The following is a 72,089-nucleotide window of genomic DNA, read 5'->3' as shown; positions in this document are numbered from 1 at the left end:
TCCCCTGCCTCAGCAAGAGGACACAACAGAGACCTCTGAAATTACTCGCTCACTCACAGGGATTGTAAAAAAGAACAGTTTCTAGAAACACACTGTAAATGTGACAGAAGGCAAGAGAAAGAGACACTAACCGTCCGCATTGTCATAGCTAGGCTCAGCGTAATGAGAGCGACAGAGACACGAGTCACTTCGCATGATAGCGAGGTTTAAATCAGGCCAGGCATCAGGGCCGGGCGGAGAGCTGGAGAGCCGGAGAGCTATAACAGCTGACAAACGAAGCCACTGACAGGGGTAATGGATGGCAGGCTGTGGCCTATCTATCCGTCGAGGCGGTGGTGAGGTGCGGAACTTCACGGGGACTCTCTGATGCACGAGAGAGCTCGTAAAGTAGCGCGGGGCACCTGACCTCTACAGCAGACAGCGGACTGGCAGGGCCTTTACGACCCGTGCTGGATTTAATGGCCAATAATGACTGGAATAACCGCTTAAACCTTAACGGACCCCGCACGGCTTTGAGCGGAGCAGGAGATGATATATTTGGCCTGCGGAATGACAGGGGCAATGTATCAAAGGGAAGGAAGGAACACCCTGGAATATATTTGTGCATGTGTAGGTATGTGTGCAGATGGAGGAGGAGCAGAGAAACATGGGATGAAGCTTGTACGACAGCAGTGTTTTCACACACAACAACAACACAGTGTCACTCTCATTCTAAGACAAAGTGAGAACAAAATGTGCCTGTTCAGAGCTACATAAATATGAAATATAATGCATTGACACTTTGATACACAGATTTATTTATTTTTCCCACCCAGACTTTATTCTAATTTATAGCGCACCAGCATCCTTTGGCCTGAGATCATAACACCAATTCATTAACTATTGGCACCAAAGTGTATTCCGATTTTCAATAAACTCACTCGCTCTCTCTCTCTATTTGAGTGCCTGGCACGTTTTCAAGCAACATATGCTGCCATAATCTCTTAAAAAGCACCATCCAAGTCCAAATTTAATTATGTAATAGCAGGAACGCAGTCAGAGTGCAGACACAGCAGCTTAGCCAGGAAACAGCATTCTGTCGTACCGCCTCACCATTCTTTAGGCATCCACACTAAAATGTCAACCATAATAATGATGTTATAAACACAGCGATACGTAACAAAAATAACATTTTTGGATGCTCCAAAATATAACAGAGATGTCATTTCAGAAAGGAAAAAAGTACTGCTGTAGTAAACTTTTCTTAAAGAGACCGGCCCCGTTTACACTAGTGCGTTTTTGTTTTAAAGGGTTAGTTCACCCAAAAATGAAAATCCTGTCATTAATTACTCACCCTCAAGTTGTTCCACACCCATAAGACCTTCGTTCATCTTCGAAACACAAATTAAGATATTTTTGATAAAATCCGATGGCTCAGTGAGGCCTGCACTGCCAGCAAGATCATTTCCTTTTTCAATGAAAGCTACTAAAGACATATTTAAAACAGTTCATGTGACTACAGTGGTTCAACCTTAACCTTAGCTTTACGAATCTTCTGTTTCGAATCAGTGTTTTGAAATCGGCCATCACTAGATATTGTTGAATAAAGACAACTATTTTTTTTTTTTTTTTTTAGTGCACAAAAAGTATTCTCATCACTTTATAATATTGAGGTTGAACCACTGTAGTCACATGAACTGTTCTAAATATGTCTTTAGTAGCTTTCTGGGCATTGAAAAAAGGAAATGATCTTGCTGGCGATGCAGGCCTCACTGAGCCATCGGATTTGATCAAAAATATCTTAATTTGTGTTCCGAAGATGAACGAAGGTCTTACGGGTGTGGAACGACATGAGGGTGAGTAATTAATGACAGATTTTTCATTTTTGGGTGAACTAACCCTTTAAAACGCATAACTTTTGCTACGGTTATGCCTGTCGTTTACACTACCCCGCCGTTTAAAAACGCTGCAGAGCCTGTTTTAGTTTGAAAACGCCATTTTAAAAAGAAAGCGGACTAGTGTAAACAGGGCCATAGTAAGTTATTTTGACGATTTTTTCACTGGACCCAAACTTTCTTTGTACAGACAAAAACAAAAAAGCATTTTTCAAAATATCTTCTGTGTTTTAACTAATACATGTTTGGAATGAGTCTATGACAGAACAATCCCTTTAAGGTTCCATGGCAAAGTCTCTTCTCTTTTAGAGTCTAATATCATTAGAGTGACATACTTCCAGCGTTTACGCCTCTAAGCCCAAGCTAAATCCCTAGCATGCAGTAGTGGTTTCCCACATTCTCTATTCTCTGGTTTTGAGGAATACTGATGTTTATGTGATGGTTTAAGCCAGGACCGTTGAGTGGTGGTCTAACCCCAGCCACACTGGCTCTGTGTTCAATGAATCATACATTGCCATTATGTTTTGCATGCTTTTTATTACATTCATGTTTGATTTTATTCTGTACAGAGGCTCTGGTGTGATATGTCCATGTTGAACGCTAGAGGAGAGATACATGAGATGTGCTGGGGGCACATCCAAATATAAAGTGATATGGGTCACCTTTTGATTTGAGTCTAAAAGGACATGAAACAGATAAATCCTATGAGCAAACTGTATTCCTTAAACATTTCCGAGGGTCCTGTTCACATGCCGCTGTTACACAGGGGAGTATGCGCTTGGCATGCCTGTGATAACATTCCCTCTGCACAATAGTGTAATCTCTGTGGCTCAGGTAGTGTGTGATCTGCACCCTGCTGTCGGTTTGTCCCGGCATTAAAAACACTCCCCATTCTTTGTGCTTTTACAATGAATTAAGCGGATTCCGACAGGGAATGCTTATCGGGAAAATTTTGCTTCACTTCCGAGATAAACAAATCAGACTAAATAAGTTCTGCGAGAGTTTCACTAACTCGTTCACGTCCTAATCTGTAGGACTGCTTAAGATTACACCTCCAGATCATTTTCCAACAAGAGAAAAGAGGGCAAAAGTTAAGCTTGTCTGAAAAGAGCATATTGTTGGAATAGGCATAGACTTCTCCATGAGAGGGCTTACTTTAGCTATTGTATTTTTAGTAACAAATCAGTTACTTGTGTCACATGACTTTATTTATTTATTTTATTTTTTTAAGGAAAGGGGGGGAAAAAAACTGTCAGGAGCATTGTTTGTAGATTAGAAAATCAGGTCACCGGTAAAAAATCATTTAATTTTTTAATCTGCATACATGTTTGTTTTCGCCTGAAACTCCAAGAAGCTCCCAGGCAAAACATAAAAAGCATTCTTAAGCAGTGGAGTTGCTCTTATAGAAAATACCTCAAAGCGTTTAAGATAATACACAATCGTGGATTGAAGCTCAATCTCACTCCCTCTTCCTCTTCAGATAAGTGCTTCCATTGATGAGACCTGGCATCCTCCTCTTATCTCCAGAACACTTCACGGCAGGAACAGGGTGCTTGAATAAGTCTTGCAAGATTGTGACGGTAATATATCCGCTTAATCATAGCTCGCCAAAACTTCTACAACTTCCCATTTTGCCAATAATAATATAAGACTTATTTCATGCACATAAGCAAAATTATTTCCTAACTACATTAGGAAGAGGTTGTCTGCCCCCCTCTGCTAGCTCCTAACTTGGAAAGCTTGTTATGACTGTATCATCTATTCTCCATGGGCTATAAAAAAGGGTCTCAGTTGTTAAATAATGTACTTATTTATATTTAGATTTACTACAGATGTTATTAAAAAATAATATTTAGCAAGAAAATAATATTTAAGGAATTCTAAAATGTTTGTTAAATTACAACCAGTGCTGCTATTACTGTAAATATCATATCTGTTTGAGTCTGCTTAGTAAATCCCAACAGGCTTTTGTGACTCAAAAAGCAAGAGCTCCACAGCACTTTTCCTCCACACCACAAAGTGGCGCTGTGCTGTACACTCCATTACAATAATATCACCCAGGAAAGAAGCACCTCCTTTTTGCTCAGACTGTCCCTGTTAACACTGCCAGTACAAGCTGTGTGTTTATGTTTCAGTCTGCCATTCCACTCAGACTCAATCAAGCAATAGGATGTGATCTGCAGTCATTAAAATTAGCCGCTTGCAGGAGCCAATTCATTTGCATTCTGCGAGGCGCGTTTAAATAATTACTTAAATGGCAAATATATTTTTCAAATGTCTCCCGTCTGTGCTTTGCTCTGTAATGCTGATAGAGGTTTGGTTGTTCTTTCACAGCGAGGCGCTTTCACCTAATGAAACTCTGGATCAATAGAACTGTTCTTTACTGTCATATATGCTGCACACACACAAGGGAAATAAGGCTCTATTTTTCATTCTCAAATGTATTATGGATGTCATTCTTTATTTAGTACTTTGTTCAATTCCAAACATGGTACTTTGGAGAGACATTTCCTTGGTCTGCATTGCCTACATAAGAAAATAAGATAAAGAAAAACAAAAAGGAAAATGAAGAAAAGAAAGCATCAAGGATAAGGCGGGGGGGAAAGAAGGAGGATACAGAATCAGTGAAATAAGCGTTTCACATGAAACTCTAAGCTGCCCCCTGAAGGATTATTCAGAGTTTCTGTTAATCTTACATAATTAAAAAATGTACAGACATTTACATATTAATCTAGTCTCAGAACTGACATATTTCAAATCAAGTTCTCAGTCACAGAAAGAAAGAAAAGGTTGTGTGAATGAATAAAAAGGGGAGATAAGAGCTGAAAAGGAAGAGCAAGAAAGACAGAAAAGGAGAGATGAAGACAGAGCGAATGATGTCCTTCGTCTTCAGGTGGATGTCTTATCTCCAGTAGAGGACCTTTCTTATGTAATCAGTGTTTTCATTCAGCAGCTGTTTCAGCTGATTGTGCGGGGGAAGAAAAAGCCATTTGGAGCGACGCTGCTCGGAGCGGCCCCTGTGAATGGATTCTCTCCACCGCCAAGAGCCCTAACAGGCCCAGAGCCCGTCGAAGGTCAGTTCTATTATTTGAGGAGGGAGAGGCTGCGTTATAACAGACAATGATAGGGCCTTAACCCTCATTTAGAGGTGCCATTTCTCCACCTGACCCCCTTGCTAAAATGTTATTTTTCTCATGTTCTGAAATGTGATAGCACCACAGAGTAACAGGGCTCTATCGTCAGAGTCTAATACTGCTCTATGCTGTTCTAACAGCTTTTGACGTTGACGAGCTTCACCCTCGACGTCCAGTTTATCTTCTCAGTTGACCGTGCCTGTTTCTACACTCGCTGTTCAATCAAGATATATATACGTTGTTTATTATTCTAGTGATGGTGTCCTGTTGACCAGGGTAGAGAATTTCAATGATATGTGCAGCAAAATTGGTATTGTTAATTTAGTTCTAATAGAGTTGGCTGTGTTCGTAGGTGTATAACAATTCTAAAAAATTACATTCTTATTAAAATTCATAATAATAATATTAATAGACTTTGTCCAAAATGAGAAAAGAAAAAAAGCACCTGGCACAAATAATGGTCATAAGTCATCATATCTTTTACTTCATTAAAATGCACTGACTCTTTTGTTTTGAATTTTAATCAATATTTGAAAAACTTTTGTACACTAAATCACAATCAATATCTGTCAAAAAGATTGTAATTTTAACTGTAAGACCATAAAAATGCAACAGAAAAAACCTGGTAATCGGTTAACAGTAAGTTCCCATACTATACTGGAAAAAAACTATAATACTGTGTCTACCCTTACATTTTCTGTAAATTTACAGTAAAATACTGTTAAATGTACCACTTTATTAGCAGCATGGCCTTGCTAATTCAGCAGAAAAGGGCTTGGATTTACTTGTTTAAAATGTTCACTTTTTTTTGTAAATTCCAGTTTTAAATTTTAAAATTTACAGGTTGTTCTGTAAATATGTTTATTGTATTTTTTAAAGAATTATTCTGGCAACCACAGCTGCCAGTTTTATTCTGTAAAGACAATGTATTATTATTATTATTATTACAGTGTATGCAGGATGTAATTTTGTTGTGGAAAAAAAATATAAACCAGGAAACCCATATGAATGTGGTCAGTAAGTTAAATCAAACGGAAGACAAATGAAGCAAATGAAACTTTACACAACTTGACATTTTTAGCACGATTAAATCAATATACTGTAGTTTAAAAAGGTACAAACGTTGTTCACAAAAGTATGGAACCAACCAACATGAATACAAAAATGATGATATTTCTACAAACTTGGCACATGCATTTTGAGCTATATTTTTAGAAAATCTCAGACATGTGGGCCAATGACTAATGCTGGGCCAATGACTAATGTTTATTAGTCACTGGCCCACATACCTTCATCCTGAGTGACAGAATCATACAGTATGCAAGTGAGGAAGAGAGAACAAAGGTGTAAAACCATCATCATAATTGTTGATACATAAATATTAATATCAAATCAAGTGTTGTTCCCTTTACATTTTGGCCTTGTTGTCATTTACTCCATCCACTCTTTTTTTTTTTTTTTTCCAAAAGATTTTCAAACATGTCCTTTCCCAGAGGCCCGGGCTGGGGCTCAGTACTCACTCATACACATAGATGGCTCCCCTCATACTGAGGTCAGAGGGCCAGAGATGATTAGGAGACAAAGGTGTTGAGGTGTCACCTTTAGGGCCAGACTACTGGGGGGCAATGGAGCACCTTTAAAAAGACTGCCCTCTCTCATCATTCAAAGCAGATGGGATTTCAGTGTTTGTGTGTCAGCTCTCATTTGGGGGACGCAGCCGCTGGCAGACCTCAGCAGTAAAACTTATTAGGTATGCAGTTGCAGCGCGGCCCAAACCACACTGGTTTAGCGAGGGAAACCGCTGATGCTCTAAACCACCATCACTACAACACACACTCCAGCCAACACACACATAAACTAGACAAATAAGTAAACACATAAGAGTGAATACATCAACAGCTCCTGGCTATCATCTGATATAATGGAAGATTCTTGCAGCAGTCATTCAAATTGCATTCAGTCTCCCAATAATGCCCTCGGCACAGGAAGAAGGAAGTGATTGCAATTGGATTGCACTCGTGCAAGAAAACTAAATCGGAATCAAGCCATCTTAGAGGCTTTCGTTTCAAATCAAATTTTCTACCCCATCTTTAAAAACAAGGCATTTTTGACTTTTTTAAACATCAGAGTTCAAAGCAACTAAAAGTCAAAAACATTCAAATGAAGGTAACAAGGTTTAAAAAAAAATGGCATTTAACACTCTACTGTTACACTGTTCACAGATACTACTAGAATGTCACACACACAGTCATGGGTAAATCCTATAATCTTATTAAAGGTCAATTGTGTTGAAATAAAGCATATTGGTATAAGGTTCACAAGGCATTGATTTCTGCCACAGGGTTTGATGGGTAAAACCTCCACTACTACATTTTATTCTTGTTAATGTTAGATATACGTGTTAATACAGTATGTTAATGAACATCAGTGTCAATGAACATATCATATGTAAATAACTTCAACTTTGTTTTACTTTTATTCTACAGTAATAATAATAATAATAATAATAATAAACATTGAGGATTAAAGTGAGAACAATCAGCAAGTCCCACCTGAACATCTGATGAATATGTCAAACTTAACTGGAAACAATTCAGGATTGTCGAAGTCGTCATCTGATTAGTTGAATTCTACAGGATATATTATCTGGGAGATGCGTGTCGCATTTTTTAATGGTCCACCTGGAAACAAAGATGCCGTGACGGCAAACGCCCTCATGGAAGAAGAAAGGCGTTGTGTTTTCAACTGTGACAATTAGCGCTTATCAGGATCAACTAAACGATGGATTTTCAACAGTATGTGAAATATGTAAATTTTGCGGCATGTCCAAGAGTTTTACACACCAGTCTGTTATCATAGGGACATCAACGTTACATTTCCCAACCCCTAAACGTAATGTGGAACAAAACAAACTGTGACTGGTTGCTTTACATGTCAGTCAGACGGCCTCTGGGTGGTCCTTGGCCAGTAAAAGCTGCTATGAGGTCCAGACCTGGAATGCCGAGCACTTTTTCCATCGTTAAACTAGCAAAGGTGGATTTGGACACGCCCTAAGTGCACCTGCGCCATGCGCTTCAGACCATGCGCTTAGATTATTAAAATAGGGCCCTAGATGACTGTCAGAGAAATGGAAGGAGAAAGAAAAAAAAGGAAAATAAAGGAAAAAACAACCTCACAAACCAGCAAATTAGAGAGAAGAATATTGTGGTGAATTTGGATCTGAAAGAGAAAGGCCACAGTAAACATCCATAAACGTCTATGAACATTCAAAACACCAAAATAAAAACAATAGGCAGGATTTCTGGAACACTGCTCCTACAAAAAACATCTCATTATAACAAGGGGATGATTGTGGCATTGTGGCACACTGTCTGTATGTGTGTGTGTGTGTGTGTGTGTGTGTGTGTGTGTGTATGCGCGTGTGTGTGTGTGTGTGTGTGTGCGCGCGCGCGTGTGTGTGTGTGTGTGTTTTTGTAATTTTTGAGGACACAAATTTTTATAATGACATGGGCATTACACTGGTATTACGATGTAAACATGAAATATGAGGACGAGTCCTCATATTTAAAATAGCTTTAAAAACATACTAAACAATGTTTTATTAAAAATGTAAAAAAAGCAGAATGTTTTCTGTGATGGTAGGTTTAAGGGTAGTGTAGGGGGAGAGAATGTACAGTTTGCACAGTATAAAAACCATTACGCCTATGGAATGTCTTCACAAAGAGAGCAAAACAAACCTTTGTGTGTGTGTGTGTGTGTGTGTGTGTGTGTGTGTGTGTGTGTGTGTGTGTGTGTGTGTGTGTGTGTTGATCTGCTTGCACACAATACAGGAAGGAAGAGAGGAAGAAATTAAGAATCTGGACAAACATGGATACCATTTAAAACAAGCATAACATTTATGAATAATACATAGACAACTGATAGACAACTGAACTGTATGAATTTGTATTTTCCTGGCATTTTTATAGTTCATAAATGTTTTCACTCACTCAGTATTTTTGTTCTTGTATGTATTATTATGTGTACAGTAATTCCCAGCCACTCAGACTGAATGTGAGTTTAGACAAGATCATATATCACAGAGACTGAATGAAGGAGCTACACAAAGGTCTAGTCTTCATTGCATTCTTTTTTCTGTCTCTCTTTCTATCCCTGATAAACATCTGAGATTAAGCTGAGAAAGGTATAGCATCACTGAACCTGCACTAAGCAGTGCAGAGCTGTTTGAGAAGGAGGAGTTCTTTACACAAAGTGCAGAAAGCAGAACTAAGGCACAGTCTCCATCTAATTAATCCAAACACAATCTCTCTCAATAACTGGGTAAACACCGCACTTAAGATGGTATTGTTCTATTCTACTGTACTATCTAATTTTGACATGTAATGAAAACGCAAAACCATATTAATACCAAGTACCCCTTTATCGACACCAAACCAGAAATGTGTTCATTTTACCTCATAAAATTATGGATATCATATTGCATCATCATATATTGTTAAAGCCACTTTTAAAGTTAAACTTTTAAACATCAATACCAGGTAAAAAACTCACAAGTACATAATGGTCAACAATTTGGGTAGGAACACAGAAGGGACAAAGCATGATCTTGAGAATAATTGCTTTAGATATGAAGGGTCTGTGAAATGAAAAATATCTGAAAAGCTTATGAGGCCTATGAGAGACTAACATCCTCAACTGCATTTCCAGTATGTACTGAGACCCAAACAAAAGAACTGACACTGTAAGAAGACATGCACAAGCAGACATCTCTATTAAAGAACATTTATGATGTTTATTTACTACCATTCAAAAGTTTAGAGTCAGTAAAAAGAAACTAATACTTAGCATAGACACATTAAATTGATCAAAAGTGACAGTTAAGACTTTTTACATTGTTACAAATGATTCTATTTCAAATAAATGCTGTTCTTTCGAACTTTCTATTTATCAAAAAGCCCTGGGAAAAAAAAAAAATGTATCATGATTTGCACAAAATTATTGAGCAAGACAACTGTTTTCAACTGTTTTTTGAAGGATCAAGGATCATTTGAAGGATCATGTGACACTGAAGACTTGAGTAATGATGCTGAAAATACAGCTTCATCATCACAGGAATAAATTACATTTTAAAGTACACTAAAATAGAAAAACTCTTAAGTTGTAGTGAAAAAAAAGACTTCAAACATTTGAACAGTAGTGTATTAAGAGCACGAAAATGTTAATGTAATGTTAATGCCATTTTATTATTACAAAAATGACTAATTAAACATTTATGTATTTATATAAAAAAAAAAAAAACAGGTGAGCTGTCATATTAGTCATGTTGTTTATCATCAGATGGTTCATGTTGTCAGACGTGTCATTCAAAATTTCCTCTACATAAACATGGATTTGTAATAGATGAAACTGCTTTAAAAAGTTTGAGAGACAAAAAAATGAATGATATTGCATATTAACATTAAAAGGATCTGAAGGCACATACACACAGCTCTCTAAATTTCACTCTCCCTCTGTTATGAATAAATAAGAAGGAAATGATATTTCCCTATTAAGTTCATTTGCCTTTTTTTCTCCTTTGAATAATGAATATCTAATGGAATAGCCAAGAGAATTATAATTCGGCCTATTAATTCAACATATTTTTTTAAGGATTACATTAAATTTCTCAATTGTTCTTGCATATAATATTTAAATCAATCAGGGAGCTGTGGATAGAGAACAAAGCATTGTCAGTTCAAAGAGACAGACTCTCCTCTAAATGCTTTGAGCTCTGCATGGATGTCTAATCACAATAAATTAATAACAATGATACAAACATCAGCTCAGTTTAAGTACTTAGACAAAAGCATTCCACTACATCAATAGCCGATCTGTAAGCCCGAGAGCCGCTCGGAGAAAGCAAGGAACCATCTTTAGTGAGCGTGATCTTTTTTTCCCCTTTGAATTCTTAACATGCCCAAAATATATGCCACGTAACACACACTTACAGACACAAAACACACACACACACATGCATAGATAAGGAGTGGAATATATGAGCACTGGTTTGAATAAGTTCACAGCCTTTTTGCTTTGGTGTCCTACAAAATTACCATATGAGAGACTATTTACTCCCTGACAAAATTTCAATGTGTTTCTATGAAAGTTCAGTCCATCCTTACGATGGTACAAAATGAAAAGCCTGCCTTACTTGTTGCACGCAATTAAGCCCATGTGAGAGACAGCGAGGGCAGTTTAACATTTCATACAGGCTGTAATTATGCTTTAACTATTAGAAAGTGCCGTCCCCTAGGAGCCAATTACTTGAAAAGCTCTCATCACACGCAGGATATATACAAACAAATCCTTCAAGCACAAAGACAGTCTTTAAACATTAAAAGGGATGAATTCAGGAAGCCATACCAATCAGTTTGATGTAGCTAATTACTAAATAAGAGAGCAGCAGAGCAACCATATTAGATAATTATGACACAGACACACACCTCAAACAGAGAGAGAGAGAGAGAGAGAGAGAGGCTGGAGTAGGAAGGATTGTAAGATATGTAAGAAGTGAGATTAATCAGTAGTTTAAAGGCAATGCAAGCTGCAGGGCTCAGAACCTTTTATAAAGTGCTTATCAATGGAATTATGGCTTTTACCCTTCATGATCTGGTGTCTCAGAGACACCATGGTTCTTTAAAAAGCTGAAAGAACTGATTCTACACAAAATTCAAACAACATTTATGTTGGCTTGACAAAGCCAACATACTGAAATGCTATTTAAGCTGCTTCTTCTTCTTCTGAGACAAAATTTAAACAGTATCTCCTCCTAGAGCTTTCAAGCTACACCCACCAAACTCGGGTCAGACCTTCAGACTGTTCTGACACAGGTTGCTATATCTTTTCAAACTGTTCTGACATACGATTTTTGGTAAACGGATGATCAAATCTACAAAATGTTCCTTAGAATTTCATTGAGGGCGTCAAGACTTTTGTAGTGTAAGACTTATAGAGCATTTATGCGGTCTATTACTAGCAAAGCTTAATGACTATCCTAGGACAACATGCTAAAACATGCTAATTCATGCTATCAACGAATTATCCACATGCTAATTCATGCTATCAATGTGCTAAAACATGCTAGCAACATGTTAATTCATGTTATCAATGTGGTAAAACATGCAAGCAACATGCTATTTCATGTTAGCTATGTGCTAAAACAAGTTAATTCATGCTAGCAATGTGTTAAAACATGTTAGCAACAAGCTTAACATACTGGCAACATGCTAATTCATGCTAGCAAGGTGTTAAACATGCTAATTCATGTTAGCAATGTGCTAAAACATGTTCGCAACATGCTAATTCAAGCTAGCAAAGTGAAAACATGCTAGCAACACACTAATTAATGCTAATAAAGTGTTAAAATGCATTATTTTATGCTAGCAATGTGCTACAACATGCTAGCAAAATGTTAATTCATACTAGCAATGTGTTAAATCATGTTAGCAACATGCTAATTCATCCTAGCAGTGTTTAAACATGCTAGCAACATGCTAATTCATGCAACCAATGTTGTAAAACATGTTAGCAATATGTTCAATCATGCTAGAGACATGCTAAAACATGCTAGTAAGATTTTTTTTTTTACTTTCTCTGAGTAACACCTTCAAACTTCAAGCTGTTCAAAGTTATTTTAAACTTTCAGACCTGGCTTTGTCAAGCCAACATCAAAGTTTGTCATCAAACTTTACTCATCTAGTTCATAAATGTCATCCATGAAAAATGTTACATTATTTATTTTTTAAATCTCAGAGACCCCACATTGTGACTGGTCTACAGACTAACCACCCGGTTTCACAAACAAGGCTTAAGTCTAGTCATGTTAAAAAGCATGTTTATAAAAGCTACTTAAATGTCCAAAATAAACTATAAAGACATAATTCTGGCTTAATCTAAGCCCTGTCCAGGCCTATATGTACCAATACTATTTTTATTACACATTTTTACAATGTGTCTTTGCTGGATAACAATCAGCTTATGCCTACTTTGCAATGCAACAGATGGTTAAAGCTTTAATAATATCTGCCTACTGCATTTTGATTAAGTCAGAATTAATAGGCTAATTTAAAATGGCCATTATTTTTTTATACATATGCCACTAGGGTCACAGAGACCTTAAACATAAAGTCAATCATAGAACATTAGAGTTGAATCATCACTCAGCTCTGCCTACATACATTACTGATTACACTTGCTCTGTTGCCTGAGAATATCTCCTTGGTTATTATTGTACTCTAATTAATAGTGTGATTTACTTTAATTCACTCTTGCATATTGTCTAAGCTGCTGATAAGTGTTCAAGTGTGCCTAGACCACTTTTTGCAATAACAAAAAGTGAATGCATGAAGGAATGAATGAATGTATTGATGAATCCTTGTTGTTCATGTTCTATAGTAGTGGTTCTCAATCAGGTTCTCAGCAAAATCTGAAGCAAAATCACAAATAAAATGAAACAAAACATGAAATTTATATAACACAACATGGGCAAACAAATTTAATTCTTGAATTTGTTTTGGCTCTTGAATTTCAGTGATTAGAATTCAGCCAATAATTCACAAAACTATGCACACTTTATTTATGATCATATTTTCTTTTGTTTTTCATAGTTTTGTTGATGTTTTTGATGTCTGAGAACAACCGGCCTACAGCATAGCCTGTGTAGAAGCAGCACACGCCTCTTCACTGTCCGTTGCCTTTCTTTTCAGTGTTTGGAAACTGTAATTACAGATTTGTATTTTATCAAACGTCACCACAGACAGTGTGATATTCCAGAGTGAGGCTGTGCATTCTGTGATGTGTTTGTGTGGTATTCCCGTCTGCAAGAGTCTGAATGAGACAGGCAAAAACAAAGGTGCCCAAATCCCATTTGGTTTGGAGGCAGCGCATATGGAAACGAACCAACTCTACTGCTAATACAGCTAATAGGATGTTCCACTCTAAATAGGAGCTCATGGTAATACCAGCATTTTCATTCAGGCTGGAAATTGTAGTTTTAAATTACAGTTTAATGCTTCAGATTTTTATTAAAAAAAAAGGCATCACGGCAACACAAAAATTACCAGTGCTGCTGAACAGTGTCCCTGCTTCCTATTGTTAGCCAATTACTGTGCAATCTCTTTCTTCTGACTGAATAGCTCACTGTTAGCAAATAATGAAAAGGCAATTATGGCAAAGCTGTGTTCACATTACGCTCTTCATTTTGCGTGCTGGCGTAATTATTGTCAATCCTAGAGGCTTACTGTTGCATGCAAGAGGCAGCAGGGAAGAAAATGAACTGGGCTGGTGCATGGAAAATTAGAAATGTCACAGTTACCTTTTATATCAAGTGCTACTAGACCTCTGCACATAAACATATGGAACCTTAGTGCACGTTCACATCACACACACTCACATAGCAGAGAGAGAGAGAGAGAGAGATGAAAGAAGATGTGTGTGCTATTTTTTATACGCTATGTACATGCAAACACACATGTATTTACATTTATGTACATATTTTAAGTCGTCTTAGAAGTGTCTATGCATGTGGACGTGATATGTTTTATAATACATCTATAAAACCAAAAACTGCAAGTGTGTCTGCATATGTACATACTGTACATGTATATTTCTGTCTGCAGTAAAACATATGGACACGTTTGATCCATATGGAGAGGAAAAAAAGGAGATCTGAATAAGGATAAAGGGAAAAAAAAAAACACATGTACAAGTATAGGCAGAATATCACCAACACTCTTAAAAATAAAAGTTCTTCATTGGTATTTTTTTTTTTTTCCATGGAAAAAACTTCCATTGCAGGGTTCTTTAGACTACTAAAATGTTCTTCACACTAAGAAAACCAGCCTAGGCTGGTTCTACTAACCTTTTAAAATTAAAATTTGCTGTTAAATTACTCACACTCGGGTCATCCAAGATGCAGATGTCTTTTTTTCATCAGTAGAACAGTAAAGAAGATTTTTAGGTGAAACCGTGGTCCTTGGTGATTCATAAAATGCAATTCAAGGGCTACCGTCAATTTGAGAGTCCAAAAAAAAAAAAAAAAAGAAGACCTTTTACAGGCAAAACAAAATTAATACCCATGGCTCCTGACGATATCCTGACCATCTTATAAAGTGAAACGATCGGTCTGTGCAAGAAACTGAACATTATTACTACATGTAATCTAAAGCCTCGGCAAACGGTCCTGAGTGCATTGATGGCAGTCTGGAGCGCGAGCTTCCTGTCGCATGACGTATGCGCGGGAGCTCAAAAGTTGGGAATCGGTGAAAAGACAACTATCCTGATTGAGATTAATCTTAATTTTTTATATAGGTTGCAACATCCAGGATAAGCACAAGTACCACTTTGATCAGTACAACATGTGCATCCTCCCTCTCTGTTGTAAACAAACAGTGACAGCTCACGTGTGAGATTGCTCCCGCGGATACGTCATTATGCGTCAGGAAGCTCGCGCTCCAGACTGCCATGAACGCGTTCAGGACCGTTTTCAGAGGCAGTGGATTACAGGTAATAATGTTGTAAATAATGTTCCATTTCTTGCACAGACTGATCGTTACGCTTCATAAGACCTCAATTAATCGTCAGGACAGGAGCCATGGTTTTAAAGTGATGGTAGCCATTGAATTGTATTACATGAATCACCAAGAACCACAGCTTCAGCTAAAAATCTTTACATTTCTACTGAAGAAAAAAAGACACCTACATCGTGAATGGCCTGAGGGTGAGTAAATTTAACAGCAAAGTTTCTTTTTTTTTTTTTTTTGAGTGAACTATCTCTTTAACTGTTCTACTACTAAAGGATCTCAATGGAACCAAAAACAGTTCTTTGTGAAACACCTTTTTGGTTTTTCCTGGCACTATCATTTAGCATCATTTAGTCACCTTTATTTCGTTCCAAATGGCTTTTTTTCTGTGGAACATAAAAGATATTGTGAAGAATGTTTCAGTGTTTTTGTCCAAGTCAGTGATCCAATGTTGTTTTGTATCCCAACATTCTTCAAAATATCTTCTTTTGTGTTCCACAGAAGAAAGAAAGTCATACAAAATGAGTAAATGATGAGAGAACTTTCATTTTAGGGTGAATTACCCCTTTAAGGCTCTTCGGTAAGAAGCGAAGATACAAGACACACAGGAAGCATCAGCAGTCTCTCGGAGGAGCACATCTGGTTTTGGGGGTTGGATTTCTTTTGTCAATATTCCTGCATGCATCTTTGACAAATCAAAGTGAATAAACAATGTTGTGATTCGGATCCTTGTGAGAAAGAAGGCAGGAGCGCTAACACAATTCAGACAGAAAAAAAATGTCTCAAGGTCAGACTTTAAACACTTAAACGACACCATTGCAAACACCGCTCCAAATTCAATTTGACATCCTCCTACCTGCCAAGCACGATTAGAATTTTTTTTTGAAAGTTTCCTTTTTCTTTCTTTTTTTCCCTCTTTTGCATGAGCCTCGCTGCTGTGCTTTTTGTGTTTAACAAGGTTCTTTAAAGACCGTGCGAGGGAAAAATGTATTTTAAGAGAAGCATGATGCGCTCTCTCTTTCTCGCTTGCGCACACACAAACTGCCAATTCCAGCCCTCAAATGCGTACAGAAGGCTGTCAGAGTCATACTAACATCGCTCACATAATAGCATCGTCTGGGAGTCTCGACACCAAAGCCGCGCAGGAAACATCACACCGGCTCCTGAGAAAAATAGCGCTTTTAACTTTCAAAACTCCTTAAGTTCTGAAAGCGCAGTGCTGGTTTAAGCTGTCTCTCTGTGAGTGAGTGAGAGAGTGAGAGAGAAAGACAGACAGAGAGAAGAGAGAGAGACAGAGAGAGGGAAGAAGAAAAAAAATAATGACAAAACAAGGCAATCATTACAGTCTACTTGTGTGTCACTCTTCCAAACAAGCGAGCAGATGCGTTTGACGTCAGACGACTGCCTGGAATTGTACTTTGTTTTGAAGCCTCATGGCTGTGAGGTGAACTTACCCAGCTAGCAATCAAAAGCAAAGATGCTAATTTACCTCTCTGCTTGATACAGCCTGTTTGTGAGCTCCCAAAGCAAAATGTTTTGATTTTGTCACAAAGACACACAGTGAGCGAGACAGTCAGGGCATCAATCACAGACAATTTGAGCATGTTACTCTTTCTTTATCTTTTGCCCCTCTATGTTAGTCTTTTTAGCATTCATGACATGACACACAGACAGAAACAACAGGGTACACACTGCACCCGAATCACAGCTTCTCTCGTGAAAAGGATAACTGATGGAGGTGAAGGGACAACCTATTGTGGTATTCTTTTGTCATAACTGGAGCAATTTTTTTAAAGATAAACATTTTTTTTTATTAAAAGGCATTTTATCATAACAAAATGTATTACTTCAAAAAGTTTAATAGAAAATTTAGTTCTCATTTCCTCTTGGCAAACGACTGTATTCAAATTGAGCATCAACGCCCATCTGCATTCAAATGGATCAATGTGAATTTACAATCATTACATTACAACAGGTGTTTGTGTATGTCAACTTGTTTAAATAAAATGTACAACTACCAAATAGATAAATAAATACCTGTCTGCAAGAGGACTGACATATTGTGTCTATATGTCCTGTAGGATATTCAGATTCTGCTCCAGGCATTAGGTATCCTGACTTGAAAGGATGTAGACAGCAGCAGTAGCACCGTTATCTAGATGGAAGTAGCTGTATCGTTAACAGTCTATAAAACTATAAAGCAGTTAAGCCATGTATAAGCAGGTGATCTGAATTGCCTTTTATCAGAATGCATGAATCTGCTGAAAGACAGCCGACATGAAAAACAGATAGAATTATCAAGATAACGTATCAGAGTTTATTATCATTGTAGCGCTGAGTGTAATGAGGCAGACGTGGACATGCTCTATGTGATTTCCATAGCTCTTCACTCTGACGAATGCTCAAATTCATGTACACGGACAGATTATGTTTGCATTTCAAAGAAATATATCATAGTTAAGGGTGGGAAAAGTAGAATAAATAAACATCTTGGAAACATTTTTGCATTACTACACACACACACACACACACACACACACACACACAAACTATACTTAACCAGACTATTAAATATTTTAGGTAATATAAGTATAATGAAATAAGATGAAATGATAGAATATGTTTATATTACATTTCTATTTTTATCATTAGTTCAGACAGGAAACACGCAGGTTCACTTTCATCTGGAAAAGACAGAATTTTCCACCCACATTTTCCTATCTGTCCATCCTCAGCTACGACAATCCGGAATTCATTTACAGCAATACAATACTACTGATTTTTTCTTTCTTTCTTTCTTTCTTTCTTTTTTTTTTTTTTTGAGCAATATCATTACATAGTGCCAGCACTGTACTTCAAATGGAGTGGTAGAGAAGCAGAGAGGTGATGGTTTGGGCTACAGGGAGGGTGAAGCCAAGCCAAAGACAACACAGCACAGTCCCTACAGCAGCAGGACATTTCCTCCCACAGACGTCTGATCTGAGATCAGGTCTAATCACACCTTTAAACATGAGACAGAGCCGCTCAACGGCATCCATGCATTAACCACCAGGGGGGACAGAAAGGCAAACATTTATGAAACTAATGGTCAGAGAGAGTGATTTTGAATGCATGTGCGCACACAAATGCGTCGTAAGCAGGATTTCAGGGTGCTCTTTACAATATATATCCTCGACTGGTAATTAAGCTTACAACAATCCAACATATTGTAAACAGACACACATAAAAAAGTAACCTACTACAAGCATCTAAATACACGTCCACTGATCCACATGCAAACAGAAAGAGGACTGGACAGATTGTAAGAGCAGGAGGGGGTAACATTCTGTAGTAAAGAGTGCTGCACTAATTGGTTTGGGTTAATTGGTATTTTTACTGCAATCACAGGGGAGAGGGACACCAGGCTTAAACATTAAACACATCCACATCACACACACGCACACACAAATCTTACCAAAGCTTATAAAACAGCTAAAGGTCATTAAAGCTGACCTATTAGATCTAATGGTTAGAAAAATAAAACTATCACTGCTATTTCACTAACAGGCACTATATAATTTTTTTTGTTTTTAAATTATATCAATAATATGTATATTATTATTATTATTATAAAACATTAATTGCCAGCGTCAATTAACGAAAAATAACTCTTATTATTAATATTATTATATCGATGATAATAATAATAAAATAATTAACACCAACAATTAATGAATTGAAACAACAACAACAACAATAAAGATAATAATAATTATTATTATTAATAATAAAACATGAATTCACTGCAACAATCAATTAAAATAATAAAAAATAATTACCTATTCATATTATTCATTTTCTAATGTTTTAATTATTATTATTATTCATTTTATGATTGGATTATTAATTTTCTAAAAGGAAAAAATCTGAAAAAATAAATAAATAAATAAATAAAATAAGAACAACCACAACAACAAAAGCATAGAGACAGAGATCCAGCTCAGATTTGGCTTTCATATTTAACTCATCTGACCGTAGTCATCCTCATTTTCATCCTAGTAAATCTCTTCAGTCAGTTTTCCAAGAAAAGCACAGCTCTCCTTTCTAAAAATACAGCACAGGGCACGTGGAGCGTTAGCAGCATCTCTGTGATGTTAAGAAATGTTAAGTTGAGTTTCAACACTGTGGGACACAGAGGAAGTGCCACCTGTTCTCCAGATATGACGGATTTGTTGACTGTTTAAAAAAAAGGGGGTGGAAAGAATGAAAGGGTTTACTGTCTTCCTGTGGCACAACTTCAGAAGACTGAATTCTATTTTTAGCTTCTAATGTAGAGCTGCCTGGACTCATCTAAAAATCCCCACCATTGAGTTACCAGATGTCTCCTAACCGATAAAGGAGACGCCCTGGAAGGGTCCGGTGTGATGTCATCGTACCAGGTATCAACAGGTGATTGGTGAAAAAAATAAATAAAAAAAATATAATAATAATCAACTCGCTGAGGGATCGAATAAGGCAAACGCAATTAATTAAAAACATACAAATAAAAATGAAATGAACATTTTCCTCACATCTCTCCATTTACATCTAAGTAACTTACAATAAAGTGCACAAATTAGTTATTCTTTTCTTGTTTATCGCTCTTCGGTGTGGGTCCAGACTAGCCCTTCATGGTTCTAACAAAGCATGTTTAATTCATTATTAATTGATAGGGGCTTGTATATTCATGAGTGTGTAGTCTTGCCATCATTGTAAAACGTGTCAGCTCTCAAGGAGGTCCGCTTTGAGCCCGCTCAGCTTGTGTGTGTGTTTGTGCATGCGAGTGTTTTGATGTGTAGGTCATTACGCTTTCACTAGCCCTTTGTTTGGCTGTGTGAAAAATCGTTTAGAAAGGGCAGTCTGGATTGAGACGCCATGTTTATGTTGCAATCAGATCTGAGTGATGAGACACAGGAGGGAGGCTAGCTGTGTGTGCTATTTATTCACTGTTTCCCTCACTCTCTATTCCCAAGAGCCCTCAAACAAACAGCACACACACACACACACACTCACGTACATACTTTGGTAGTCCAATACAAAACATCCCAATATAGATATGCCCATTAGTGGTCCATGTCTATGTGAGAATTGCTCTGAAACAGAAATAGAAAACATCATTACAGACTGCTGCAGGAGTGCTGAAACACAAGAGTAACATGACAATCCCCATAAAAAGAGCTCAATAATTATGTCAAATAAATAAATAACTAAATCAGTAATGTCAAATAAATTTTACATTTAATTTCAAATTTACTAAAAAATAAAAATTGAATTTATCTAAAAAAAAAAAAAAAAATTGAACCCCAAAAAGCAGTTTTAATAGGTAAATATATATGTCATAGCAGGAAATAGATGACACATAAAACATGCACACACACACAAAACAAGAGTGTAACTGGAGGGGTGTCAGTCTCTCTCTCGCTCTCTCTCTCTCTCTCTCTCTCTCTCTCTCTCTCTCTCTCTCTCTCTCTCTAGTTAGGGGTCTGCTCTCTATCCAAGTCAAAGTAGTGAACTTGGCACAACCATAAATTCGGACGCCCCCTTCATCAGAGCAGCCACTGGACCCTGCCATAACTCATTTGCACTTGCGCACACACACACTTAACACACCAGGAACCACTGGGTCCAACCATAACTCACATACACTCTCAGAGGTCTTTAGATCCCTCTCAGAGGTCATAAACCACATTCTCTCTCACACACACAGAGGTATGTGGGGGTCCTAGTTTGAGGTCAGGTGATGGAGCTCTCAGGGTGATATACTGACACCCAGTCTCTCTAACTGGGGTAATGAGTCACAGAGTACGAAACACAGTCCAACTTGTTATTTTTTCATTTTGACAAGAAAAACTGCTCTCAGACATCAGGTGATATTTATGTGTATCAGCAGTCAAACAGAGGTTATGGATACAAAACACAAACGCTCTTTGACGCTGCGTAAGCAGAGTGCAAAAGCCACAGTATGAAGTGCACATCGTTTCTTTCATCTAACATGTCAAATATTTCTTACTTTTGACTTCAAGTGGATAAGGGAAAATTACCTCTACCTGAATATGTCTCCAAAGAACAAATAAAATAAAATAATTTGTTATATAAACATTTTATTTAAATGATGATAATAATAGTATATAATTATTAATAATTATTAATAATATAATTCTCCGGTGCTCCACACAGAGATCTGATCTCACCATCATTGAATCTGTCTGTGATTACATGAAGAAACAGATGAAACTGTGACAAACTAAATCCAGAAGAACTGTGGCCGTGTGTATATATATATACATAAACAAAATAAATTCAGATGCATTTAAATAAGTCTTATCTAACACTATATTGCAACCACATTATTTTGTACACGTTTGTATATGTGTGTGGTGTTAAATCTGGTCATGCTATCAGCATCACTGTACATTCTATCTGCAGCCAATTTCAGTGTGCTGCAGATTCTGTCCATACGCGTGTGTGCGTTTGTGCGTGTGTATTTGCACAGAAGTATTGAGCAGGTGGAGCAGGTGATGGAAACTGAAGGAATGTATTTAACAGCAGTACAGCTGAGTAAACATGCAGGTTCATGGGTAATGGAGTCTATATCACACACACATAAACACCTTCATGCAAGCGCACACAAACATGCAAACTCTTACTGGGTAATGAAGTTCATCAAACTCGCTCTTCTCTTGGCTCACACATACAGTCTGAAAATTAAATGCTCGTCTAGGGCTCCCAAGTGCACCTCCACAAGCTTAAATCTTGAGTCTTGGTGTTAAATAGCTCTGTGTGTTCTCTACAGGTGAGGAAGAAAGAGAAAGAGAGAGACAATGAGTCCATTTACACAGTAATAAAAATGCATACTAATAGAAAATCATTGTGTTTACACGCAGAGCTCCAGAGAAAAGCGTTCTAGTCTAGGATTCTACACAGATCCTGCAGGCCATCTGACTGTGAGGTGTATATTGATCACAATCACATGCATCTGCCAAACTGATTCAGAGCTCTATTACAATATCAATCATCAGAATGGATGCTATATGGTCTATAAAGACTGCTTTACTTGCAAATGCGCATTTATTAATGTAACATTAATGTATTTAAAGTCCATTTTGTATGTTTTAAAGATAATATTGACATCATTTCATCTGTTAATTCATTATTAACAGACAAAATAAAAATAAAATAAAAAACTCCAAATATAAGCACTCAATGAATTCAGTGGCTTCATGACAAAGCTAAGCAATAAGAATTGCAGGGTCACTCCAGTAATTGTACAAATAGCTATGTAAAAGCCATCATTCATGCATACATATTTCATGAATGCCTCCCCAAAAAAACATGTTAAAATGGTAAGAGTGTGTCAGAGAAAAGAGCCCAAACATCCAAAAACGTACGCAAGAATGTGGACAGTATAGGTCACACACAAGGAGACGTGGGTCACGCTCAAATTGTCCATCAGTCAGACAGGCAGAACTGATTTAGATGCTAAATAATGGTTTAGATATTCAAAAATTCCATATATATGCGAAAGGCTCCAGTGCACACCGAAGCGGACCCATCAAAGAGCCCCTCGCCACCACTTCAAGAACTGGCCTCGAAGAGCGTCTTTGTGTCTGTTACATTTTCCCAAACCCACAGCCAGTGTGATCTGCTATTAAGTGAACAAATAACATTTACATTCATTTATTTATATTTACATTATTAAGTGATGCTGTCTTAACAAAAAGAGGAAAAGTCAAGTAAATAATTCACATAGATGAAAATTACCAGGACAAATATTTGAGAGTATGTTCAGCTGCACACAATAACCAAAAAGAAATCCAGAGAAACAGCACAATAAACTAATCAAGAGGTGCGTTTTTGAAGATGAACAAGTCAAATTGCAAGGTTACAGACATGAGGGCCGCAATTCCCAAAATACCACAAATCTGTGTCTGTAGTGCATTACAAAATGCAACAGCAATGCAAACAGATCCCTTTTCCGAGAACATTGATTTGTATCAACATACAACTGTGGCTCCACTCAAAAATATAAATAGATTATAATGAAAAGATTATTTTATAGAACTAAATCAAAAGGACAGGAAGTCCATGTTTTGAGGCAGAGGGAGAAAGAATCTGCACATGGACTTTTTAAATCAAACCCATGTCCTCTCACAGGCCTCCACTGCAGGTCTGCACAAGCAGGATAAAAGGAAGCAGATGATATGCGTCACACCCTGCGAGCACAAATCAGATTTTTAGATGGGCTGGTCAGTTTTTTTAAAATGGCTGACTTGCTTTTGCAATCACTGTTTATTAATAATCTCAAACACAAAGAATTTGAAGCTTCTGATGCCTTATATGTGTATGTAGTGATATGATATTAATACCTAATTTAAATTCTGTGTAAATTATATTATATCCGTTGAATTTGAAAATGCCAAAAATGGAAGGTTAAAAATCTGTAAAGATTTATATATATATATATATATATATATATATATATATACATACATATATATATATATATTTAAATGTAGTAAAAAAAAGAAAAATTAAAAAAAACTTTAGTCTCTGTACGTCAGTCTTTAGCTGGTAAATAATAATAATAATAATAATAATAATAATAGTAGTAATAATAAAAATAAAATAAAAAATACAAGTCTATAATCTCTGTCAGTCTTTTATTTATATTTAGATCACACATCTGGAATCTTACTGATCTTCAATGAAAATAAATAATAATAAAAAAAATGAAAAATAAAATAATAAAAAAATGGAAAATAAAATAAAAAATAAATTAAAATAAAATAAAATTTCTATATTTCTTTCTAGAACAAGTCTATAGTCTCTGTCAGTCTTTTATTTATATTTAGATCACACGTCTGGAACCTTACTGTTCTTCAAAGAGAATAGAAATCTTCAGACAATCTGGTGAAAGATATTTGCAAGGTGAATCAACTAGATCTACAGCAGTGTGACAGAACAGTCTGTCTGATTGAGTGAGCAGTAATGTTGACGGACAACCAAAATCTTGTGATCTGACCCCAAAGACAAAGGTTTAATAATAAATATAGCAGTGTCTGGATTAAAAAGACACCACTCTGCATTTTTAATGTAAATGTGTGTCTGCATGCTGTTAAATATGAATGATCCCTGTCTCACCTCAGGGTGAATGTGCGAGGAATGAGGAGCGATAGTCTGCGCTTGTGTGTGCACGCTAAGACTGAGCAGTTTCAATCAGCCACTATTTAGTATGAGGGTTTCCAAAGTTCATATGTAAGGAATGTCTTGGCTAAATCACAAGGGTCCTAACTGAAAGCACCCCTAAACTTCTGCAACACTCCTTACACTGTCTCCCACTTTAAAGGAATCCCTCTATCTCTGATCCTACCAGGCTATTAGAAGGGCAACGGGGATTTTAAATCACCCACAGTGAGAGACAGAAAAAGAGAAAGATGGTTGACTGTTCCTCTGCTTTATTTACGCCCTGTTGCAGCCACTGGTTGGCAGGTACTGTTGGTGTGTGTATGTGTGTGTATGTTGCGAGTAGGGCACTGGGGCAGGGCTGAAAGGGGTTGGAAGGGTAATGCTAGGGCTATCACATTAACCTGACTGGAGCTCCTCTAATAGGCACCACAGCTTAAATTGATATATCAATTTACTCCCCTCCTGCAGGACTTCAAAGGCCTGCAGTCTTGTTCCCTTAGCCTTTACCCGCCCCACATCAATCTGCCTGTCTACACTGCATGAGCCTCGCACCAACCCACAGCACACTGCACAGCCAATCACATGACCTGCTCAGACAAGAACAGTTCAAACTGGCCAATCAGAAGACAGAAAATCTGCATTTCAAACGCAGATCAGTTGAATTAATACTAGCAATCTATTGATGGAATGTGATAAATTGCTACTTAAATCTGAACTGAAATTAGGTTATTTAAAACATTAAGTTATTTTATTTAAGTTAAAATAACTTAAAGTGTCCTTATAACGCACACAACAGTCGACAAAACGAACACTGCAACAATATTACAGTAATATCATCTGTGTATAATATCCATGACAGTTATTTTTGAATGCGGTAAAAAAAAACAAAAAAAAAAACAACTACATATTTAAGTTTTTGTGACCTTTTAAGTCACAAATACTAAGAAATGTGAATTATTTGAAACTACATAAAAACAAACAGAATTCCCCCAAATGTTGTCTCAACTATTCAATCACAGTTGTCAGAAGAAGGAATTTCAAATTGAACAATACTGCTAAAATATTAAAGGTTTGTGAGTTAATATGACGGTGAATATTAAGAAGTTTCAGGCTGGGTGGCACAACTGACCAATCAGAATTGAGTACTCCAGAAAATCATGTAATAAGTAAACATACTGAATCTCAATTATCTGCGTAATCATGCAGCCTAATAAAACACATTACCAATTAGATGCCGCAGAGCTCATGTGCCTTTATTCAAGACCCGTAAACAGGAACAAAAAGGCTGTACATTTGTTTTGACATGCACCTGTGAGCTGTATTTGTGTTAGCAAGACATTTACAACAGCTGAGATAGAAGCAGATCTTCACAGTTAGCTCCAGACTCTGTTCTTTTACACAGAATCAAACAACTCGTCTTCCCAGCACAAGCCCTAGAGGGCCATGATGTCATATCCAGTGTAACACCTTGCGGATGACTGACACATGTTTCCCATGGAGAGACAGACACACAAACACGCAAATGCACACACGTACGCACACAAATTGAAAGAGTCTTTGTTTTGTCTGACATCTCCCACCTTATGCTAACCTGTTTTGTCAAAACAATTCCCACAGAAATTAGATGACACAGATTCGGGAAGATAAGAGCCTAAATCTGCCAGAACCAAACCAACAGTGACAAACAACACCTGCTTGCAGCTTTCACACAATGCTTTTAGTGCACATATCGATTTACATACAGAAACACTGTCAACTGAGTGACTGATTTGGACAAAACAATAATAATAATAATAAAAGAGTTATCAATAAACTGTTTTTCATCAATGAGCAGTGATAAGAATAAAGCGCTGATATGAGTTACTGTTAATCACAGTGACATATAAAACAAATGCTTAAATTTTCCAAGAATCTTTGAGTTTAATTCTAAAACAGAGAGATCATACTGTGTTGATATGCTAGACTGACTAAGACTGAGTACTCCAACAGGCTGAAAATGACATCTGAAATGTTAGGCTGGATAAAGGAGAGAAAGGAGTGTGTTGTCAGGTGATGTTCATTCTCAAACCCACCTGATCAGAGAGTTTAGACAGAGGGGGAAAAATACAACAAATATTCCAGGAAGAAAGGGAAGCACTAAAGAGGTTGAAAGAGACTGAGTGAGTTGAGAGGATGTGGAAAAAGAGAGAGAGAGGGTCACAAAGCAGACGGGAGCCATGAATACAGAGCAGCTGAGATGTGAGAGAATTTTACAGCAGCTATTGTCTGTCACTCACCCTGTACATTTGTGATCACATTTTTCCCCATCAAGTGTTTCACTTTCACCTGAAGTAACTACCCAGCACAAATATGCTTTTTAGCCATCTTCTTCTCACTTGGTCTAGCAGTGACACACAAACACACAATCTTTTTAACACAGAGACAGTAGATACACATCCCCATCCCCCTGCAGTCTCTCGCTGCCAGGCCATGCTCTTGCCAAACAATGACAAGTGTTCACTATTACGTCCATCTAGGGTTAAGTCGCAATAAATAAAAAGAAAAAGAAAATGAAACATGCATGACTCCCCGTCCACTCGTCAGACTGAGAAGAAAATATATCCACATAAAAAAAACAGCTCTGATAACATTTTATTAAGATGTTGGAAAATATATAAAGTTGAGCGCTTCAGAGTAACAAAAGAAAAGACCAGTGGGTGTATAGACTTCAGGGTGACCCACAGCGCAAAATTCAAACAAAAATAGTCAATAAAATAAAAGACTTCCCTCACGAGATCGAAGAAAAAAAATCCAATTAATTAACCTAACTACACTATCAAAAACAGAGTGAACACCAACACTGCTTAACACATGTAACAACCATATGACAATAACATTGTTGGTCTGGTGGCTGGTGGGGAGACAGGAGAAGTGCGACCAGCCGGGAGCCACAGCAGCTCGTTTTGGAGGAGCGGAAGAGATGGTTTTAAACCTGCCACAATCAGTGCCATCCAATCCAATGAAGGCAGGCGAAGCCATCAATCAGGTGATTAATGGATCCTACTCAGGACAAACAGTGGAAGCAAAAAAACAGACACACACACTTGATTCAAAACATGAATAAATGCATAATATACACTGATCAGGCATAACAGGGGTAGTGAATAACACTGATTATCTCTTCATCACGGCACCTGTTAGTTGGTGGGATATATTAGGCAGCAAGTGAACATTTTGTCCTCAAAGTTTATGTGTTAGAAGCAGGAAAAATGGGCAAGCATAAGGATTTGAGCGAGTTTGACAAGGACTAGATCTCCAAAGCTGCAGCTCTTGTGGGGTCTTCCTGGTCTGCAGTGGTCAGTATCTATCAAAAGTGGTCCAAGGAAGGAACAGTGGTGAACCGGCTACAGAGTCATGGGCGGCCAAGGCTCATTTATGCATGTGGGGAGCGAAGGCTGGCCCGTGTGGTCCGATCCAACAGACGAGCTCCTGTAGCTCAAATTGCTCAAGAAGTTAATGCAGATTCTGATAGAAAGGTGTCAGAATACACAGTGCATCGCAGTTTGTTGCGTATGGGGCTACATAGCCGCAGACCAGTCAGGGTGCCCATGCTGACCCGTCCACTGCCGAAAGCGCCAACAGTGGGCACGTGAGCATCAGAACTGGACAGCAGGATACACTATGGGAAGAAGGCAAGCTGGCGGAGGCAGTATGATGCTTTGGGCAATGTTCTGTTAGGAAACCTTGGGTCCTGCCATCCATGTGGATGTTACTTTGACACGTACCACCTACCTAAGCATTGTTGCAGACCATGTACACTCTTTCATGGAAACGGTATTCCCTGGTGGCCGTGGCCTCTTTCAGCAGGATAATGTGCCCTGCCACAAAGCAAAAATGGTTCAGGACTGGTTTGAGGAGCATAACGAGTTTGAGGTGTTGACTTGGCCTCCAAATGCCCCAGATCTCAGTCCAATCGAGCATCTGCGGGATGTGCTGAACAAACAAGTCCGATCCATTCAGGCCCCACCTCGCAACTTACAGGACTTAAAGGATCTGCTGCTAACATCCTGGTGCCAGATACCACAGCACACCTTCAGGAGTCTAGTGGAGTCCATGCCTCGACGGGTCAGGGCTGTTTTGGCAGCAAAAGGGGACCAAAACAATATTAGGAAGGTGGTCATAATGTTATGCCTGATCGGTGTAAACAAACACACACACAAAAAAAACACTTATCCGTAACATCGCACTACAGTCAAATTCCTTTTCTTATTTGTTGCTTGAAAGAGCTGCATCTTGTGATGTTTAGGTGTATCTGAGATGTAACTTTAACTGTTTTCACTCATGTTATATCTGTTCAGTGTTGGTGACCTTTGCATTCAAGGCCTTGATCCGCATGTATGTGTGAGACAGAGGCAAAATATCCATCCAACTATTGGATCAGTGTGAGCAGGTCAAGAGTTAACAAACACACAACCACATACACACCCATACAAACACACTCTCAGTCCGGAACAAAATTAGCTAAGTGCTAAAACAGCTGTGCTTGGTCATTTATTCAGCAAACACACACAAAATAACCTCACTTTACTGTAAACGATCAAGACCACCCAAGCCAGCCACAGGTTTACAACAGATTTAGACCAGATGAGAAACGATAAACTCATTTGACTGCTTCTTTCTTTATTCTGTATGGCAAGAGTGATTGAAAATAATATAAAATACTGTCACTAAACATCTATATTTTAATTCCATATCCTGGAACATGAGTTTATCACCGGATTACAGTGAAAATCATCAATTTTTCAGTTTTTCGAGTTTGTCAGTCTGTCCAATGCAGACTAAGCTGTTCAAACAAAACCTATTCTTGGTTATATCAGCTTTTATGTCAAGGCGAAAAATATTTTACTGTATACTGAAAAACAAAATAAAATATCTACAGTTTTATGCTATATTTGCAATATATTTTTTAATAAATTGAAAATATATAATAATTAGAAAATAAATTCAGAATACATTATTATTTTTAAATCTGTATATTTATTGTTGTATAAATTTATTTTAATTTATTGTATACATTTTATGTATTAATTCTAGAGCCGTAAAATATGTTATATAATACTATGTTGCTCTTCTATTAAAACATTACATCCATTTTCATTCAACCAGGGTGTTGCAAGAAATACAATAATGAATTGTTTGTTTGATGGAAGCTGTCAGTACTCTGGTCTATTGCATTTGTTCAGTGCATTTGAAAATGATGGTCCAGCACTTGCATTGTCTTGAACGACTCCAGCCAAAAGGCAACATGCTCTGGATCTTCTTTTCTTCTTCATTCCATTCTGTCTTTTTTCCACTTAGTTTATCATTTGTTGGTGAAGAGCAGAAAGAAGGAATGGCACGGTCACTGATTCACCACAATAGGTGCCCGTGGGGGTTGACAGGAGGCACAGTTTGTGGGTGAGGTGTCGAGGCTGGGACAGCTCCAACTCTGTGTCTTTAAAACCATCACTGTTGTGCTACGCTAGGCTACGGGCCAGTGAGTAATCTTCACACAACAAATGTCACAAAGAATTCTGGGTAGCGCACACAAAAAGAGCAAGTCTGTGAAGAGAGGAGAGAGAGGACGTGAGACAATGATGAATGATTGGCAAGGTCCTGTTTGTCTCTCGCTCTCAATCTCTTAATTTTTGGCACCAGTCTTGTAAAGTTTTTTCGTTTACACTATTGCATGACAAACTGACAGTAACATTATATCATTTAATGATGTGCGCTTTACAGAACAAGAGTCGCAGCTCAGAGGTCTACTTTCCTTCTCTTTCTCTTTCTCTCTCTCTCTCCGTCTCTCTTTCTCACGGTGCTCCTCTGTCGGTTGGAAGCCCAGAGCAGGGCTGCTGCGGTGAAGCTCCCGTTACACTCTGCCTCAGCCTCTCTGTCATCTCTGCTAAGCCCAATGCACCCTGGGAAATTAAATAACCCCTTGTCTCAGTTTCTCCCATTGCCCCAATTAGCATATTTTCTGTACAATGGGCATGGTGTCTAGGATGTAAAAGGACAGTCATTTAACTATTTCTCCATTAAAGGGATAGTTTGTAAAGATTTTCATTATTTACTCACCCTCATGTCATTCTATGACTTTTTCTTCTGTGGAACACAAAAGTTGATATTTTAAATACAATTTCAGTGTTTGTTTTATTTCTTCCATACAATGGATGTCAATCTGTCTGGAACAAAATAGCCACCAAAATGCTTTGGCAATCAACATTCATATAAATAAGATATCTTTTATGTTCCACAGAAGAAAGAAAATCATATAGGTTTGGAACAGCATAAGGGGAGTAAATAATGACTGTTTACTTCTGGGTGAAATATCCCTTATAGGCATATAGACATCTCAATTCTATAATCGTGATCTGTTTTATTATCATATTTAGTCCATATTTTACTTCCTATATTATTATTAAATACAATAACTAAGCACATGTTGACAGAATTTTTCCTTTAACTCCCTGCACAAGGATGGGACAGAGCTATTTCATTGTAGTCTTCACTGTTTAGGCATCTTTAAAGAAAAAAAAAAAAAAAAACACCTTTATAAAAGTTATTGTGGAAACATTTTTTTAATTAATATTTATTATTTTCAGAATGAAACCGTTTCTCTTCACAAATACTGTCAGCAAGAATACTCACAGACTACAAAAATATCATATGCATAACCGGTCAGGGCTCAAACTAGCAAGTCGGCATGGGAGTCGGGCGCTCTAACGAGAAGGTTAAAGACCTCAACCCCAGTGACGCCAGCGTGCCTATTGAGGCTAGGGGAGAGAGGTTTACCTGCACAGCTATATTACAGACCAGCTTTTTACAGTGAAACTACAGACTCCGTAGGAATCATTTTAAGTTATCACAGGTACATTACTGACACAAATGCATTACAACAATATCAGTGAAAAAATAATTCCTAGATAGCGGACAAAGTGAAAAATGTATTCTTTGAATTAAAAATATTTTTTATACAGAAATAATTGTTAAAAAAGTTTAAAAACCAAATAATTGACCCCAAATTGTATTTGCTATGCATATTATTTATGCTTAGTAGTGTATTGTGTAATTCTTCTTGCTTCGCCTGTATTAAAATCAACTTAAAGAGAGTCTTTGTGTGAGGAGTGCTATTTGCAAAACACTGAATTGCTGTTTTTGTAGATTCTAATTATCCAAATGTAGAAAAAAATAAAAAATAAATAAAAAATGTTTTGACAAAAGTGAGTTTAGCCTAACAAAAAGGAATGAAAATAGCAAAGACTGTATGAGCACTTTCTGTACTTTCTGTAAACACATTGGGGATTGTTTAATTGACTAAGGTGGAAATTATTATGGTTTAACAAGGGAACTTAACAGAGCAGACTTATTCTTTCACACGTCCTGTATGCAATCCACATGACATATGTCTCCACACACACACACACACACGCACACAGAGGCAGTAGCAGGCAGGCATTTAGACAGCATGGTATAAGAGCTCAGTTGGACTGCCACACTCAGTCCAAACCAAATGAGACCATGCTGCTTCAAACTAGCCCAGCAGTCTCCAAGGACTCCACACTGATTCTCCACAGCAGATCATTAAAGTCTTGTATTCTCCCTTCTCTCTTTTTCTTCACACTCCCTCTTGCCTCCTCTCCCTCCCAACCATCTCTGTACTGAAAAAAAAAGTAGTCTAAATAAAGTTAAAGTCTGAATAAACAAAGGATTTTCTCCTATGTTATCCCCATCCTTCATCCTTTCCTCCTCTTCTATGGGCCACAGTTTCCATGAGATGAGTGTGGAATATCATTGGCTCATTCCAAGCTTGTTGCAGTGTTAGCTGGTTCTCAGTTTAATTGGAAACTTAAATACTTTGGGTAATGTGTGACCCATGGGAGCCCTTGCTGCCATTTCACAGACACACATACACACACACACAGAGAGAGAGAGAGAGAGAGAGAGAGAGAGAGAGAGAGAGAGAGAGAGAGAGCAGACAGGGTGTCTCTCTCCGAGAACCTCCAAACTCTCAACACCCCCACCCTCTCAAACTACAGCTGTCCTCAACGACAGCCCGGGCCCTTCATTATCAAAATAGAAATTTGTGTCCTAAGTGCAGCAACATTGCTAATGCTAAATATCCAACTCCCCCAGGAGCTAATTATGCCTGAGTACTGGCAACATGGATTCCATTTTTTCACCTCCAATAACAACTGTAAAAGCAATTTGAGCATTTTTCAATTAATTAAACACATAGTCTTCCAGTAACCTCTTGTCATTTTGCCCTCCAGGACCAAAGCTAATTTGTGTAAAATAAAATGAGAGAGCATGTGAGAGAGAGGGAGAAAGCAGCGGATGGGTGTTTTTAGTCATTTTTGCCACTATTTGCCACTTAAGGAATTAAAGGAGTAGACTGTTAATATTTCATAATAAGCATGTCGCTTTGACAGCAATCTGACGCAGAGTTTAAACATGTTAAAAATGTTAATGAATATAATAGGTTGGTCTAGTCTACAACTATATTCCTTTTATAGTTGTATTTAGATTTATTTGTGCATGCTCATATCCAGCTTTTTTAATATTTAGATTACCATTGTCATCATCTAATGCTAAAAAATACTAATAATTTAATAACACGGTTAAATGTAATCTTCAGCAAATTTCAAAATAAATATAATAAATACTTTTTCCATAGTGTACATTGCATTGTTGTGATGCCTAAATTCCCATGTAGCATTTATTTTAATTAAATTATTTACATTTTGGGGGGCAAAATAGTACAGAATTTTAATATTTAACAATTATCAGATATAACACAAAAAAAAAAATTCGGCTTATTGATTTTGGCCATAATTTCAGTATACATCCCTAAAATCAGCCTTAATGTATTTGACTTTTGAAAAATGTATGAAGAAAAATGTCAAAGAATAATAATGTGTGAGGCGAATATGTGTGGGTGCATGAATCATATCAAATTTCTGTCACAGCTGATGAGTGGTGCACATAAAAACTGCATTCACCTAGACACTGATATAACACACACACACATACACACACACACACACACACACACATCCAGAATCCTGCCAAACATTCTCATTATAGTCTCTTAGAGGCTTCTGTCAGCGAGTCAGATCAGAGAGAGTGCGTGAAATCTCGCTAATGGGCATTACAGCATTATGGGCTTTCCCTCGTCCTCTCTCTAGCTCTGTCTCCCTCCCACTCCCTCTCTCTCTCCATCAGGACCTGTGTGAGAGAAAGAAAAACACACACAAAAGGAACACACAGAAGGAAAGGTAAGGAAAACGAGCATTCGGTGAATATTTACAACAGGAAATTCGGCCTATGAAAACACAAGATGTTTCATGTGGAAAGCCATCCCTCCCAACCACTTCAATCTTTCCCTCTCGCTCGCAGCACCAGTCAGCGAGATGACTCCTGGTGCTGTCTAGCTTCACTTTCAAAGCGCTTTTTAAATGGGCTCCCTCAAGGACGGAAGCACAGCCTTCACCTCCGCGCACCTCTACTGTCTCCCGCATGGACGGCCCTCTTAACTTTCCCTCCTTACCCCTCACTCAAAATATTCAGACGAAGACTCTGCTTTTCAACAGATTCTCCTAGCGTTGGCAAATATAGCTGCGTGGTGAGTGCGCCATGTTAAGCTATGAGAACCGAGGCTTCTGCTAGTCATTACACGGTGTGCTGCTCACACACTGATGTTGTCTGAAGAGCATCTCATCTGCATAGAGACACACTTCATGGGTTACACTGTCTGCACACACACTGCTCCTTTGCCTTCATTAACAGGCCACAGGGAAACAAATATGTCTGCGACGACGAGCAATGTTTTGATAGTGGGTTGCTGTGCTTAATTATTATAATACTAAAAAAACAGTATTGCTCATTGAAATGAAAAATTAAGTAAAACACTGATACCCTTCTATCATTAAAAAAAAAAAAAAAAAAAAAAAAGATTCTGAAATTCTTATTTGTCAGCTCAATCATAAAATTCAGATGCCTATACTTTAAAAGATATTTCACCCAAAAATGAAAAATGAGTCATTATTTACTCACCCTCATGTCATTCCAAACCTGTTTGACTTACTTTCTCCAATGGAACACAATAGAAGATATTTTGAAACATATCTCAGAGTATTTTTTTTTCTTTTTGTGTCCATACAGTAAGAACAATGGATCCTACAGACTTTCATTCTATGGATTTAAAAAAAAAATTCTCAAAATATATATATATTTTTTGTGTTCCACAGAAGAAAGAAAGTCATACAGGTTTGGAATGACATGGGGGTGAATAAAGGCCCGTTAACACCAAGAATGATAACTATAACAATAACTATATCTATATTAGGGGAAAATATTGTTCTGGGATTCCAGAATGATATTGTTTCTCTGTGCCGTTATCGTTATAGATATGGTGTGGACTCTGCTATTCTTTTATATTTTGAACTGTTTTTATAACTATATCTTTATCGTTATTGCTATAGTTATCGTCCTTGGTGTAAACGGGCCTTACATAATGACAGAATTGTCCTTTCTGGGTGAACTACAGTATCTCCTTAAGTAGAGTCTAATATGAGTAACAGTGGGGGTCTGGTGACATCTTTCTGGTTTTGTAGTGATGAGACTTGAGAGTGAGCAAAGGTGAGACGAGTGGCTCTTTGATCTCACTGCTATATTTTTATTGCGAGGGTGGAACCACATTTCTCTGGGCTACAGATGCTTATGGGAAATGAAAGGTGAGCACACCCGTAGATACCAGTGTGTCACACTAAAATACATCCTCCCTGAGGGAGAAGAGAGGGAAGGAAGAGGGTTATGCAAACAGATCATCAGCAAATAATGCCTGGGCCCCAAGCAACAAAAGTCAAATTCTTGAATGCTACGATTGGGAAATAGACACACACAAACACAATGGTGAAGTACCTCAGAGGCATATGGACAGATACCTAGAGCAAAATGCACTCAATCACCTGGCCAGGTGTGGGGAAACAGACTTTAGGAAATGTCTATGGAGAATTACAATCTCTTAGGCTGTGCTCCTTCTCTAACACCATTTGGAGTCATTTAACATATATGATTTCTATACAATTACCATTCAAGGAATATAGCCTCAATAAACCATTAAACTTCAAAATAACCAACAACTCCATAAGAATGTATATTTCTAAAGTACTGCGACTGGCATTCTCGTGAGCTTGCCTGATATATTACGAGAGGCCGTATCATGTGCAATCGCAACAAAACAGCTAATTTGGATCTGGCACCTCAGTGATCTCATCCTAATGAGGAGCAAATGGGGAATGAGGTCTCGCTCGCATTGTTGTTGCCACGCATTACACCTGACACCCAAAACGCCGAGGCTTGATCGGGTAGCTGTTGGAACGTATCAAAGGTAGTGGAGAGAAACCCAACACCTCTGCTGCGAGAAAGAGATGGAGAGAAAATGTAAGAGGGCAAGTACGGTATGCAGAGAAAGCCATCTACATTTCAAATGCACAGGATGTTTTCCGTTGGATGTTTATGAAACATGGCTGCTGGGATTGAGCAACTGTAAAAGGATATGGCATCAAAGAGCTGCTCAGAGAAAACAAAACAACAACACGCCGCTGCTCACGGAAGAGGAGAGCAGAGCACAACTCCTCCTAAGAATTATGCAGCAGCTTCAGCTGATTACCTGCAACCGGGGGCCTCTAAACGACTCGCTCGAACCTCAAGCCCGGGAATGAACTGTCTGGATGGACATGGGCGTGACACAACGCTGACCAATGGGACAGCAGGAGAGCTTCCCTTAAAAAGAGAATGATCTGTGGATGAAAGAGTGTACCGAATGATGTGATCATAGGAAAACAAGGATGCTACTGCAGTGGCATAAAGCAGTTTGGGACTATATGTAAAAACACTCCAGGTAAACATTTCTAAAATCTTCTTTACCGTTGATTTTCAACAACTTGGCCATCCATTATTAAAGTTTATGGTATATTTAGTCATAGTAAAACAACATACAAATTAAAGTAGCATTTTAGCTAACATCTTACAGTAGCGGAATTAATAAAAAAGGCTAAGAGGCTTAAAGAAAAAGAAGTTTAATTACATTTACTGTAATCCTCTGGAGGTCATTTTAGAATGGCACTGACAACTGCAACTGCAGTCAGATATAAAACAACTGTGGCTGCTTGTTTTCTCACACCAATTAAAGGGTATTTTAACAGATCAGGGACTGCTAAGAGTTTAAGTCTCGGTGAGGCATTTAAGAAAGCCTTGTAAAAATGTTTATATATGCTGTAAATATGTGTATATATTTTGTAAATATAGAACCAAATACTTTGTTCTACAGCAGTTGATTAACTGTCTGTAAACCTCTAATGTGGAATAATCTAAGAATCTTAGATATAAAAAAACAACCTGTAGAATTTATCCTAAGCGAAATGACATAATTAGGTAGATGTAGTTTTATCATTCAAATAAAACCATATAAAATCAATAAATCATGTAACATTATTAAAGTTTGTCGACGTAAAGACTCTCTAAATTATGCATAAATCCATATCAAGATCTGCCAAGGATGCTTCTACTAATATCAGATTTAGATGTTGACAAGTCTGTCATTGCACACAAAGCTAATAAAATTCTGCTTAAAAACTGTGGTGGATAAACCAATCATTTCAGTTCTGTTTCAATGGCTGCAATATCAGTCCTTGAGTAAAATAGCTGCTGTGTAACTCTTTGTATATGCATAACCTAAAAAATCTATTAAAATATGCACATGATGCCTCAAGGCTCTTTCATTCATTCACAAAATATGTTGTCAGATGAGTTTTTAGTAACAATGTTTTCCTGCAACTATTTGATCATGTGTTTACATGCGTGCACATTCAGGCTGCTGGTGTCTGATTTAATATTATAAGACAGCAAATGAGCCCTACAAGACACAGGCATCTGCAGTAGTACTGCTGTATCAGAGAGTGCATTGTATCGTTGTGTGCTGATAAGAGATGCGTCGGCAAAACCCTGAAAAGCTTGTTTTCCCAACACTCAATCCTCATTAGGCTCAATCAATACTCCTTTAGTCCCTCAGCTTACTGACTCATTTCAAAATAACATTACAGGTCATTTGTCTCATCGTTGACTCGACTGCATTATGGTGCTTTCTCGCTCCAGAGCAGAGAACGACGCAGAGAAGAGAGAGAATGTTGGATACTGAGATTTCGACGTTGTGGATACAATTTTAAATATTTTTTGGTGAGAAGTCATTGAAAAATCAATGTCTGTTTCCTACAATCCATTTCAACCAAATCAATCATAATCTAGCTGGCTAGCAGGGGAAAGAGAGAGAGAGACGGGGGAGGGAGATGAGAGAGAGAGACAGAAAGAACGAGAGAGAAAAATGCACACAATCTTTGTCTGAAATCTCTCAATTCTAAATCCATTCTCATAAAAAGCTCATCATCACATCGTTTAGCCTGGCTAACGGCCTGTCAGTCACCAGGGGCCTGTGAGGAAGACTACCGGGAATATGGAGCCACAGCCGGGGGACTCAGGGACCCAGTCTATCTCTGCCATATGAAGACTTTAAAATTGACTGGGGTGGTAAGGCTATCATGATGAGAATCAGCAAGTCGATTAAATCTGCTAGAACTCCCTCATGGTATTTTCACACCTGTTCCAAGAGGGCAGAAAAAAAATACCAGAGTAATCATGTTTAAAATAAATGAGCTCCTGCATCAACAATCTAGGTGGTTTCAATAAAAGGTCTTCGGCAAACCTATAGAGTACTGACAGATTTAGATTGCTCTTTTAAGGGATCAGCGTTGCCCCTTTTTATTTTGTGCCCTACTTACATAGAGATTTGGATCATGGTTAGAAGCACTCCATTACAAGCAGCATTATGAGTGAACACCTGTTCGCCATAGTTGACACGTAGTTTTGGTAAGAATTAAGTTGTTTCAAAGCATCAAAAAAGCACAAACTTAGTCAAATAAATTAAAAATTAATGATGAATAAAATAGTTATTTTTTTCTTTCAAATTTACACTGAGGTGTAAAGTGTATCATACTACTTGCAAAATGTGTAATAGGGGGTATAAATATAATATCAATATAAGCGTTTATTTAGCTGTTTATTGCGATAATAATAATAACATGCATTATTATTATTATTATTATTATTATTATTATTATTATTATGTTGCATTGCTGCTTGGGGGATAGGGTTTACTTGTGCACATGTGTTTAATCATTTCATAAAAATGGCAAGGTCAAAAATAAATCACATCCATTATTCGCTACGGATCTCCCCAAAGCATTAGCGGCGGACTGTTTAGAATTTCAATTGGCTTCCAAGTGGCAAAACCCCTTAGCTAATACATCAAAGAATATTTGGCGTCAACTAATCGGTTTAGGGCAGATTTGAAGTGGCTAAAATCCGTTTGAGGGGGACAGAGAGAGAGGTACACGTTACCGGCTGCCCATTGCTGTCGGGAGAGACACGCCTAACCTTGTGCCTCGAGGAAACCTGTCATGCACTTCGCGTTAACTAACTTTGTTTAACCAGCCCATTCTGCGCGCGAACGCGAGAAGCAATTAGTCTGCTACAATAGATAATGCTTTCTAATAATAGTTTCTAAATCCAAATTAAATTACGTCGTTTCCCCCAGGCATTTTGGTGGAAAAGCACCACTTGAAAAACCTCCCCCCTGCCCCTACTTTTTTTTTTTTTTTTTTTTGGTCGTTCCTGTTATATTTCGTTTGACATATTGCATTATTGTGCAAAGATTCAGAATCTTGCATATCTGCACGCCTCGTCATATTACAAACATTCATAATTGGAAACATAAGCGTCCGTCATAAAACAAGCAAAACTGATACATCAGTGAGAGTACATATCCTAACATAAGCCTACACCTCCCCTTGCCGTCCAGTCTGGGAGTTCACGGGAGCATTCTGGGAATAAGACACGAACTATTTCAATAGTATAAAGACCCCCTTTTGCTAAAACATAATGTTCAAAAGTGCTGTTGTTCGTCAACTCACACGACTGCTTTGATGAGGCTAATAGAGAATGTCATTTAAGTTAAATAAGCAGTTTCCTACCTTTCTGCCAGCGCGTGAAGAATGTGACTGCTGCTTTTCTCTTTCCATGCTTTCTTTCATTCACCCCTCCATGGCTAAACAGACTGCTTATCGAATCCTATTGGTGAAGAGGAACTCATTACTGCCGATAATACTCTATCAATGAATATTGACGTCATTTAAATGCTACTCCTGGGTATCCTTGGAAACCGATACGCTATTTAAAGGTGACTGTGCAAACGGCCACTTCCACTGTTTCAGAAAAAAAGAAAAAAGCGGGGTATTTAATGAGGTTAGTGATTTTATATATACATATATTTTCTGTTATATGCAATCGATTCAGAATGTAAAATGACAATGAAAACGTGTATGGCTATTTTGTTTTCTTTATGAATTGACACTGCAAGAAATAAGTAGGCTACTCATAAGCTATTGTCATTCTCGTTCAGTTTCCTCTACTGTATTTCGTTTATTTATATAGGCTACACTCACGGGTGGTGCAGAATTAATAAAAACGTCTTCACTATCACAGTCGGCAATTTCGCATGTCTTCAGTTTGTTTTGCTTTGAACTTAGCATTGGTCCACTGAGTTTGAGCGTCATCATTCTTTACTCTTGAGAGTGCAGTAACACGTGACCTCATGCCCACACTCTGTAGCAGCGCCTACAGCGATCCCTTTCGGCTCAGAGAGACTTTAACAAGTGAGCCAGTTCACTGACTCCTGCGTGAAGTTCCTCAGCCACCACTTATTTTTTTGTTTGTGTAGTTTTTGCTTTTTTTATTAATTATCAACATCGGATGTAGGCCTATTTATCAGTTCACCTGCAGGTCGTAATATGTGTAAAGGAGATTTTGTAGATTTAGTATAGCTATAATGCAACTCTTCGGCCACTTTCACCATTTTAAATGATTTGTTTGTATGTGCACTTAAATTATGAAATTAAACTATGATAAACATTGCAATTACATTTAGCTTACTTTTAGGCTAATGATTGTTGTGATGATTTGTACAGTAAATAAAAATAAAATCAGATTTATCTTAATGCATTTGGGTATATTTACCTAAATTAAATTTTTATGATATATATCCACTGTTAGGCTATAGACACACACAATATCTGCAAGCAAATAGAACAAAAAACATGAGGATATCCTCCGCCGCAGAGGAATATATCTGTTTGAATCAAAGGGCTTAGAGCCCCTGGTCGTGGTGGATTTGCCGTGGTTCATATGGTCTTAATCTGTCTGCGCTTGGGGCTTTGGTGTAAAGGAGAAGAAGATCTGGTTTGTTCCGGGATCTAAGGCGAAAACTGTCTAGCGGACAAATCAGTTAACACCTGTCAAAAGTTACTTCTTCACTTTCTTACCACTGAGATTTGATCTAAGCGCGCACTCACTCACTTTCACCGCATTGTTTCTGTAAAATTGAGGAAAAAACAGGTTTGCGAAAACGATTGTTTAATTTTTTATTTTTTTTTAAGCCTTAAATTTATACAATGAGGCAATATTATTACCTCCCCCAAACGCATGTCAGTTGTAATGCAACGTCAAAACTGGTCCGTGTTCAGCTGACTTAAGGCACGATGACGATGGATCGCCGACTGTCGCATATTCTTGGAAAAAAAAAAATAGGCTACTACATTTCTACAAGCTTAAATTGAGCGCCGAGAACACACAAACCAAGGAGGATAAAGAACTGCAAACAGTACTTGTAGCGTCCTGTCGTATTAGCAAGCCGTCCCAGGAAGATAACAGTCCATTTGTTATTAATCATGTGTGAAAATGAAGGCTTCGTGTATTTAGAAAATGAGGAAAGTTGAAGTTGATGTACTGGCTCGCATGAGACCGCCATCCTGGGGCTGGAGCTGCTCAGTCTAAGGCAATGAGGCTTGTTAGAGACAAAAATAAGGGGGATAGCGGGGGAGATTGTTAGTGAGTGCCAGGGTACGAATGTAGAGAGAGAGAGAGAGAGAGAGAGAGAGAGAGAGAGAGAGAGAATCGATTCAGGCTGGGCTGCTGTAACCCAGCTCCAGTTTGCCTTGCCTTCGATGACTACACCCCGAGAGGAGGAGCGAGAGGCTCATAGTAGGCGTCAGAATCCTCAATTTCCAACTTAGCATCCTGGCAGGACACTCTCCGAAGCAAAGCCCCATCCGAGAGCAAAAAACTTGTCCCGCGCGCTCGGCATGAGAGTCACAGCGCGCGCAGAGGGTGAGAGAGCGCCTCGAAAATCCGCGTGTGAGTCTGACAACGACTGATTAACGAGTCTGAAGTCTATGCATTCGTCGTCCTCTTTAATTTCCATCACTGCTATCAACGTGAGGAGGACGGGACGGAGGTCTGTTTACTCGGAACTCTATGAGCGAGCGCGGAGAGCGCGTGAGAGTTTGAGGGAGAAGAACTCAAGTGAGAAGCTTATATTTGGATCTTCACCATGGCGTACCCTCAGGGCTACTTGTATCAGCCATCCGCCTCTTTGGCACTCTATTCGTGTCCTGCCTACAGTACAAGCGTGATATCGGGACCCCGGACTGAGGAGCTAGGGAGATCTTCCTCTGGCTCAGCTTTCGCTCCCTATGCCGGATCTACAGCGTTCACCAGCGCCTCGCCAGGCTACAATTCCCATCTCCCGTACAGTGCTGATGCGGCCGCCGCCGCCACTTTCACTTCTTATGTGGTGAGTGCGCTATATTCACGGTCCTGTTTATTTTCCTACTTCTGGAAAGTTGGGCGGATAAATTGTTATGCTTCGTTGTAATGCACATTCTGTTGCAAGAACGAAACACACTGTAATCATTTGCACAAGATCTGCGGTTTTAACAATCAAATATGCATTCGCGGAATTTGGTTGGGTTTCGTGACACTTTTAATAATACATATTGCAGCACAACATTTTAAAACAACCAGAAATTGTTCTAAAAATAAACATAATAGACTTTGATATTTTCTCTACACAGTAAATGAATACGTTAATTTCGATTCCAATAAATGCAAACAGAAAAAAAACATACAAACATAATTTCACGTTTTTAATGAATAAAAAAATATATATTTTTGGTGTTTATTTGTGGCAACACGATTTCCTCGGTTCTGTGGGCAGCAGCTGAGTAATATCCTTTTTATATCAAAAGGAATAAATTATCAGTTGCTCCCCATTTGTCTTAATCGTGTATTTAGTCAAATAGGCTACTCAAAGGAAACATGTTTTACCGGCTATTTAAATGTGAAATTACGTGCACGTAGGCCAGCGCTGGTCAACGCGTGTAGTAGCTACACTGTCAGATGACCCAACATAACGCTGCAACTTCTAATTAGCTGGCTAATCTGAAAATAAACATTGTCAAAAGTCAGTATCACTGTCGAATAAAGATTTATGAACGCTAACAAAGAGGAGGGATTTTGGAGAGAACGTTGTGAAATTGCATCTCACAATCATTCCTGCTGGAAAAATTTAAACGATAGAATACGTGGCCCTGCGGCCTTGCGCTTTACTATTTAGATTAATTAGATTTAAAGTGTGTACATGTCATGTGGCGTGCATGTGTGTGCGTAGTGTTTGTTTATGGTGTGTTTGCGTAAGTGATCTGTAACCGATCCTACATTGTGCGCAGCTGTCCATAAAGTGATATTTTGCTAATAAAACAATTGGTTTGGCTCCTTGCAGAGCTCCCCGTATGACCACACGACAGGCATGGCCGGATCTATAGGGTATCATCCTTACGCTGCTCCCTTGGGCTCGTACCCGTATGGAGACCCAGCTTACCGCAAGAATGCTACCCGGGACGCCACAGCCACTTTGAAAGCTTGGCTTAACGAGCACCGGAAAAACCCGTACCCCACCAAAGGCGAGAAGATCATGCTGGCCATCATTACTAAAATGACCCTCACTCAAGTGTCCACCTGGTTCGCCAACGCCAGAAGGAGGCTAAAGAAAGAGAACAAGATGACCTGGACCCCACGGAACCGGAGCGAGGACGAGGAAGAGGACGAAAACATTGATCTAGAGAAAAACGACGACGACGAGCCAAACAAGCCCACGGACAAGGGAGACTCCACAGACACAGAGGCAGGTCTGTGGAAAAATCATCAATTTTTCATCGCAGTCGTTTCCACTCCGGGCGCAAAATTGATTGCTGGTTAATGGTGGTATATTATTTATAATGGGAGAATTGCTTTAAATAATAATCACCTTGAACTCCTCTAATTTGACTTCTTATGGACTGAGAATTGCTCGTGACGTATGGTGTTTTGCACTTCATTTATCTCGAGCTGCATAATAAGGACACAGCTGGCGCACGGCATCTCATTTATAGCTATAATAACACAAGCCTCTTTATAATAATAATAATAATAATAATTTCTTAATTAATAATAATAATAATAATTTCGTAATTATTATTCATAATAATAATAATAATTATTATTATTATTATATAAATGTCAAATATTAAACAACGTTGCACGGAAATAGGTAAATGAATTGAATGAGGTTTTTTTTTTTTTTTTTTTTAACTGTAAAACCAGGAATATACAACAGTTTTAATTGTGCATGTGATATCTGTCTCATCTTCAAAAATTCTACACCATGTTGTTGTAAACCAGTCTTGCTTAATCAAAACTTTTTTTTTTTTTTTTTCTTTTTTCTTTCAGATCATAAACTTATCAACCCAGGGGAGATACCATGCGACAGATTTAAAGACGAGACTCATGCTAAAGATCTTGATCCACCTTTGACAGACTCGGAATTAAAAGACACAGAGGAGCGGACGGATTTGCTCGCAGAGCAAGCGAAACCCACCACCTCCTCTCCCCCCGTCCTACAGAGAGGGAATGATCTCATTACGCAAGAAAAGCCCTCAGAACCGGGCCACGCCGCAAGCACGGGGAACAGCAACGTAACGTCTGTTATTCATTCTCCCCCTTCGGCGCCCAAACCCAAACTCTGGTCTCTGGCCGAGATCGCCACGTCTTCGGACAGGTGCAAAGGGAGCAGTGAGGCTCCACAGGCCGCGGGGCTGGGTCAAAGCACAGTCATAGCCAGCGCTGCCTCGCCGAGCCGTTCCTCCCCTCAGTGCCCTCTCCCTAATAACACGGTCCTTTCTCGGCCTATTTACTACACGTCCCCTTTTTACCCGGGCTACACGAACTATAGCACTTTCGGACACCTCCACAGCAGCCACGGCACCAACACCAGCTCAACGGCACATTTCAATGGATTAAGCCAGACTGTTTTAAACAGAGCCGAGGCTCTGGTAAGAGAGAGCAAAGTAAGAAGCCAAACACAGGTAGATCTTTGTAAAGACTCACCTTATGAGCTAAAGAAAGGTATGTCAAACATTTAATACCGGATTCATCGCCAATCACACGGACATTTATTTATTATTTGTGGTTGCTTAAAGAAGAAGCAAAAGACGAAGAATTCTGATTAAAAAAAAGAAATAAAAATAAAAAATCCGAGGACAATTATTTTCTGAGTAAATGCTTATCCTCAAAATCTTAGTTTCTGAATTGTTAATCAAGAGGATGTAACTTCTAAGAATTGTCTTAAACGCTGCAGCCGCCTGAGTCTATTTGTATTAAAGACTAATATGTATATTTAATGTAGCATTTTGTATTTAAAATGGACAATACACTATCTTTGAAGTAAATTATGGAAAAGAAAATGTGTGCAGCGACTGATTTGGGAATTTGAATGCATGTGAATGAGAATTTGATAGCTGCACAATTTAAAGCGATATTATTTACTTGAAGATAAATGACATCATGACAAGGACAAGTATTCTTGCTAGACGCTGAAATGCCTTGGAGTAAAAGCAGCGTGATAATACTTGAAATTAGCAGGTATATATACTGTTTAAGGATTTACCCCTAAAAACAAGAAGGGGCGGTGAAACTCAGGCGGTTTGGGAAGAGCCATATGAAGACGAGGCTTTATTTGTCGGTTCGATGCTGTTAAGTTTTTTTTACGGAAGTTCTTTTTTTCCCGATAGCCTTCTGTCGGGGCAATGCTCGTCTCTCTTTTGCAAACAGAGAGATGGCTCGACGGATGAATATTGATATGACAACACCGGCAAAAGTGTCGAGCAGTCATTTAACCCAATTACATTCCAACCGCGTCGTGTTATATGCAAAGCAATCAGGTGGCGAACTCCAGTAATGAGTTCGATTTTATGCCAAATTTAGACCTCATTACTATTTCCTAGGCGTGGCAAAGTGGTTAGAGGCGCGCGGCGGTGCGGAGTTGGTCTGGGAGCATACTGCTCTGTTATATCATTAAATGGTAGGATAGGCTTAATAGTGCTTTGGATTATAGACGCTGATGGCTTTCAAGAGTGTAGCCAAGGTGCCGTGACAAGCAAATGTCCCCCTGGCATGGCCTGTCCCTTAGTACCGTCCTGCACCTCTACCCTCACCCGCAGGTAGGTGTCACACTTGCTCTTAATTTCGAGGCCTGACTCTTCAGGAGACAGAGAGTGAACCTTCTTCAAGAGGCGCTGATAACCAGGGAGAGTAACAGATTATAGCTGAGATGTATTCAAAAATGTGTTTAAGAAATTACTGAAAGAATTATGAAGGTACAAAATGTTACGCAGAGATTATAATTAAGAATAAAAATAAATTAAGACTTCAATTGTTTTAGTTACACATTTTAAGCAATTTCAGTCTCCAAATTACAAAACAACAAATCTCATTTATTATATACAATTAACTGGAACATAATCACAAATCCTTCGGACAAAATTATATTATATATATTTTGACTATAATAATTTATATTTGTTGGTCGTTCGTTATACGTTATATATAGCTTAAAAATCAGTTGTATAATTCAACATGGTTCCATGAAATATCATATGATTATTATAAAATGTTAATACGATTAATATAATTGACATTCAATCTCGAAGTATGGTCTATTTAAAACAGACACGAACAATTGTACAAACACATCCGCTACATAGCACTGATATTTTGAATTATAATCCTTGAATTATAATCTGAAATGTATAATAATAATAATAATAATAATAATAATAATAATAATAGAAGGAGGACGGGAAGCGACTTGATTCAGTCGGAGGTCGTGTCATTAATCTCTATAGTTTACTTTGCGCACTCCAGTTGAAAAGTCCCCTGGGTTTCATTTAATTCCCCTGGCTCTAATGTCCTTCCCCGGCAGCAGAGGGGGTGAGGGGGGCAGCTATATTTAATCTCTCGGAGTGGGATGGAGCTGCCACTGCACCACATCAGCCGGCTAAATAGCATAATTATGTTTTTCTTTGCTGATCCCTCTAGGAGTTGAAGCATTCGATGCAATGCTCCGAGTGTGCATAAGCCCTTCTAAAAGTTTCAAAAGCAGCAATTTATATTTTTGAAAACAGATGGTTGCATTTTTCCTCCCGAATTAATATAATCAACATTCATTCGTCTGAATTGTCACTTTTTTTTCTTCTTCTTATTCTTACTCTTCTTTTTTTTCTTTCTTTTTTTTTTTTTTTTTTTTACAAAATATACTCTCTTCTAATGCTGACAATCCAGGCTTAAATATTGAAATAATAATTTACGATCTCATTTTACGCATGATGAAAATCAATTGGATATTTCAACGGGTGGACGGGGATTGACTAAAAGCTGATTTCAACGCCTATATAGACACAACAGAGAAAGCATTTTAAACACACTAAAGATGCCTAATGTATTCTATAAAGGTCGTGTGAACTTCATCCAACTAGAATGTACTTTAAGAGGCTATAATGCAAAACCAAAATCTATATTTAACTCCTGAATTATCAAAGGTCACTCACTAACACATGACTTAGCCTAAATCAGTGATTGTTTAATTTGCTGTGTTATATGATGATAACGAAAGACATGGGATTTAGTTATTTTCTCTATTATAATTATTTTAGGCTATATAGCCTATATATTGCGATTTCGTTTATGTAGCCTACATTTTAAACACAGGCGTCAATTATCTTCATCTTAACACAATGTGATACGATCTATTAAACCAGTAAACTTTCGGACTCGGGTCGACCGGTTCGTGCTTTTGTGAGAATGAATAAACGCGCAAACACCGTAATGATCCTACACGACTTTGTTCAACTTTTTCCCCGCGTCTCTCTGTCTCTCTTTCTCTCTCTCTTCCAGTTGAATGGGTCTCAGACTCATTGTTCGGAAGAGATCCACAGTCACTGTGTGTGCATGTCAAGTGAGAGCAAGACAGTTCCCACGTGTAAAAAAAAAAAAAAAAAAAAAAAAAGAGAGAGAGAGAGACTGAGACGAATCTAACTGATAGGCTAAATAAATAAAGTACATATTGAAATAAGATTTCAAAATGTAAATTCAGTGTTCTGCGAAGAGACTTTAGGCTATCTCAGCTGTAAAATTAATAAAAGGAAGAGAGTAGCATATAGCTACAAAAAAGCCAGTGAACATAAATGTCTTCATCCACGAATTGTGATGTAAACTCTGGGGGAAAAAAAAAAAATGGTTATACATCTGTATTAATTTCAGCGTCTTTTTTGAACAATAGGCTAAATTGAGCCATTGTAGGGGAAAACGAAATTGTAACAAATTACTGAAACGAAATTATTGTATAAAAAGCGTTTATTACCGTGCTTTTCAAAATATATTGAAAAATGCGAGTCTCGACCGGCCCCTTGCTTTAGGTAACTAGCCTATTTGCTCTCATTAGAAACGTGAGAAGCAGGAAAAAAAAAAAAAAAAAAAAAAAAAAACTCTTATTCTCAGAGAAACTGGACCAACAAAAGTCAGAATAAATGGGGAGAGACAAAAACAAACCAACGTAAACTAATGAATTTTGTGTACATGAACTACATGAATAAAAAAAAAAAAATTACATGAATTAAGAAATATAATGGGTATTGGAAATAATTTAATTAAACTGAACATACACACATGCATATATATATATATATATATATATATATATATATATATATATATATATATATATATATATATATATATATATATATAGCCTATACCCAAAATGTATTTTAGAGATCTGACCGCATTCTGAATAGCCTAAAATCTATTTTTACATTTCTAAACATCACAAAAATGTTAGTAAAATTGCAAAGAGAAAGCTGATCCTCTAAAATTCAGTGTATAAATATCCTCTGGTGATATTCCTAAACGTGTTTGCATATATCATTCAACAATAGCCTTTGCACGCTCAATAAGCCCACAAAACCCAAGCAAAAATTTAACATTTTAATGAACATGATTATGTTGCACCCCTGCTTAATACATTATTTAAAACCGAAAATTTGATCTTAAAACATTTACGCGTAAAATTACACCTGCCACGTAATCGAGCGGAGAGCGACGGGGCCTCCCCATAAACAGGTAAAGTCTACGGCGTAATCAGAACCTGTTGATAAAATAATCGCTAAATCACCGTTAAAATGTACTGGACCAAGTGTTCCAAAACGGATTTCTGTGTAATATCGACAGTCCACCTGATAACAGTCAACGACTACTTGATCCCTCCACACTGACACGACTCCAGCTGAGCCGAATCAAATTCAGCTCGAATGTGTAAAAGGACACCCTTTTATTTGACCTGCTTATAAATATGCGTTGGGACATCTGCGCGAGGCAGCAGAGCAAGTGTGGCCAAATTCAGAACTTTTTTCCCCCCTCTTTCTCTCTCTCCCCTTGAAGTGAACAATATGTCGGTTGATTAGCGCTAGTTAGTTTATAAAAACGGAGAGAGAAAAAGACAGGAACTGCTTGACGGGACCTCGGTCGGGAAAAGAAGAAGGAAAGATAAAAAGCAGGGGGGGAAATACGGAGGAATAATCGCAAAAGTTATAGAGTGAATAATATTCTCAAAACATCATCCTCACCCCCAAACCTTCAATAAAGAAACTGAATTTGAGTGGTCTATTCAGTACGGCATGCTGGGAATACCTCCTCCCTTTTATTTAATCATCCAATCCCACTGAGGAACCTCTTAATTAATTATGGGTGCTAAAAATTCACACCAGCTGTTTCTCTCGTACTCTCTCTTCACTCCGGGGCGAAGAGTGTGACGCGGCCATGGGGCGTAATTTTCACAAATTAGCCTATTTTCTCCCCCAAAAATCGAGCTCCTGTCAGGGCTGCTCTGACGTATTTCATTTCGCGGGCTCTAACCGCTCGTAGACGAAGGGGGAAGGAGAAGTAAAGGGCGGCTTTTCGGCAAAGTCACGGCCCATTCGACACTTATAAATCGTTTGTGTTAAAAGAACATTTTAGATAGGCAGACGTACATTGTAAGTTGAGCCAGATGAAGTGACAGGCTGTGATTTACTGCTATTTACCCCCACTTTAGCCTAGACTTCACCCACTGTTTTCCTATTGCCCGCGTGCGGCTCTCTGGGGAGAGATTACACGTGTCATTTTCAGCTTTCTGATGTTTTAAGTGAAACCTCCATACATAGTTTTTTTCCTAAAGAAGGAAAACATTAACGAAGAATGATGACCCGAGCGCGTTTTGACAAAATAGCTATTATGCAAAGAATAAAACAATAGTAAATTAATTATTAAGTGCGAAAGTTAAACCAGACATATTTTCATCTGTAAATTGTTAAAGATAAAATTGCTCTAAATCAAATTAAATAAGAGCATAATTGTGTTTATGTGGATTTGTTTAATTAAAAACAAGCTTTAACTTAAAAACACTTTATAATATTGGTTAGCCTATATATAAAGATTACACCGCACCAGATCAAGTTCAAGACCAAACTGATCTCCCATTCCCAACTCATCTAGGGGTTGCCTTTCCTTCAACTGTCCAAACTATTAGATTATTCATCAAATTAACTACGAAAGCAATCAGTATCACAAAAACAAGAACATATTTAACAACATTCATAAAATACTTCTAAAAGATCAATTCATTTCATTTTCTGTGAAATGGCATTATTTGAAAGTTAATAATATTATATTCACTTTTTAATTAATTAATTATGTTTTCTCTGTTTACACAGTCACTACAATTAATGATAAGCATATGCAGGATACTATGAAATATCAGCCCAATTGAAAGGTAAACCTGCACAAGGGTGGAAAAGTTTCGTTTTAATGAATATATAAACGCTTTTTTCACTGCAAGGAAAAAATACAGGGACAGTTTTCAACACATTAGGCTCAAGTCCTAAGAGTCCCACAGCACCACTTTGCCTAGATAAGCGGCTAGTATTATTACATTCTTAATGGTTCAGATTAAGATTGATGAACTGTTTTCTTTTGGGCACTACACAGGGTCCACGAGAACGAGGGGAGAGGAGAGGGGGATGTAGGAAAGAGGGGATGAAGGGAGGTCTACAAGCTGCCTGTTTATTTTCATTTGGCCTTTTAAATGATCCCTTTCTTCTAGACATCTGTTCCACATTATGACACTGATATTTAGCCTAATGGCTGTTCTGATGCGCTGCTCTGTGAGATAGCAGGAGTGAGCGGCCATTATCTGCAGCCCACCTGGGGAAGAAAGCCAAGCCTGATGATGGAAGTTATGCAGGAGAATGAGGGGCAATCATCTAATTTTTTCCTGACTTTTTTTCTTTCTTTCTTTCTTTTTTTTTTTTTTTGGAGGAAGCTGACCAGTTTTTCACAGAGAAATTTCCCCCTCTCAGGCTGATGGATGCAAATGTAAGCTCTGTAATTGGATCAGTTCCCCAGATACAGATAAATGGCTGCTGCTTTACTGGGGTTATTTTCAGCTATGTGAAGACAGCAGTGTGTCTCTATGTGTGTGTGTGTGTGTATGTGTGTGTGTGCATGTTTAGGCAATATTAATGAGAAGGAGTTGAGACACGCTTTACTCAGTCACAACACTGTGTGCCTGGACCTACTGTACACATTCACACACTAAATGAGGAGAAGGCACTGCCCTGTGACTGTTTTCTTTCAGGCACTTCACAGGGTGTTGAACTCCCACACACACCAATTAAGCGAAGGCACTTGCTGATAATGTACAACCAGCAATTAACATATGTTAGACCACAATTACATTCAAGAAACAATAGCACGTTTTCATGAAATTATTTTCTTTAAATGGATACTTCACCCAAAAATGAAATTCTGTCATCACTTACTCAACCCCATGTCAGTCCAAACCTACATGACTTTCTTCTGCAAAAAGAAATCATGTTTTGAATTTTTGGGTGAACTATACCTTTAAAATATTAGATCTTTCTGTCTCTTTATATACACACTATATATAGTCTTTCATTTGTTTGCTAAGCACCTTCTAAACCAAGTATTCTGGTTGCGTGCCAGCAGAGAGAGTGTTGGCTAGCTCTCTGATTAGCAGCGTGCTTTACAGCCAAGCAGAATAGGTAATCTCATCAGCGAGGCTTTTTCAACTGATAAACGCCAACTGTGGCCTTCCTTCAACCTCCCGTGCTGGGGCTCGTCTGCCTGGACCCCCCCCCAGACAGGATCCTGCCAAATACATTAATACCTGTTACACTGCAGGAAAGGGGGCAAGTCTGATCCCAGGCTCAAATAATCGATTGACCTCATTTTCAGTGAAGGCGCCATTTCCAGTCTGAGAAGTAATTCTCTGGCTGAGAATGCCAGAGCCATCTGGGCAAGATAGGTGTAGCATGGCATGATTTCACCTGCCTGCCAAACACAGAGCAAAGGGGCCACAGTACAACATTGTGCTACAGAACACAAGAGAGATTTCAACACAAGCTCATTTCAGTCTGATTACCATTCAGGTGAGCCCTGGCGGTCACAAAACAAAACCAGTGCTCTTAAAGTGCATTTTCTTTTAATGTGAATTCACATACAATATTGAGTACCTGGATTTGACTTGCCATTAAATGGATAGTTCATCCAAAAATTTAAATTGTCATGATTTTTTTTTTTTTTTAAACGCCTTTTAAAAAAGTCAGTGGGTGTAACTGAATTTCATTGTATGAATATTCTAAATATCTTATTTTATGTCTCACAGAGGAAAAAATACATACAGGTTTGAAACGACATAAGAGAGAGTCAATGACAGAATTTACAATTTTGGGGTGAATAATGCCTTTAAAGAATAAAGAAAAACAACAGTATGTTTGCAAGTAGCTATTACTGAAAACATCTCAGTGTTTTTGTGTGTGTTGCGGTTGCTCACCCTTTAGAGCGGCACTTCAGATTTTGTATGGATCTGATTTATTAGCTTGTCAGGGGAAGCATTGTTGGAGAAGGCAATCAAAAAGCACTTACCTAGCTCCAACTAAAATGAACACTTTTTCACTAGCTAATTTCTGCTACTCCCATGAAGGGGTTGGCAACTTGTTTGATGAGGCATAAAATGATGATAAATGAATTTATTGCTCCACTGATCATCAAACAGTGGTAGTATATAGTTCTTTTCTGATAATGCATTGCACAGATCTGTCGTCACCCTTGGATGGGCAGTGGGACTAGTTTTTACCCCCCTTAACCTATCTGACCCCAGGTCAGCATGCATGGAACTGAGCCTGCGCCAGTGGAGATGCAAGACAAAGGACAGTTTAATAGGAGGTTAAACTGGAAACAGGAGTGAACTCCTTGCTTTGAGGGACACATGCTCTCAACTTTCAGTCTCTGATCAGTGTGTGGGAAAAGACAGAAGTAATCAGATATCCACCCCTCTCTTTCTTTTTCTTTCTCTCACTTCTCTTCACTTCTCTTCACCCTCACTCTTTATTCCCCCCCCAAAAAAGGCCAAATGAACAAAATTGAACAAAACAAAGGCAACAAAACAAACATAACACCATGTTGTGCAATTAAAGGGGGATATTATAAGAAATATTCTATTTGTCTATTCACTCAAGCAACCATTCTGAATCCCAACAATGATTAATGACCTTCAGGGGGTATGTAAGCGGTCGCCATGATGGGGTCAAAAGCATTTGTGCATATTCCTAAATAATCCCTCCACCCTTCCTGTCTCTCTCGATCACCTCTTACACAAATTAGAGCCTGTGTTATACTAATATAATGTGATTTATAGAAATAATACATACTTTTCCAATGCTCAAGGACAATTTACACTTTTTCAGATTAAAAAAAAAAAAGTGTCAAATTTGACAATATGTCAATCAAAATTTCTATTCTTTAAGTGCAAAGTTTTTTGATGTAGAAAAAAAAAACATCTCACATATTTTCTTTCTGCCAAGGCAAAGTAAGAATGCATTGGCACATATTTCTCCCTACCGGTCCTCTGGCTCCCCCTTATTTTTTGTCTCTTATTCTTCTCTCCCTCTATTTCTACAAATAAAACTAATTAGATTGGTGCTGCATCAAACAGCAATAAACAGCAAATGTAATTACAGAAGCCATTGTATGCAATATGTAATTGCATGGGTGTAAAATATGATACTGAATAAGGTCAACAACAAAAGAGTCACAGGAAGCAAGTCACGGATTTTGACGTGTGCTATTTTCCAAAATGTGTGTCATCGATCTGTCAAACTGGCAACTACAATGTGATGGTTTTACTAAACAATTATGATGGAAACAATTTCAGCCTTGAACTAATAGGAAGAAGCTCCTTTGTAAATCTAATCTACATTGACCTGACTTCACAGACTGTTGCATTCATTCAATGTTAAATGTTAGCACTTACAGCATTTCAAATATGAATTTGCTCCAGAGTCTGGGCCTTTTATTCTGACATGCGCTACAAGAGAAAGACGGACTGAGAATTGTGATCATGATAACCTTATTCACAGTGATGGTGGATATAAAATGCATTTGTCAAGAATGAGAGAGGTGGAGAAAGAGAAAGTTAGGAAAGAAGAAAGGGAAAACATAAAGATTTACTAAGCACAGACTGATATTGCTTTCATTCTTTCACTTTTATTCAAATAGTGACAGAAACCTAATCAGGGGAATCGGAATAAGCAGACAATTTAAATAAATTGTTAATAAACATCCTAATCTGACTAAAGGGAGGGTGGCTATTAAAGATTGAATCATCAGACTGAGACATAGCATTAAAAATGATATTTTTAAGCAAGCGTTATGCTTGACAATCCATTTCAATTTTCCAAACAGTGAGAATATGAGCAGCGTTATTTAATGCTGTGTGTCTCTTCTGCTGAAACTCACAGCAGCTTCTAATACAATACAGCTCTCATACAAGGGTCCAATTCTGTGATGAAAAATTAGGGTGTGATATTTAAATTCATAATTTTGCAGTCTATAAATTGTAGTTTTATTGTGAATACACAATATTTGAGTCTATAATTATAAAGCATAATCACCATTCAATTCTGTCTTAACTTATACTAGATTAAAACCACAAACATACACACACACACACACACACACACACAATCAATTAATTCCAGAAATAATGACATCTCTCCCCTGTCCTTGACCTGTTGACTGACTCAGCCCAAATGTAGCTCATTCGTTAGTGTTTCTGCCTGACATTAGTTTATACATCACAAGTATTGACACACACATATAAAAACCCATGGATGTCATACACTTAGAGGGCCCAATGCCTACGAAGATCTCCATCATAACACATGCGCACAAACCCTATCACTTGAACAGCTCAATAGCGTGCATGTTTTGTCTGATTTATGGACCGGATTGTCGGGGTAAATCACCGAACATGTATTAGGCTGTGTAATATGCATATGGTGAGTCAGTCTTAGTTTGGGTGCATAATTGCTTTGATGTGGGCTATTAAGACTAAGAGCATATGATTTTAGTGTCTGCCCTATATTCTTTACACTGATTACGATGATCAATACATATGATTTGTATGTCGCTGGCCATCGATCGGATACAGGAGTCGTTGCCCTTCCCTGAAGGAGCTTTGGTAATGTCACCTACATTAAAGAAGGATATAGAGCAAGAGACAGAGGACAGGCCGTACACTCATTTTAACCCTTTGATGCAGATGATGTTCAATTAAAAAGGAAAATCGTATATTCTTCTTTAAATGTAGAATCTAGCATAAATCATTCCCAATCTTGTTGACAGAGTTACACATCTGACCACCTCAGGGTACACCATGCATTAACTGTTGTAATGTAAACTAATGGCAATATACAGGAATGCAAAGAAGATACCCTTAAACTATTACTGCATTGTTGGAAAATAAAATGACAATAAATTATACATATAAAAGTATGTATGATACTGCATGATGTTGTTTAATTCAAATATTTAATTCAAAGTTGCATCACTGTTTTATTATAAATACTCTAAAGCTGAAATTGTGTAGAGCTGAAAGGATATTTTGGCCCACTGAACAAATATGCTTTAGTAAATGGTGTTAACTAGTGGATAGATGCATTTTCAGTTATGGAAAACCACAAAAGTACATTACTGCTCTCTAAATAAAAGTATTCCTAAGATTGAGCTATTTTGGATTTGTGTTTTCACTAAAAATAAATAAATACATCAAATTAATGTAAAAAACAAAACAAAACACGCAGAATAATGGAAGTCAAGCATCGGATGGTTAACAGAATATTTTAAAGCAGAATTTACTATGTAAATAGTATTTTAAGATTTTAAGATTAAACTGAAATTAAACTAAAAAAGGTCCAGGAATACCTGTCTTATGTTTAGATATCACAGACAGTGGCAACAAAAAGATACTTGAGTCACACTTAATTCATGAATTTCATTTATTATTGCAGATACAAAATATGAAACCAAGTGCAATCTGAAAACAAATGATGAGAGCTTTACATTGGACTTTTACTGTTTATTGCACTTTATTCTTCTGATTCATGAGCTGTTAACTAGAAGTCTTGCACAGTCTCAGAAAATAGTTTACTTATTCATTTTGAACAATATAGATATAGAATATTTTGCTTGAAAAGTGTGTGTTATCTTTCTTAAAAAACAAATGCCAATTGGTTTGAAATTTTGCACCGACATTAATACATTTTGAAATGTGTCAAAACATTTTTGTGGTCATTGCAACTCAACGGAATATGAATGACAACCCATGAAAGCATCTCAGCATATGTTCATATTAAGAAAAAAAAAAAAAGACAGTAGTCAAGTTTTTGCAGTCCATGTAAACACAGCCAGTGTTTACAAAGGCCACACACACCGGGATTGTCTTGGTGTCTGCCTCACAAACTGTGAGACAGTTTGTTTTTTAATGCAGACAATGTTCAAATCTGTCTGACTCTTGGTGTCTCCCCAAGGGCATCCTTCAAGAAACAACATGTGCAGAGATGTGCATTCAACAGCTTTTTCAATATGACTGCAATCTTTCATGGTAACACTGCAAATAGGTTTGTTCTATATATATATATAATTAGGCAAAACATATAATAATAAAAAAAAAAAAATCCAAAATTGTTAGTAAATTTTGTAATCACGAGAAAATCGTGCTACCACCCCAACCCACAGTTTAAAGAAATATATATATATATATATATATATATAAAGTTTGAATAAAAAGTTTGCTACAAAAAGTTGCATAAAAAATGAACATGCAATACTTCTGACACATACCTGTGCATCCTAATCTAAAAGACATTACAAACCACCTGGTAAGACCGTGAAGACAGATATCATATGTTTTCTAAGGCTATACCACTTGAAGCATGATTAATAAGCTTGGCTGTCAGAATAATTAATATTCAATGAAGCAGCATGAATGTCTGCAGGATGATGTGGCTTTGGAGGAGATAGGCCTGAACAGGGAAGCCCTCTGGAAAATTCCTTTACATCACACACACTTTTCACATCTGCTGCATGTTTTGAGTGTCTCACTGAGTGAGGTTTTGACAGACACAACAAGAATGACAACTCTGTGTTCCCTCCCAATCTGACTAGACTTTTACACAGATGAAGAAGAGGATAAGAGGATAAGAGAGAGCAACGGCTCAGAAGAAAAGGCGCAAAGTACTTGAACTGTTTTGAAAATAGAGGACCATGATATGTGAGCCGTGTTCATAACTTCATTCTTCAGTGCTAATTTATAATGGTTGCAGATGAAAAAGGAGATATCTCAATATGTCATCATAGTTATATTAACATGTATTTACATTTTATGTGCATCTCTCTTTCTCTCATTCTCTCTCTGGTAGTTTTATCAAAGTACCTATGTTAGACACGGCTGCTGGGGGACCTATTAGCAGCCAATGCTGTGTAATCAATAAAGAACACATCAGAGAAAGAGAAAGAGAGAGAGATTAGTTTCAGCTTACTAGCTTCTTTAGTAAACTCACACTTAGGTCGTGACCTGTTGGTTCTACACATCACTCTTATGTTGCCTGGATCAGAGTTGCAGCCCTTTACGTTTAGAAATTCACTCCACTATGAGTTGACTCCTGCTGATTCCCATCGCTGTGAGGCATATAATGGAAGTTTGTTTACAATGCAGCTTTCCAAATGTGTGGAAATGTTTCAATGTTTACTATCAACATGGATTAATTTTCATTATTCCTGCACAACTGAATATCTAATAAGCCCTTATGGGGTCCTGTTGGTGATCTCAAAACTGTGAAAATATGCTACAACATGTTAAAGGATTAGTTCACTTTCAAATGAAAATTACCCCCAGCTTTACTAACCCTCAAGCCATCCTAGGTGTATATGACTTTCTTCTTTCTGATGAACACAATCGATATTTGAATGAATTTCCTGAGGCATCCGAGCTTTATAATGGCAGTAAACAGGGGTCACGAGTATGAGCTGAAGAAAGTGTCTCCATCCACATCCATCCATCATAAACTTACTCCACACGGCTCTGGGAGGTTACTAAAGGCCTCTGAAGCGAAGCGATGCGTTTGTGTAAAAAAAAATAATAATAAAAAAAATCCCTATTTAACAAGTTATGAAGCTTATTGAACTGCAAGAGTTTTACACTTTCTTCGTAACTAGAATACGAAAGGCGGTCTGGCGGAAGCTAGATATTTTACTTCATAACTTGTTGAATATGGATTTTTTTTTTACACAAATGCATCTCTTCACTTTAGAAGGCCTTTATTAACCCCCCGGAGCCGTGTGGAGACTGTTTATGATGGATGGATATGGATGGAGACATTTTCTTCAGCTCATACTTGTGACCCCTGTTCACTGCCATTATAAAGCTTGGATGCGTCAGGAAATTTATTAAAATATCTCTGACTGTGTTCATCAGAAAGAAGAAAGTCATATACACCTAGTATGGCTTGAGGGTGAGTAAAGCGTGGGCTAATTTTCATTTGAAAGTGAACTAATCCTTTAACATACAGTATTTGTTCATTTGGGTGTATTTCAGTTATAAAGTCTGTTTACATGTAAGAGAAATTCTCTCTCAATTAATGCTCTACAGAAAGCTTTAAATTAATGATAACTTGATACTGATTTATTAACCATTCTGGGCTTTGTTTTTCAAACGCAATGTAAATCTAAGTAGATCATTAAAAACATTGGCATCAATCGTCTCTACAATCTACAATGCTTTTGGGAAACGCAGTCCTGATGGATTCAGTGAGTTCATTTAGTGAAGGATTCATCAAGGTAATACGAGTCATTTGTTCATGAAACATCAGAGTTTTCTTTACGATTTTTACAAGGCAACATCCTCTCTTTCACACACACACACACACACACAGACACACACACACACCTGTGTTTCGACTTGTCAACAGTCTCAAGTTCCACCCAGTCCCAACATTAAGCAGACTGATTTCTGTCTGCAGGGCGGGTCAAAGTTTGAGTGAATTCCACTGTCCCAGTGTTTATGTGTAAACTTTTCAAAGGCTGAAAACAAGGCAGAGACACCTCACACCACAGTAGCACTCTGCCATAACCAGCTCCAACACAAACCAGACAATTAAAGCAGACTGATACAGTCTGAGCCGCTCTGGAGACGTTGTCTGTGGTAAGAAAAGAGGGAGAGGAGGAGTGTAACCTTTCAAATTTGGGCAATTGTACGACACAACACTAGATACCCGGCTGGTGCCCACGGCTTCCCCCTCCCGCTGTTAAATTCCAGCTTAAGGAGCCTGCCAATCATTACAGTGAATGCGGTTCACTCCAGGCTTGTGCTGGAAACACTGCAGCTCTGTCAACCCCTACATTAACCCAAACACTATCTGCCTGCTGATCGTTTGCATGTTTGATTGCTTGCTGGTTCTCATGTCGTTGGTGAAGGCATATATTAAAAAAAGTTGGAGAACAGTATAATCAGACATCTAACCGCAGTCTGGGAACACTACCACAGGAAATTGCCACCAGTAATCAGAACAGAGGACAGGCCTACTATGATGCCGATACCCAGCTGAATTACACATCAATATATTATATTTTAAAAGAGTGTCTGTGTTTGTAAATTGTGTATGCGGTACCAATCCATCAACAATATTAGCATTTATGCCACACCATGGGAAAAGATTCCCAAGTATTGAGCGGCTGCCATTGGCCTAATCCTCAAAAAAATATCCTTTTACAACAGACTGATTGTCTGTCAAATGGTGGCTTTCTATGTATGTGTTCACCACAGACTGAAAAGAAACCAAAGGACAATTTTTCAATTGGCGACCTCATTATCGCCGATTCCCCTGACTAGCCTCCACAGCGCGGGACAGAATACAAACGCTTTCCTAGCATATATTGCAGTGAAATTGTACACGACAGAGTTTCGTTCACACCCAAAGCCACGGTGACAGACAGAGTACAAAGCCACAGCACTCATAGAATCCACCCAGTAAAAAATGCATGCAGTGTATGAAATATGCATACCATCCTATGTCACTGTCTGCCAACGCTGCACATGCGTGCCACGCTCGCAAGAAGTAGCATCCATGTTCCTGCCCTCCTTTTCCCTATTTCCTGCCTTTAATGTGTGTTGACATAACAGAAACGGCTGTGGAAATAATTAAATGAAGGCTATTGTAAATCTATTCAGTCGGGACCTCACTACACCACTCATTTGCTTTACTCAAGCGACTAGAATGAGAATAGCAATAAAAAGCACTTGCAAAAAAGAGAGAGACACCGCACACCAAGCAATATTGTTTAAGAATTAAACGCCCCAAATATCTTCGGGAAATAGGAGTGTTTTGCTATGGATGCAGCCTAATCGCTTAAGTCATGGTGGTTTGAGGGGGAATGTTTTCATGTTTTAAGAGGCTTGGTTCCACTTTCCTCCACCACAGAAATCATTCTACACAGGAGCTTCTTTCCCTCCTCTCTCTCTCTCTCCATGGATGCATGGATGAGTATATGACTCAAATGTAGAGCTTTCTTCAAAATAAAGACGACTGCAATGAAATATATTTTAATCAGTATATAAATATATTTGAAATAATAATAATAATTTACATTCTAACCAATGCTGCAATTATTTGATTAAAAAATACAGTTAAAACTATAATATTTTGAAATATTATTACAATTTAAAATATAATTTAAAATACTGAAATTACTTGAATTTTCAGCATCATTACTCCAGTCTTCAGTGTCACGTGATCCTTCAGAAATCATTCTAATATGCTGATTGCTTCTCAAGAAACATTTTTTAATATTATCAATGCTGACATTTGTGCTGCTTAATATTTTTGTGGAAACTGATACATTTTCTCCAGGGGTGTGAAAATACTTCAAAATTAATTATGACAACCCACACATTGCGAACTGCATGCTTTCAATCACGGAATCGCGCTGAATGACACAGACCAAAAGCGCTCTCTCTCTTTCTTGTGCGAGATCCCAGTTCTCTCAGACAGCGCGCAAACGGTTCTCCTTGCGCCTGAATGGTCAAATGCACACATAGTTGTCAAAATGTCCATCGTGTGGAGTATCTCACGTAAATACAGTCGCTTATGGCTTAAGTAGACGTAAACATTTGGGTGAAAACAGGATATGTGTCAGTATCCATGGATTCGGTCTTAAAGGGACCGTAGCCTAATTAAATATTTGTCATTAATGTTAATAAAACAACAAAAGATGTTAAATAAATGTATACATGGTAAATAAACCTACTGTATCTGAAAAACAAGTTTATTTAATTTGTTTGTAAATTTCTTTTTATATAACAAATATTATATATATATATATATTGGTAATTATGCCCTTTGAAGGTTATTGGACACTGTGAAATTTTTGTTCTTTAAGTTTGTGACAAGCACATAAAAGTTATTACTTTTTTTCATTAGAATAATAAAAAAGGAGCTGTTCTACATTCATTAGTCTTGGTGTGCTTGGAAAACTGCAACATCATCAAAAAAAAAAAGAGAGAGAGAGAGAGAGAGAGAGAGAGATGAATAAATGTATAGGCATCGGTATCGGCAAGTACCAGAAAAAAGTATCGGTACTCGTACTCGGTCCTTAAAAAATGGTTAAATTTATGGTAAAAAAAAATTATTTCATGAACTGATGTAATGTTAATTTACCAACCTATTGAACAAATATCTGTTTTGTACCTTTGTAATACACTGACAACCACCAAACACAGTGGTGAAGAGAATCACACGATGAATCAAAGCTCATCACAAGCAAATTTTCCACAAGCTGAGAAGGACAATACTAATATATAGAAGGTGCACACAGTGTCATTCACACAAACACTAAACAACATCATGGTAACACACATGGAACTTTAAAAATGCATTAACCATTAATTTAACAACATTTGATGTAACATAAAACCCTAATGTACATAACTGATTAGAAAAAACAAAACAAAGAAAAACTAAGAAGAAACAGTTATTTCAACGAAAATACATCAAATGTGAATTGTCATGCAGGGAATTGTGGGAATGTCAAATTACAGTTTTTCACTGTAAATTATACAATGACTTGTTATTTTGCACTTCCAAAAACTGTAAATTTAACGGCATTTTACCGTAAAATTACATTAAATGTAATATATATATATATATATATATATATATATATATATTACAGTTATTCACCATATATAGTATGGAAACTTTCTGTAAACAAATTAACTGTTTTTCACCGTAGCATTTTTACAGTCTTTTACCATTAAAATCACAATCATTTTTTACAGTGTATATAACAATATATGTTTGCTCAACCAATAGCATTGGGATGAACAACCTCAAAGTGGCAGATAGGGAGGTCTTTAAAAGTTATTATTTTTGCATTTGTCTTTGGAAAAGCTACAGGGGTACAAAATTTAAATATCAAAAATATTTATTTTTGGAGTTAATGAAGCAAGTGCACGCGCAGAGGCCAACTGTAGTCTGATTAACACGTATACAATCACATTACTGTATCAAGTTCTGTTAGTTTGACTTAAAAAAAAAATTTGTTTAGGCAAAAGCATTTTAAAAGGACAAATTACTATTATAGTCTGACTGAAATGGAACATTGAAGGTGCATGTAAACATTTATGGACTGTTGAGATAACAAGACCTTCATCTGCACACAAAGGACTGTGCTGTTATATAACAGGAGTTGATGTGCTATCAGTGACTCAGTGAGATGAAAGGTGGATCAGTTAGTATCAGTTACTGAGGCAGTCAAAGTTTAGCCTTGCAGCTAGAGGCAATACCGTAATCCCCCTTAAATCTCTCTTCTACTGTACTCACAATAGCTCAAGTGTGTATGTGATGGGAGCCTTAGACTTGCCCACCACCCTGTGGCCATATGGGTCTGCTGCCCTGCCTCTCAGGTATCTGCTTCAAGTGTGTGTTACCTGCAGAACAGGTGTGTGTTACAGAGCAACGTGGCAACAGGTGGCACTAGCAAAGTGTCTGGACTGACTGGCTCCAGTGACTTTGTGACGGTGCCGGGACAGTTTACCTAGGCCTTGTTTGAAGGAGTGCTACACAATAAGAGCTGTCACGGGGCATGTAAAGTGTGGTTGAGAGCTGGAGTCTGTTAGGAGCGCTCAGGCCTAAGCCTTGATTGTGTTTCATGTGAAAGCAAGTGCCAAATTTTTAACAACCATTTAAATTGCCACAAGAGTTAGTTTTGTTTTACTTGTGACATCCAGCCTTTCACACTATCCCAAAGCTCTAAACTCACACCCCACCCTGCTCTCGGTCTCGTTCTTTCTCTCTCTCACACACACACAAACTCTGGAACTTTCATTATGTAAAATGGATAAAAATACAAACGCACGCTGTGAATTTATGGTTCTCTCTTAGCTGCCATGAAAAATATGAACATTTTCAGGCTGTGCTCTGAAACCGGAGTAAGAAAACAGACCAGACCACAGAGTTTACACACACACCACAACAGCACAGGGCTCTCAGCGAGATCACTCAAAACACACAGAAACACACACTAAAAAGCATAGAGCTCTCACAAAGATTTGCTCTAAAACGCACACACACAGACTGTAGATAGCAACATAAATACAGAAACATAATGCAATTGCACAGAGACCGTGGTTAGATTGTAAAACCACACACATACACACACACTCACACACACACACACACAAACGTCTCTTTTATACTTCATGACTTTTCCCCAACGCTATTCACAAGTTTTAGATAGCATCAAACCTGGAGCACTCAAGTCTTGCCTCAAACCATTACTGGGCTTTTCTGATGGTTTACATTATGCCATTTAAGTTCCTTCAGCAGGGCATTACCCTCCTATCCTAACTTATTTTCCTCTCTCTCTATAATGACAAGTGCTCTTCAGGGAGGAGAGCTATTTGTTTCTCTGAATATAATCTTGCACTTCAGCTCTCTACATGAGAGCAGCATCATGTAGCTACATGGTGACTCAGCTTGGTAAATCTGTCATTACCAAGCTAATGCTATGCTAATGTGCTCAAAGTGTCTGGCTTTAAAGACGTACTCTGCCAGTTGTGCTGTGACCCCATGGGAAGATGCTACAGAGAAAGCAAAGCCCTAGTGGGTCCAAACTTGTTGCCATTTTCTTGATTTTGAACGTATGCACAGGACTAGCATTGACACTATAGCATTAACTAGCATTGTATTTTAATAATAACAGTTTTTTTAACACTTGAGGAACAAATGCAAAGCAATATAGAATAATTCTAACCACTTAAGTTATTTTAGCAGTTTTAAAGCCCTGGAAGTTCAAATATTGTTAAAACATTTAGGGATTCGGGTTTGTTCCTTTCTTAGCAGGGTTGGTCAAAATTGAGAATTTACTGAAATGAAGTTCAAAGAAATTCAACAGTTAATGCACTCTAGGAAGTGAAATTAATTTATTAAATATAACAAAATATATATAAATATAAAGTACATATCAATTTGCATTTCAAACACTGATCTATGTATGGCCGACAAACTTCAAGGCTTTTAGATTTTTCTTTTTTTCAAAACTTCAAAACCTTTGCTTTTCTAGTTAAAACAATAGTTATATGAATTTCTTTTAATTTAAATTTATTTTTATTCCACTTCTTTTACAATCAAATTGCAATTCTGCATGCTCACTATTTGCGACCTCATTTCAAAATTACTTCAAATTCAGGAATTAAATTTAACAAACATTCTCAATTCAATTCTGAATGGTGCACAAGCCTATTTGTTAGTTTCTATCAATGACATTATAAAACACTGATATGCATGCAAGATTACTAACACTGATGCTGTATTGATCAGTTTTATTGCTCTTACAAATCACTATTTATGGGTTAAAATTTAGGATGGACGCCTGCGCATGAGATGTGACCTTTGACACCGAATGCTTGGCAAGTCAATCTACAAATGCCAACAACTACTCAATGTGTTTTTGTGCTGGCTTTAATCTACGCATATAGCAAGGAACGCACTTATCCCTAGGCAAGATGACGGTTCAAATACTTTGTGGGTCTTAAAGTAAAATATCACATTTTTCCACACAATGCTTCTAATGCAGAGAGACACAGTCAAATTGATAAAACATGTCCTTGCTCCACACCAGTCTATAGCCTTTTACAGATCCACACAATTATGACTTAAACTCACACATAAAGCAGCCAGGATGCTTTTCAGAGGAATCCCTCTAGGTCATGCAGCAGACATTTGTCTTTGATTGCATTGAGCGGAGAACTATACTGCCAGTATGTGAGAGGAATTAAGTGTACATGTCAAACGCTTAGTAATTATACAGGAAGTAGACTCACATTCTGTGCTGAATGTGTTTATATTCAAAAGGGATTAAGAGAACATGAGCTTGTCAATTATCACAGCTGGTTTACTCTTATGAATAACCAACACCAAACATTTCTCCTCCATCTCACCCATACACACCTTACATCTGGGCCTTTTTTTCTTTTTCTTTTTTTTTTTTTTTTTTTTTTGATACCTTTCTTTTCTTTTTCTTTTTTCTTTTGTAGGGGGGGGCTAAAAAAAAAATCTAACGTGATTGTTAAACCTTCCAAATAGATGATAATACCGTAGATAATTAAAGCAATGATGACGAGAAATTACATATTCTGACATTCAAAATTAAAAGAGTATTTATTTTTGTGCAACATTAATCAACTTCAGGAAAGGTAATACAAGCAAGACATAAAGAAAGAAACCATGTTCCTCAAGGCTGTGTCTGGATTGCCTTCTTGGGCAAGATAGGAGTCAACATGTTTTGAAACATCAAAGGGGAACCTGATACCTTAAGTATAAGAAGATTAGCACTTGCCATGATCTTGAGCTTAGGCTCCTCCAAGACTCTCAGCATCCAGGCCCAGAAGGGACAATTACCTATGAATTGGCACCAACATCCTCACGTTTATGTAGAGTGCAAGTCCACATCTTTAAAACCTGCATGAGAACATGGACTAGAATAATTACTATAATGAAGAGGCAAAAAAAACAAACAAACAAACAAACAAAAAAAACCCCTCAAAGCATAAGATATGATATGACATAAACAGCACTCAATGTAATATGGTCTTACCATTAACAAAATTACTATAATTTGGAAATTTATACATAAAATATGGAAACAGGCTTGGTTTGTTAATATTAGTTAATGCACTAGGTATTATTCACTAAGTATTAAGAACTAACAGTCTTCTTGATTAATTTTAATTTCTGTTTATACAAATTTAAATTTTGTTGTATAAATTTACATTAATGTATTACGAACAAATATGAATTCATAAACAATATTATACTGTATAAATTCACAATAACTTATAGAATAATCAGTGCTGTAGTAATATTTTGTCAGTTAACCTATTAGGTATCACACACCAATTATGGTAACAAACTTACCTTACTAAAAAGTTTTTTCAGCAATATACATAGATACATATAAACATTTTATACACAAGCATACACTCTAAAAATAACTGTAAAAAACAAAACAAATATACACAGTAAAATACCATTTTCCATTGAAACAGTAATTGCATTCTGGGTAATATTATTAGTCATTTTCAAGGCTACATTCTTGAAAATGACAAATATTACCCAGAATGCACTGTTTTTACAGTATATTACTTCTGTATATTACAATGCATTCTGGGTAATATTATTTGTCGTTTTCGAGAAAGTAGCCTATAGGCCTCTTTTCTTAAAATAACAAATATTACCCAGAATGCATTATTTTTATGGTATATCACTGTTTCAATGGAAAATGGTATTTATGGTATGAAAATGGTATGTAAATTTGTTTCATTTTTTTAGTCATTTTTTAGATTCAGATCTCTAAAATTACATTACATGGGTTTTTTTTACACATAGTATACAAACAAATGTGTACTGTACAACATTTATTGATGTAAAGCTGAATTATAGACTTTATGTACTAATAATATATAATTGGTACATAAAGTCTATAATTCAGCTTTACATCAGTAAATGTTGTACAGTACACATTTGTTTTCACTATGTGTAAAAACCCCATGTAATGTAATTTTAGGTGTGGCTGTCAAGCCCACCTCAGACTGAGCCACAATGATACGGTAAAACACCCACACAGCGCAGAAGTTTCAGAGATTAAGCTCAACACATGATGACAATCACCCTCATACATATGGCATGTCACCCACAAGCTTCTCAGAAAGACATTCAAATAGTAGGTAAAAATTCAGTGAAGGTGTGTGCGTGCAAATCCTGTGGGCGACAGCGGTGACACTAATACACTACTCTTGATCTCACCTATTACAGGTGTGAGCAGACAGCAGTTCTACCTGTTGTCACTCTAGTAGCCTTGCACTCTGAGCCTCTCAATAGGGATATGAGGAAGAGAATCAAGCCCTGCACCCTAAGACAGCACTCATATCAGTGGTCGTGCAGCTCAGGGAAAGACACCGAAATAGGAACCATGGAGCGAGCCTGTCTTAGGCTGAGTGCTGGATCGACAGGTCTATACATCATACCCGGAACTGGAACATCGGAACAGAAGCTCACATGCAGACTATAAGCCCCATGGAAGTGCAACAGGAAGAGAGAGCAGTACGTCCTGGCCAGGAAACTGAGTTGGTCACACAGAGAAAAGTAGAAAAGTTTTCCTTGCTTCGACACTTTCAGAAAGGGCACTGAATATGTAGCGTTTTCTGTTATACTCTAGATAAAGTGTCTAGAAGTTTTGACCAACGTACAAAAACGTGAGGCTGCACGGAACAGAAAATAATTTGTGTCTAAAAAAATTATTTATTGTTGCATATAATTAATTTGAAGAGTTTAAGACTCATAATGTGCAAGTAAGAATTATCATAAATAAATATTTTAGAAATACAATATAGTATATTTTTAAGAAACAATTTGGAAAACCTTTTGGGGCCTCGTCCGGGATATTCCCAAGAAACACGGGGCTGAGAGGTCAACCTCCATCACAGGTAAGTTGTTTTTAATGATTTCCTGTGGTGGTAGGATTGATTGATCTCATAATAGGTAGTGTTATCCTTGGATGGAGATCTGAGAGAGTTACTGTGATTTGTCTGTAAGGGTATTGTTTAAATGAATAGGTACATGATAAATATTTTGGTTATCCCTCCTTATCCCAGACGAGCCCCCGATCTTTTCTGAGGTAATTAAGAGTTAAAAAAAAAAAAATATATATATATATATATATATATAAGTTATTGTGAAATGATCAAGGAATTAATAAAAGTATCTTGCAGTTTCAAAAACACTTCAGCACATCAAAGGCAAGTCGTTCTACATTTAGAAAGCATAAAGTTTTTGACATGTTGTGAACAATTAGTGACAAAAACAGAAAAGGCTGGACTGTTTATGCGAGTCCCTCAGCCCTACAGCGCTCTGATCTCTCTCTCTCTCTTGTTCGATCTCTCTCAGGAGTCGCACTACCACAGACTCATCTCTACTCTGACCTGGAACAAGAGTGAGTGTTTGATCATTGCTGTACCACTTTCATTCTGTCATAAAGACGAACTCTGAATGCTCAATATTAAACAGCCATAAAATATTTTTAAAAGAAAACACACACAAGTGAAAATTCATTATACATCAAGTGCTCAAACTGACATAAACCATTCAGAAAGTAAACCAATCTTCCCATAGCAGAGTGGAAATGAGGGCAACCTCACACACATTGTAAATGCACGGATCTGGATGTGTGTCTGTGTACGTGCGTGATAAGTTGCGTGTGTCTAATGTCTCCGATTGGTGACATATCATTAGCCGTAGTGTGCTAAAGAAAGCTTCTGAACTGGAAAAATAATATTGCTGTTAATTCTCCCACTCCTTTAGAAGCCACCAGGAAGGAGACAACCAGACACTCGGAGGGGGTCAGGACGGAACAAGGACTAATTATATTGGTCAATATGTCTTTAGGAAAGGGTTTGAATATCAGTGCGTAAGTGTTTGTAATATGCTGCATTTGAAAGCACATGCTTCACAAGTGTATTAGTGTTTGTGTGTATAACCCAGGACATCCAGACTCCTCATTAGGCCCAAGTCCATCCAGACAAACAAATTTAGAGTTTGATAGCTTAGCAGGGCTTACATGACCCTCTCATCCTGCTGGTCTTGTCACCCCACATCATTAGACGGCAGTGTGAGAGATCTCTTCTGAAACTCTAGAGGAGACACATGTGAGATTACTAGGGCCCTTTAACCATGGGGACTTAAGCAAAAGTCTCCATTTGCTCTCCATTTAGTGCTCATGTCCATGTTTGTGAGTCATTATGCATTCAAATGTCTCAACATGTCTGCGGTTTTTACTTCATACACTGTGTCCGGGTATAGATCCTCACTGGCTCCTCTCGTCTGGCAAATAGGTCTGCGTGATGTGATTATGACACTTCAGATCTCGTTTCTCAGAGTTACGGATGAGACATGGGACAGTGTCGGGTTTTAGTGTGTAGAGGAATCAGCGTCTATGTGTTTGTGTCTGAGAAGGAGAATTCAGTGCTGAGCTTGCTAATGTGTTGGCACGACAGAGAGGTGCGGCACACATGATCCTCAGAAGGGCACAGAACATTGCCTTGGAGACAAGGGTCAAATACCAATGGCACAATTAATAATGCAGAGGTCTGCTTCACGTTTACAGTAACAGGTTTTTGACTCTCAAATCAACTGATTTTGGCTGATACATGCAGTTAGAGGAAGACAGAATAGAGCCCATGAAAAGGTGTGGATTTTGTAGAGATACACCAATATTAAAATTCTTGACGATGTGCGAATTTTGATATGCTATTTCGTATAAATAAATTAAAAATAAAAACAATGATAAATGTGGTTAGGGGAGAATAGATTACAGCCCATAAAAAACAGGGATGCACCAATATTTCAGTTCTGTCCAATAACGATATACCAATAATTATTTCTGTGTTATAACCAATAACCATAAATAGCCGATATTTTTAATTCTATACTATTCTGTCTAAATAAATTAAAAATAAAGATTAAAACCAATGGTTTTAAATGCTACCAATGATTTTAGGCATCATAGCATTATTTTACACAACATGAACAATTTTGATGATTTGCTAAATATTACATTTAACAGTTTTATTAAATGATTAGTGTCTTAAAGATTAATTTTAAGTGAGTATTACATGATGGCAAAGTTATTCTAAAATGTAAAAATAGAGGAAATGAGCTTGCACAATTAAATATCCAAATTTGACAATACTAATAAATAAATAAATTTAAAAAAACTCCATAATATCGGCAGATAACCAATAAGTTACCGATATATTGTGCATCCCCAATAAAGGCACACATGCACTGCAAAGGAGCTGAGAATACAAATATCATGTGTGAATGAAGTCCATTATCACAGTTTTAAACCATTCTGTGTATGTGTTTGGGTGGCTAATGGATGGAGAGTGGAGGATGAAATCCTCCTTTGTCCTGAAAAATTCACCTTCCTTTTTTTACATACCATCCCACACTCATCCTTTCTGTTCCGTTTTTCATTCTACTTCTTCAGAAATTAACCTTCAAACACAATTACACATTTAACACTTCACCTTAAAAACAATTACCGGCTCAAACAGATCCGGCTTCAGTCTGTATTAATTGCAGTTTGAAGCAAGATGTCAGAGAGTATGGATTTTCTGCCAGCAGGAATGTGTGTAACTGTCCCTCTCCTCCAGCGGAGAGGATCTCTTTCTGAATTATTCATCATGGCTACGAGGCAGGACAGCAGGGCAACACTAAGGATTTAACTGCATTTATGTTTCCCTCTGAAATTAGGCTCTTGACTACACAATGTGAACAGAAACAGACTGTGAATGACAAACAAACAGGATTTCACGGAAATTTCATGATTCAATAAATCTTTAACTGAAAACAATAGACACATTACAAAGGACTGCCATGGAATCATAAACCAGAAGAGTAAAAGATATGGTGAAGTTGTTTGTGTGTGTATTTGTTTGTTTTGTCTGTCTGCCTCTCTGTGCTTCACATCAGTGTGAGGGTGACCTCTCACCTCACCAGCACTTGGAGAGCGGAGTGTCAGCCAGTCTCTTTAGCTCATCGCATCACTCTGTACCCCTGCAGCCTTCAAAGAACACTCTGAAACAGCATTCAAACACAATCAGTACATACACTTATAGTCTCGTGGCTGAAACCTAAAAAGATTTGTAACCTTCTACCTGTACAAAATAGCAGCATAAACTGTCTTTTTGAAAAAGACAAACATTTAGGATGCAAATCATAATCCTCCAATTTTCTAAACACTTCCAAATGTCTGCCAGATGCCTGAAAGTATACATCAAATTTAAAAACATTACATGCAAATGGTCTAACTGGTGTTTAAAATGATAGTTCAACCAAAAATGTTTGTTTATTGAATTTTAATGCCATGTTAGCATTGAGACTATTTACATGGCAAAGGTAAACATCACAATCGATCCAATTCAATATACTTCGTGCAAAGTGTAAATTGTCATTATTTACTCCCCCTTA

At 37.6% G+C, this 72,089-nt stretch overlaps 1 protein-coding gene and 1 long non-coding RNA gene across 6 annotated transcripts; one reads left to right on the top strand and one right to left on the bottom strand.

The window, feature by feature from the left end:
• Positions 1-29,779: 29,779 nt before the first annotated feature.
• On the bottom strand, positions 29,780-41,730 carry LOC127515971 (uncharacterized). Of its 4 annotated transcripts, XR_007930900.1 has the most exons (5): positions 41,370-41,730; positions 39,876-39,972; positions 36,461-36,590; positions 33,942-34,014; positions 29,820-30,707 (listed from the first exon to the last, which is right to left on the bottom strand). It is a non-coding gene; the product is annotated as an uncharacterized LOC127515971 (long non-coding RNA). The 4 variants fall into 4 exon arrangements; XR_007930898.1 differs by lacking the exon at positions 41,370-41,730 and adding an exon at positions 40,347-41,362 and having other exon boundaries at positions 29,780-34,014; XR_007930897.1 differs by having other exon boundaries at positions 29,804-34,014.
• Positions 41,731-41,965: 235 nt separating this feature from the next.
• irx5a (iroquois homeobox 5a) lies at positions 41,966-45,518 on the top strand. 2 transcript variants are annotated; one of them, XM_051900180.1, is made up of 3 exons: positions 41,966-42,532; positions 43,520-43,921; positions 44,506-44,725. In XM_051900180.1, exons 1-3 carry the CDS (start codon positions 42,290-42,292, stop codon positions 44,587-44,589), a joined length of 729 nt encoding a protein of 242 aa, XP_051756140.1. In that variant the 5' UTR covers positions 41,966-42,289; the 3' UTR covers positions 44,590-44,725. The 2 variants fall into 2 exon arrangements, with proteins under 2 accessions (XP_051756140.1, XP_051756139.1); XM_051900179.1 differs by having other exon boundaries at positions 41,972-42,532; positions 43,520-43,925; positions 44,506-45,518.
• The last annotated feature ends 26,571 nt before the right edge of the window (positions 45,519-72,089 follow it).

This window comes from Ctenopharyngodon idella, chromosome 7 (assembly GCF_019924925.1).
Source record: "Ctenopharyngodon idella isolate HZGC_01 chromosome 7, HZGC01, whole genome shotgun sequence".
In the NCBI taxonomy this organism is placed as follows: Eukaryota; Metazoa; Chordata; class Actinopteri; order Cypriniformes; family Xenocyprididae; genus Ctenopharyngodon; species Ctenopharyngodon idella.
The sequence above is the reverse complement of the archived record's forward strand: the minus strand, read 5'-3'. Positions and strand labels throughout refer to the sequence as shown.

What these genes read in the sequence shown, in the direction of transcription:
- irx5a (XM_051900179.1), top strand. Translation starts at nt 42,290, where the DNA reads ATGGCGTACCCTCAGGGCTACTTGTATCAGCCATCCGCCTCTTTGGCA. An exon ending in CCACTTTCACTTCTTATGTG is followed by an intron (nt 42,533 to 43,519) that starts GTGAGTGCGCTA and finishes GGCTCCTTGCAG; the next exon opens with AGCTCCCCGTATGACCACAC. An exon ending in CTCCACAGACACAGAGGCAG is followed by an intron (nt 43,926 to 44,505) that starts GTCTGTGGAAAA and finishes TTTTTCTTTCAG; the next exon opens with ATCATAAACTTATCAACCCA.